This window comes from Alosa pseudoharengus, unplaced genomic scaffold (genome assembly GCF_046254945.1).
Source record: "Alosa pseudoharengus isolate Yale_2024_CS ecotype anadromous, Long Island Sound unplaced genomic scaffold, YU_APseudo_1.1 YU_APseudo_1.1_scf_7, whole genome shotgun sequence".
Lineage (NCBI taxonomy): Eukaryota > Metazoa > Chordata > Actinopteri > Clupeiformes > Clupeidae > Alosa > Alosa pseudoharengus.
In genome coordinates, this window is record NW_027468859.1 from 21,442,336 (window position 1) to 21,514,424 (window position 72,089).

General features: G+C 43.3%; 3 protein-coding genes and 2 long non-coding RNA genes across 5 annotated transcripts in view; 2 read left to right on the forward strand and 3 right to left on the reverse strand.

Moving 5' to 3' along the window:
- The window catches only part of LOC143110362 (26S proteasome regulatory subunit 4-like), a 9,144-nt gene extending 6,750 nt beyond the window's left edge, over positions 1-2,394 (forward strand). Inside the window, exons 10-11 of the mRNA XM_076273230.1 lie at positions 196-350; positions 2,066-2,394. Of these exons, the coding sequence (XP_076129345.1) occupies positions 196-350; positions 2,066-2,200 (290 nt within the window). The 3' untranslated portion in view covers positions 2,201-2,394. The remainder of the gene's footprint in view (positions 1-195; positions 351-2,065) is intronic.
- A 3,100-nt stretch (positions 2,395-5,494) lies between these two features.
- Positions 5,495-10,817, reverse strand: LOC143110363 (uncharacterized). The gene is made up of 3 exons (XR_012984128.1): positions 10,744-10,817; positions 7,208-7,403; positions 5,495-6,500 (listed from the first exon to the last, which is right to left on the reverse strand). It is a non-coding gene; the product is annotated as an uncharacterized LOC143110363 (long non-coding RNA).
- A 17,108-nt stretch (positions 10,818-27,925) lies between these two features.
- On the reverse strand, positions 27,926-32,111 carry LOC143109141 (uncharacterized). Its single transcript, XR_012983827.1, has 3 exons — positions 31,894-32,111; positions 30,240-30,437; positions 27,926-28,396 (listed from the first exon to the last, which is right to left on the reverse strand). It is a non-coding gene; the product is annotated as an uncharacterized LOC143109141 (long non-coding RNA).
- Positions 32,112-33,545: 1,434 nt separating this feature from the next.
- Positions 33,546-41,888, forward strand: calm1b (calmodulin 1b). The gene is made up of 6 exons (XM_076271701.1): positions 33,546-33,746; positions 36,836-36,866; positions 37,492-37,635; positions 39,560-39,666; positions 40,004-40,139; positions 40,686-41,888. The coding sequence occupies exons 1-6, from the start codon at positions 33,744-33,746 to the stop codon at positions 40,712-40,714; spliced, it is 450 nt and encodes a 149-aa protein (XP_076127816.1). The 5' UTR covers positions 33,546-33,743; the 3' UTR covers positions 40,715-41,888.
- Positions 41,889-65,238: 23,350 nt separating this feature from the next.
- Positions 65,239-69,320, reverse strand: brms1lb (BRMS1 like transcriptional repressor b). Its single transcript, XM_076272623.1, has 10 exons — positions 69,063-69,320; positions 68,714-68,804; positions 68,419-68,546; positions 68,138-68,217; positions 67,899-67,995; positions 67,706-67,795; positions 67,462-67,526; positions 67,300-67,339; positions 66,877-67,003; positions 65,239-66,746 (listed from the first exon to the last, which is right to left on the reverse strand). The coding sequence occupies exons 1-10, from the start codon at positions 69,196-69,198 to the stop codon at positions 66,629-66,631; spliced, it is 972 nt and encodes a 323-aa protein (XP_076128738.1). The 5' UTR covers positions 69,199-69,320; the 3' UTR covers positions 65,239-66,628.
- Between the last annotated feature and the right edge of the window lie 2,769 nt (positions 69,321-72,089).

Sequence of the window (72,089 nt, forward strand, 5' to 3'; positions counted from 1 at the left end):
GCATATGCTGATTAACATGTAAATGAGAGTATTATGTTTCTGCTACACATGGAAACATCGTATTCTGAATATTACCATAACCAGAATATGGTCCTTAATCTGTATATGGTGTACATGGAAACGTAGTCAGTGTCTCTCTGTGCTTGCGTGACTGACTGACTCACTCACTCCTCCCCACTGCGTGGCTATTTCCAGGACGGATTGATCGTAAGATCGAGTTCCCCCTGCCAGATGAGAAAACCAAGAGGCGCATCTTCCAAATCCACACCAGCCGGATGACTGTGGCCGATGATGTGACCTTAGATGACCTCATCTTGGCCAAAGATGACCTCTCTGGTGCTGACATTAAGGTAAGTTGGAAAAAGAATATAAATATATATGGAAATTCCCTCCTCCTGTCCCCAGCACATCACAACACAATCAACCAAAACTAGCTATTTAGATTGGAACTAATTTACCTAAAAACTAAAAGACAGAAATAACAGCAGAAATCAACCTCACTCCCTAACTAACCAAAAACAGTAGAATACAGTAAAGGTTAAACAAAATGGCACTCAACCTCCCTACAAAGCTTCCAAAAAGTATATGGCTATTTACAAAAAACAGGTATATACAAATATATTTACACTTAAGATACACTGCACAAATGTGGAACAATCTCATTTTTAAAAGCACACTACACAACTAACGGCATCAGCCACACAAGAAAGCAACAAGAGCAACACTTTAACCACCACAAGCAGAAACAACAATTGTCTGGAGCAGGAGAGGGGAAGGTCTCTCACTCAGTACATTTAAGCACAGATAAGTCAAGCTATGGCTATAGCTCAACTACTGTAGGTCATTTTAATTGGACTACTGTCCTTGTCCCTGTATACAAGTATAGGAGGGGAATTGACTTATTGACTGAAGTATTTCCAACTCCACTATAATATGCCCCCTTTCAGCTTGTTAGGATCTGGCTCCTTCCAGTTGACCCGTGTATCCTATCCACAGAACAAAACAATTGACAAACAATTGACATAACGTATTAGTACCGTCGAGTGGTCAATTGAACAAATTTACAGCTTTGTATATTTCATGTGTGCTGTAATGTTTTACAAATGAGATGCACGTTATCCCTCGTGGTTATGGTGTTATCTGAAGGCAGACGACTACTGTATGCTTCCTCTGTTACTTCCGGGTCAAAGCCTGCACAGAATGCCTAGGCTAGTGTGGGTTCAGTTGAACGTATACATGCAGGACCAATTTGACTCCCAACCATGTTATCTGGGTTTGGTGATTTCAGTCAGACTATCATGCTGAACAGGTATTTTAAAAGTTCTGTTTTAGTTGGACTAACACAGAATTACATATTTTTCTAACGTTATGCACACATACTGAGTGGAGAGGGCAGCCAGACATGTATCCATTGCCTCTTGTCTCTCTGTACACTACTAAATGGGCCAGTGTCCTTCTCCATGCAACATTAAGGGCCTGCTGACAGGAAGGAGCAGAGAGACACAGAGACAGAACCTGGCACATGATAGCAAGAGGCACAGTACAACTCACAGGCAATGCATCCAAAGATGTCAACTTAATACCCATTAAGAAAAAAACACACAACTAAATGAATAGGTCTTAGGACGTAACAGTAGTAGCTACAGGTGAAGTTGTGTCCAACCTATTCAGGTTTCCTTTGAAGGGATTGTCTAGGAGTGAGATTAGAATGTTTCTGCTGCCCCCTTGTGGCAGAGGTGTCACACAAAAGCTTGCAACGCATTCAAACATTGTTTTTTTTGTTTTTTTAACAGAGACTGTAGGGTATATATACATACTGTTATGAATATCTCTGATCTGTTAATTGGTCGATGATTTATTTTCAGCAGTGTCTCCATTTCCAATGGTGACTGTATGTAAACCTATCTTTTATTTCCTTCTCCCCTCCCATCTTCCATTTCTCCTTCCCTTCTTCCTTTCTCTCTCTCCCTGTCTACCTCCTCTCCTCTCTCCTTTTGCCTCTTTCCTCCCCTCTCTTCTTTATTTCTCTCCTTCCTCTCTCCTTTGTGCCCCCCCCCCCCTCCAGGCCATCTGTACTGAGGCCGGGCTCATGGCCCTTCGGGAGCGCAGGATGAAGGTCACCAACGAGGACTTCAAGAAGTCCAAAGAGAATGTTCTGTACAAGAAGCAGGAGGGCACGCCAGAAGGACTTTACCTGTAACCACAGAGTTGGTTATTTTGCAGCCACCTGCACCCCTACATCCTGTCCACTGCTCCTGTGTGTATGAGAGCGCACATGCATTGTTTCCACTGAATGAACCCATTTTGATATATTGTTTGCATGTAGTTTTTGGCCACCCGTTTTTTTTGCCTCATTGTAATATATGGAAAATAAAATTCTTGAATATACAGTCATATTTGTTAACTTTCTTTTTATTCCACCTCCTGTTATGCCAAAAACAGTTTGTACATTTGGTGACTTCCACTTTAAACAGTAATGTCTACCCTCAATTATTATCATGGTTTCCCAACATGATTTTTGAGGGGACTATGAAAGTGTGTGTGTTTAATTAACTCCAGCTATGGTCTCATACCTTCACTTTGTAACGACCTAAGTGCATTATTAAACAAGCCATTCAGCCCTGAAGCCACAGCTAATCACCGCCCGTCTAATCACTCATAAAGTTGCTCTGGTCTTCTCTCTCTGACTCAGGGTCTCAGAATTGAATGTGAGGAGGTCGCTAATGCCACAGAGGTGTGTGAGCATTTTTACCGAAAATAGGAATGCTTACATTGAGCATTTCCCCAATGCTTTTGTATTATTAAAGACCAATGGCAAATACAAAAATATTCAAGGAGTGTGTTTACAAATTTTGCTCAGTCTTTTAGAAGTTCAGCCTGCGACTGGTGAAACGTTAACACACACATACTGTACACACACTTGCTGCAAGATGGTTATCCACAGCAACAAGACATAACATCGCTTCCACTCCCAAATTAAACCTTGAAAGACAAATGTTGTCTAAATTGTTTTTCCCTTATTCACAACAAGGAACTGAGTGAATTAAAAGTAACAGTAACAAAAACTGCTAACAGGAGCGATCTGGCCCCAGCTTTGCAGTTTGTGTTTCTCATTAGAGTGCTACAAACATGCACTACTGAACACTGGCAGAGTAAATCCTGATATTTAGAGGATTGTCTCAATATGCACAAATAATACTGTATTTAACAACTTTGGCACTCAAAAGTGCACTTAAATACTGGCATATTAGTAGTCAGGATACTCTAGGAGTGGGATGTTTGACGCTTATTGTTTTAATACCATAGGCCTACACAATGGATGGCTCCTACAAAGTAGATATGTGGTACCTCTCATCAAATTGTAATTGTAGCAAGTTCTAGAACCTAGCTGGTCTGAATAGGTAAACCTCTACTCTGGCTTTATTTGGTGGTGCAGGCCCATTTTCTTAGTCGCATAAATAGGTGAAAAAGCAACATTGATTTAATTTCACGTGATGGACGCTGGCTGGCAGATCTCCACTCAGCAGAAAACACTGACTCTCACTTCTCCTGCTACTCTGTGGTCCGCAGTGAAAGTGCCACGGCACTGCACATTTGGCATCTAAATTAAATCACAAATCAGTCACAGAGTCCAGCCGCATCAAGCAAGCACTCCAGTGGAGGGGCAGCAGAAACAGTACACGAGCAACACTGCATTACCTCTGTGGATGTGTGTGTGTGAGAAACAGAGAGAGAGCGAGAACGAGAGAAGTAATGAAACATTACTGTGATATACAGAAGACCCTGAATAATCAAATCATTTTTACCCAGTGCTTACTGCACATATGATTACACAGATACAGTCTGTCTAGTACTTTTTCTTCCAAACCGAGACACGTTATTGGATTTCATCAAATAATGTCACAAACAGTTGCAGGACAAGTGGTAAGAAGGGGCGATTGTTGGTCCACAGTGATGTCTTTTTTTTACTGTACAGGATTAAGCCTTGTCCTAGACTAAAACTGTCGGGTAAGATATGCACTGATGTCTAGATTAACCTTTGTCAAGACAGAGTATACAATAGCTCACAAAGGCTCTCATCTCATGAGCAAGAATTATTTAACATTAACGCTATTGGACTTATCAGAGACTGTACATTAGTTTATTTGGCTTTACAAACAAAAGCATAAAAATTAAAATGCTTTTACAAAACAAACATTCAAGTCTTACAGTCTCTCATGAGGAAGAAATTAAGTTTCAAATATGAAGAGGTTCACTATCACCAAACAAAACTCCTTTTCTTAAAAAAAAAAAACTTTTATATTATTTGTTTATTATTATTTTGTGAGACTTGCATTACTTATTTAATCTTAATTAGTGCTCTGCCCTGAATGACTTGGAACAATTAACATTAACCAAAATCACTGCCAATCATCAATTGTGATCTGCAGTGACTTGGATACAGCAGGTGTGGCCTACCATATAGAGACTTTGGCCACCGTATCTCATAAGGTTGGCCCTAGTTTACAACACACAACATGACTTACAGAAATACAGTCCACAATCTATGTACAACATGTCAAATGGCTTTCCTTTGGAATGAGGAAAAGGCTGTTACTGCATGACTGAATGCAATCAATTTTAGACTTTACAATCCTGGCTGCAACCGATAAAACAGAACACAAGGGTCATCTTACATCTGTAAAAACCTTACTCAGTAGAGGCCTGCCAAGCAACTTTCTGACTGTATAGGAAACATGAACAGTTCTGGCGTCATGCACTTACATTCTGAAGAACTGGCTAAAACTGGAGCCCAGTCTGAGCAGTGCTTTCTGGAACCATAGCATGCATGACCGCCAGGGCCACCTAAAATTGACAACAGGCTCTGCCAGTTTCTTTGGTTGTTCTTGCCGCTCATGCGTTGTTTACACCATTGGTTCTCAAAGTGGGGTCCGCAGCACATTGTCAGGGGGTCCCTGACAAAGTTTGCTGCAAAATATGAAATTGTCTTATATGGTGAAAAATGCTACAGTATCAGTATTTGATCTGCTGATACGTCAAAACACTTTACTGTTAATTAACCGCCAACAAAATGAAAATTATGTGAAGCAAACACTATCTGTTCAACACAATACATTTGACAAAGAAACAACAATCCTTAAAAAAAAAATCCTACATACTTTCAAAGTTTGCTAACATGACTAGTGTGGTATTAGCACTCTATGTTTTTAAAATACATATAACATAAGCTTCTAACAGTAAAAAGGCTATACAGCTACATGATTAACTTAAGTTTTATGTGTTGCGATTATGAGGGGGTCCTTGGAGAATTTTCCACTCCATGAGGGGTCCCCGGCCCACAAAAGTTTGAGAAACCCTGGTTTACACAGTCCATTTTTTTTATCATCATTAGGTCTGAAGAGCCAGGTGTGCATGTGTGATCTAACTTATAGCAGTCATCTATTCACTTTTTATTGCAGCCATGTAATGTTTAAAAAAGGAAATGCATCCTTGATTGGTGTAATGCATATTTAATATCATTATTTAGACACACACAATTACATTCATTGCAATTTAGCAATAAGCCCCGAAAAGCCGTTGTTTACACTGATTATAGAACAGCTAAGGGGCGTTGTAAGGCACGATGCGCAAGCGGAAGTATAACACAGAGAATAATGCTGTAAAAGCTTGGGGAAGCTTTTGGGAAAGGGATTTGAACATTATGAGTATTGTTTAAATTAATAGTGCAAATTGACCACTTAAACATCCATAGTGCAAATGTAGGTGAATGGTATGTACTGTATGACAGGTTAATGAGGACAGATGAAAGAGGAGTTTAGAGTCCTGATAGCTATATCGTAAAGGGTGTTTATGAAGCGTTTGTTGTCGTGGCCTGTGGCGCCTCCCTGATAGAAGGTGCTGAAAGAGGTCCTGAGCAGGAAGTGAGGAGTTGGAGATGATCTATCTTCTTTGCTCACTTTCGAGTCTGGTAAGTTGTTACACAATTTGAATAAAATGATTTACCAAGTACCATAACCATAAAATGTTGATTTCATATAGTTCACTTATGATAGGATAGGAGGATCATACGACCATTTCTTTAATTCCAAATAGAGACAAATCAACAACTTACTACAGATTGTTTGTCACCGTTTAGAAGTCATTGGTGCTGTTACTATGTCCCATCGGCTTCCGCTGTGTTTCAATTACCACAATAATAATACATACTACAACAATCAGAGCTACTGCACTAATTAAACCACCAATCCAACGTGTTCTGCTGCCATTGCTGGGTGATGGTGGTGGTAGAGGGGTATACTCAGCTCCTAGATCTATTAGGCGTTGTGTTACTCTTTTCAGTTCTTCATCATTATGCAAGCACTTCAGGAGCCCCTGGGTTTCGTGGAACAGGATGTCAACAATAACAACATCTGGGAGGCTTACAAATCTTCTACTGTCTGGCACAACATAGTCTACGTCAAAGGTGTGGTGACAAATCACAAGAATCACAGGTTTGCCCTCTATAAAAAGAAACAAAGACAAGATTACAGATCTATAGTAAATGCAATTTGCTAAGTTAAAGTAATAAAATACTATATACTTATACTTATACTTACTTAAAATGTAAACAAATCATATTTAACCCTTTCAATGCATTAGTGACATTTTTCTATAAATGTCTATCACACTGCTCTGCACATAAAAATAAATAATGCTACAAGTATACCCAGAGTGTCAACAAGTGGCAAAAGAGCATTAGGCATTCCTGGGTGAACAGTGGCAATGACAGGAACACAATTCTTCTGTCAATGTACCATCAAAATGAGTGAATGTTTTAAGTTAAAAAGTAAAACGTTTATTTTCTAAAGATAATGAAATTCAAGAGGCGTGTTCACTTAGATAGCTTAATAGAGGTTTAGTCCATGATTCTGGAGAAAGGTTAATGATAGCCAATTTGGGGGCAACAGCCAGTCAAATGACAACAATTCCTTCCAGTCTCTTGGAGGAATATAGCCTACTGATTGGCTAAAATGGCGCAATAAGTCAGAGTAGGCTATATGTAGACCCAAGACAGTGAACACCCGACTTTTATATCATAATTTGATTAATTACACATTTTGATGATTAATGAACAATTATTTGTTACATAATTCTTTTTTACACTGCTCTTAGTCGCCTTCGTTCAAGGTTCTGTTAAACTGCACACAGCATAAGATTTTAGGCCTACCTGGGATCTCCTTGACAGCAGCTTCAACATCAGTTCCAACTCGAGAGGTGATCGTACAGAATACAAGAATGGTATCAGAAGCAGTAAGATTGTACTCTTGCCGGACATGGACCCGATTAGCTATACGTCCTTTGAACTCCTCATGACAATCCAGATGTTGTCCAGTGGTGTGCATGTAAACATTGAACATCGTTAACTGTGAAATAAAAGTCAATTATTTCACAACAAGTACAAAATGAATCAACACATAATCCACATTACAATTACAATTGTGGAACAATTATAATGTTCTGAAGCAATTCCACTGCAGACCAGATTAAGATTTTCCAGAGATACAGCTCTGAAAATACTTGACTGATCAGCCATGAAAGGTCTGTGATTCTACACTTTATGTATAATTCTGGAAATTCTTTGTGGTCATAACATTAGCAGGCTATAGGCTACCAGGAAGTAACGGCTCCCACACACAGCTGCGTGCTTCGCGTTGCTGGAGACGCATCCCATTCACTTTACATGGGCTCACGTGATCCGTTGCCGAACTGAATTGTGGGTCCGTCGCGTCGCGTTTCTCCCGCCGCTCGCGTTGAGGAGTTCAGCTGTTGCTGCACCGACAGACGGCACCGGCCAATCAAGCCAATCTACGGACGGCACCAACCAATCACATTACGGTTTTACTTCAAGTCATTTGCATAGCTACCGCCGTACGGCTCCCACACACAGCTGCGTTCCATCAATGCATGCCAGTGGGTGTTCCCGACGGTAGCTATGCAAATGACTTGAAGTAAAACCGTAATGTGATTGGTTGGTGCCGTCCGTAGATTGGCTTGATTGGCCGGTGCCGTCTGTCGGTGCAGCAACATGTAAAGTGAATAGGATGCGTCTCCAGCAACGCGAAGCACGCAGCTGTGTGTGGGAGCCGTAACGGTACCGATCCACTTGCATGACCCGACATACGCATGGTGTCGCGCTGCCTCCCCTCGTTCAGTCGTGTGTGGGCGTTTCGTTTAAAATGTCAGTTACCAGCTCATATTCAGTTCGTTTTAACGTATCTTAAGTGTTTTTCCACAAATGGACCACAATTTTAGGCATGTAGCCTACTTAACAGTATACAACACATTAATAGCCTAAACAAACTATGCAAGCCATTTCGAAATCTTGTTTTATTTAAACTACTCAATGCATTCTCAAATCCTCACCAGAAACACCAACAGTCAATATATTCATCCAAATCCTAGTTTCGTTTGTTTTATGGACTATAGGTGGTCGTGGAAGAGATGGTTAAAACATTATTTGTCTGGTAAGCGGAACCAAAGTTTCACAGGCACCGTTGTGGTAGAACAAAGGACCTACAAACTCGTCCTTTCATTGGAGAGTCGCCTCGCGTTCAACGGATTCATTTGCATAAAGCTGGGCATCGGCCAGCTTTTTGACGCGCGACATTATTTCAAATGCAGCGCTGCCTTCCCGGAATGCTTTGCGGGCGCGTTAAAGTCGCTTGACGTCACCAGAGCCCTTCTAAGGAGAGCCTCCCCACTCTCTATTAATCCCATACAAACCGAATTTGGCTGCAGTTCACCAGAGTTCACCTAGATGGCGATCGCGGGCGAGTCCAAAATACATGGGGTCCTATGGAGCTCCATAGACCTCCATTCATTCTGGACTCGCCCGTGAGCGCCCCTAGATGCAGTACCACACCGGAAGAGTTCCGAGAGTGAAGGTTCTCTCCTTATTAGACATTCTCTGACGTCACCCATAGGACTAGAGTGGAATGCGACACGACAAAAAGAAGTGTCGTGCAAGTGGATCGGTACCGTAAGAGGCACGGACCAGTATGGCTGCGCCGCCTTCGCAAGGTGCACGAACCAAGGGGGCAGGCGAATTCCCGGAAGTAGAAGCATCGATGTAGCGGTGGTTATCAACTCTCTGCTAACCCCATAGAACGCCCATCCATTTAGGATTTTTTTGAACTCCCATAACTTCATATAACATATATCATGTGCCGATATTTTAGCTTCTGTGTTATCTACATAAACAATAAAAGGCAAAACAAGACTCGACTACCTCGTACGTAACGTTAGGTTCCCGTAAGAAGAATGTTTAGCATGTCCGGTTGAAGGGAAGCTAACGCACTGAAGGGAGATAACCGTATTGTTTGGATAAGAAGCGTAGTCCAGCCAGCACGGAAACCCGTGAACAAAGCTATGTAGCCTAGCATTGTAGCCTATGTTAAGGTAAAGCATAGAGGCAAGTAAACCTAATGGAAAAACAGTAGTTTTACCGTTAGGTAGTCTAACGATAATCATTTCAGAGGTTTTCGATGGATTGACGTAGGTCAGAAAAGTGGAAAGAAGATTAGCCTCAAGGCTATAACTTTTTTGTTTTGTTTTACCATGACTGTTTTTGAAGATGATCATGTGTGGTAGTTTCAACATTAACACGACTTGATATCACTTGTGAGGATGATATTAATAATACATAAATAAATGTTTAACTTTGATGACTTTGAAGGCGAAGGAAGTGTGAGAAGAATTTCTGTGTAGCCTATCTATCATATGAGTTACAAGATTCAGTTCGATGGCTAACGTCACGAAGTTAAGTGCGAGTCTGCGCAGTACTGGGGGGACCAACTGAAAAATGACTCAGTACCCTCCCATTGAGAACGACGGAGTCTGTTCGTCCATTTCTTTTACTGTCTATGGCACGAACGCATTGCCATTGGAAATAAATAGGGCTCTGTGCGGCGTGGTGGGTTTGTCGCGATAATAAATTAATGGACACGAGGCATAAGTTAGTCACTGACCTGGATAAATTAAGTCAGGGTAGTAAACCTCTTAGGCTAATAGAACCTTATGGATGGCTTCATTCACCTAGCAAAACAAAGGCACAATGTCTCTTTTTTAGGAGGATTAACTATGTCCCATAATCGGAGTTAAGTATCCTATGGACTGCATCTAGGCTAAACGTTAATATCAGTAGGCCTATAGGATGGGCTGTACTATGTTAAGGCTCAAGCTGTTCAGTTTGCCCCCCCTTCACATGATGCTTTTCCCAATTAGGCTACATGTCCTCTTCATAGTGGCCTACGCTATGGCTACTTGGAACACGCACATCTGTGTTGAGCAATGCGAGCTTTGGTGGAATCCTGTGCATGTAAATTGGCACGCACCACTTGTCCTGTTGTTTGTTTATTGAAAGTCCGTCATAATAGCAACGAGCTAAGCTATGTGCAAGCACTCTGGCTCTTAAATGGAATGGGATACTATCGTTGGTTTAGGCTACTACATATTACCCCAAAACACAACCATGACCTGTTAACAAACTTAATTAACTTACAAATAACTTATATTTAACCTAGCGCGCAGCCTATTAAATACCGCTGCCAAAGTAGCAAAGTCAATACAGCCACACACATGCGCCTACTTTATTCGTTTAGATCGCTAAAATAGGGACCAAATAGGGCCCACAATTCATGTTTAAAGTGATTATGTACTTGTATTCTATTTGTAACCTTTTAAAATCCGAAATAACAAGCCTACCTGGTTGAACAATCCTTTTGTCGCGTGGGTGAAACCTACTGCTACGTGTCAGAGTTGCTGTATTTGTGCAAGATACTTTCACTTTTGATTTTAATACAACTGTAGGCCTAGTGTAGGTAGGCTAACATTACAGTTAGAGCTCCTTTTGCGGCCCCGCAATAGGTTTTGCGTTCCCGCACAATAGTAGGCTACTATCCCACAGTAGGCTACTTTTGACTTTATAAAGGAATGCAAAATCATACCGATTAGGGAGGGAACTCAGGTCATTTTTTGCTTTATTAAAGACATAATACAAATATACAAAGGAAGATAATACAAAAGTGAAACAGTACGGTTACAATTATACAAAATTAAATTACAAGTCGCAAAACAAAGACAACAATTAATAAGTAAATAAATGAAAACAAAAAACAGTAAAAGAAAAAAAGACAAATTAACAAGGAGAATTAACAAGCACATTATTATAATGTTTAAGCAATGTTGTAGCTTTTTTGTTATCCAATCTTTTAACAATTTCAAGAAAGGACTCAAGTTCAGCGCTAAATTGTTGTACATTTGGGGTGGCTAAAGCAAATTTTTGCTTGAGTATATAAAACTCATCAAAATAACAAGATTACAAATAAATAGTGCACTCTAAAAAATGCTGGGTTGAAAACAACCCAAACTGGGTTGTTTTCAACCCAGCCGCTGAGTAAAATGTGGTCCAACACAGCATTGGGTTATCTTAACCAAGCAAATTGGGTTACTAAATTTAACCCAACAACTGGGTTGACATTTAACCAATATGTTGGGTTATGTTGACACAACTGTTTAGTTAAAGTTACGTAACGTTTGGGTTATGTAACCAAATCCCCCCAAAACTACTGGTTGATTTTTAAAATACTCTGCTTGTACAAACTTGTAATAACTCAAAGTTTGTATTTACTTACTTGAAAGTCACACCTTCTGTTAACAGCTTTAGGCCTGATATAGACAGTCTATATTAAATGTCCATCAAAAGCCATGCAATGAAATAAAACAGTTAAACATAATTATTTATTTGATAGTTTTCTTTATTTTTGAATAGATAGCCTAGTATAAAATGCATGTGATACTTCCATGAAGGCAGGCAGATTCCAAAGTCCGTTTTGGGGGTCAGTCCTGTCAATCAAAGAAAAAAAGAGTGCATTTTAATCACGGTTAGCCTACAAAACTTTATATCAAGACGTGCATGAACCATTACCAGTGAATGATGTTGACAGACATAAAAATTCACCAGGAGACAAATTATTAGTGCAACACACTCGGAAACCATGACCACCTTATATTATGGAGTTGTTTTAAACATAATACCGGTAATACAAAACGTGCGTTTTTGTCAGATGAGCTTGATAACACTAGCAGGTAACATTACCATTAACGTTAGCCTAACATTAGGCTGACAGTCAGCAGTGCTAACGTTAGCTAGCTATGTTAACACATTCTTAGTGAATCCAAGTTAATGTTACCACCAAGAACCACCCAGTAAGTTACATGGCTATAATATGAGGCTACCCTGAATAATTTAATAAGATGTTGTTTGGCATGATTATTATCGTAAGTTACGTGTGTTGTGAAGAGACTACTTCGACGGTGTTAGCTAGTTGACAAACGTTAGCCACTAAGCATATTTAATTAGCATAAAGTTTCCAAGTCTGCTAACGTTACCTACCAGCTGCTGGTATGCTAATTGTAGTTCGTTGTAAAAGTTTGTTTTGTTTCTGTTCAGCAGTTCCTACCCAGTGAATACAGAAATATGTTTTATGAGTCTGTCTTTGTGTAGATTTATCATTAACAGTAGCTAATATTAGCTGGAATGAATGACACCTGCTAACCTGCTTGAAGCTGAACGAAATGGCAGGCAGAATATTCCTTGATATCACAAAGGGTATGTCTCTGGGTGGACTTTTAAAATCCGTCTGGATAAAAATAAATAAATAAATAAAAGCAGATACATACCTTCCGAAATCACCTGATTTCCATTGCATGTTGACAGCTGCTGGACTGGACGGTTGAAAGAATATGCCTGCCTGCCGATTTTTTTCTCTCAACCTTCAAATAACTATGCATCTGTGTTGAAGTCACCCTGGTGCTGGGTAGTGTACTCCACGTCAGGTGGGGGACAGGGGGGAGCACAGCCCTAAACTATCAACCCAGCAGTGATAAACTATCAACCCAGCAAGCTGGGTTACAGAAATGACCCAATATGAGTAAAAACAACCAAACAAAACGACCCAACAGCCTCAACCCAGCGTTTGGGTTGAAAAAATAACCCAGCATTTTTTAGAGTGTGTCTTCCTTATTTTCAAAGAAAATTGAAGATTAAAAATTAGGGTATTTCCCTGAGAACCAGTGGCTCACAATGTCTGCCCATATAGTTATTGGACAACTGTAAAGCAAATGTGTCAAAGTTTCGCTATGACCCTTACAAAATGTACATATATCTTCAGTATCACAATATTTGGAAACAAGAAAATGTACTGGATTTTAAAGTGCACTTCTTTGACTTTGTTACTTATGCAAAACTTATTTCTTATTTCTTTTTCTGAAGCACAACTCGAATATGTTTGTTACTGCACTTCTTGTCAGTAATTGGAACGGCATTTAGAGAAAGTGTAGGGAGAGTAATATTAATTGCATTATAACAAAGATGACTTTTAAGTATAGCTGTAACAAGCCAGAAGGGATAGCCTTTGTTACCAACTTATATTGTTTGAAAGGTAGAGGGAAACAATGTTGAGCCATGAATTGTTCATAAGACAGCACATCCCCTTTGCCATCTAACAAGTCCACAATACGATTGATACCCTTTTAATACCAGTTTTGAAGAAAGATTTGTTATTGCTGATGATCTTACAGTTATTCCAAAGAAAGGCATAATGTGGGGAGAAATTGTGCAGGTAGCAGATTTTCCAAGATAGCAGTGCTTGTTGGTGAAATTTGGACAACTTAATTGGAAGTTTGGGTATCGAGCAATCACATTGTAGCAGGAAATGTATACCACCAACATGCTAAAGACATTATGCGGAATAAAGTTCCAAATAGAGAGAGGACTACACAAAAGCCTAATCCAGTTCACTTTAAAGGAATAATTCAGATCAATAAAGTTCCACCCTCTCCTTCACAGTTAGTGATTCTCCCTTTTTTTTTTTTGAGTTTAGCTGTTCTGTTCTTCTAAATGAAATTAAAGAATAACTTATTTATCTCTTTACAAACAAAATCATTAACAAAAAGACAGAGAGAGGGATAAACAAAACGTGATAACCCTTCAGCTTTGGACAGGGAAATCAGGTCATCTCATTCATCGATTCATTTGGCTGACGCGTTTATCCATGGTGCTCAAAAAATTAAATCCCACCTCAATAAGAAAATATTCTTAACATGTCCATTTGGGGATCTGTAAATAATAACTACGCAAATATAAATGTAAATCGGTGAAGGAGGGATTTCTTTTTTTGAGCTTCTATTGCGTACATTTTGCATACAATACATTTTGCTTTCTCTCACAAAGTATTTGGAACACTATTGTGAGGGATCATCAATCTATGAGGGAACGCAAAAGGGCTCTAAAAATACATTTTCACCTCGAAAAAAAAAAATCCAGCATGGCCCTTCGTGGCCTCTGTATGACTTTGCCCTTTTAAAAAATAAATTGCTCCTTTCCTTTCAGAAACAAACTTACTGTAGGCTAAGTCACATGACTTCATGACTTTAGGCCTACCTGTTTGTTAGCCTGGTTAGCTTTGACACATTACATTGCCAGCTCATGAGTTGCACAGCACCAATACCGTGGGTTTAGGTAATTTCTCTATTTGTCCATACTCAAGTTCAAGTTCAAGTAGTTTTATAGCCATGTACTTATAAAATGAATTATAAGTAATGAAATTATGAAGCTCAAGAGCCAACTAAACTTAAAAAGAATAAATTAAAAGCAGTAATTAAGAAGGTGTATTTTGTGTGTGTGTGTGTGTGTGGGGGGGGGTGATGAAAAGATGATGAAATGGTGTGTATGTGTGTGTGGGGGAGGGGGGGTATATTGTGTGTCTGGGTTGGGGTTCTGAGGTTTGAGGTTGATTAGCTATGGGGGAGTAGGGTGACCAGACGTCCTCTTTTGCCTGGACATGTCCTCTTTTTGAAACCTAAAAATGTGTCCGGGCGGAATTTCAAAGTCGTCCGGGATTTTGTTATTCTAGCCCGAAACATGTTTAGGCCTACAGCGAATTTGCATTGCTCTCTCTTTCATTCATGGATATACAGTATCTATGTCTTTCATTCACATACTAGTCATGGCCTCCCCCTACAGTTCGCTTTGCATTGAGTGGAAAGTGTAGGGTGTAGAGCCTGACCAGCTACCGTCATTGGTCGATAGTAATCTCAAACATTTAATTGGTCAGTCAGTCACTTCAATAGCGCAAACTTCCTTGTTTAGTGTAAGTTCACTGATGAATTAAAACGTAAATTTCCATGTTTTTGTCTCGGTCGATATCAACATGAAGCTGAGTGCTGGACCTGCAAAGCAGGCACTTATACGCGTCGGTCGCAAATAAAGGTGCCAACGACCTACAGGTAGGCTACACAATGTTCAGCAAAGCATCGAACGGCAGCGAGGGGTGAGAGCTCATCAGCTAAAGTGAGTTTTCCGACCTTAACATTACGTCTCCAAAATCATTTTGATGGCTCATAACCATAGACTGTAGAAAATATAACATGACGAACGGCACTTCTGCCATTGTCTGAGCTATTTATTTAGCTGAACCTTTAAACTGCCTTTAAGGGATAGCCTGCACACTGACAATCAGCAGATGTCAATAATCCTCTATCTACTGCAGCCTATATTCAGGTGAATTAAATATGTTGGCATAACATGAGGGATAGATGTAGGCCTATTTCTTTACAAAAGAAATATCTAATAATAATGGATTGAAAAGAGGTAGGCCTAATAATAGACCAGACATGATTGAATAGATATAAGAAAATGGACAACATATCCACATCAGTCCCCATCAACACAACTGTTTTCAGCTACTGTAAAAGATTCATGTATTTTCAGAAACACCTTGGATCAAATTTAGAGATAGGCTATGCAACATTAAAGATGGGTCGCCATCCAAATGTATCTTGCGAGTATAGAGCTCAACAGCCCTGCTGTTATTGTAATTATTGTGTATTAAAACTTTCATGTTATCAAAATAGTCTTTTGAGGCCAGACACATCCCCCCCCCCCCCCCTGAAGTGTCCTCTTTTTCACAAACCCAAATCTGGTCACCCTATGGGGGAGAGAATAACAGTTCAGCATCCTGGTGGCTTGTGGATAGAAACTGTCTCTGTACAACACTGCTAGTCTGCATACTCTTGTACCTTCTACCAGATGGTTGGAGGGTGAAGACACTGTGGCTGGGATGACTGGGGCCATCCTTCTAATTCATTTTGTTAAGGACTGTAAGGAGGATGGAGGAATCAAGGAGTGGCAAGAAATGAGGTGTCCTGCTCACTATTTCTGTTGTAGAGACGGGTGCGCACATCCAAAATATGTTGTAACAGGTGCCAGACAAAACGTGTCAGAGAGAGAAGGAAATTATCTGCACACTGTATATGGGTTCCAAGAAATACTTTATTTATTCTTAAAAGGCAATGTTTTGATCTCAACACTTCATCAGGCCTTTTAAGAATAAATAAAGTATCTCAGTGTGCAGACCATGTCCCGCTCACTCACACATCACTTTTAAGAGATCATCAATTACTGATAACGTGGCGCTGCATCTCCTCTTACGGCTCGTGTCCATTATCGCGTCAAAGCCCACCGCGCCGCACATAGCCCATTAGGCGAGTTCGACTTGCGGCAGATCTGACTTGATGTGATGCATGCTGGGTTGAACACAATGCATACTGGGATGGACGCAATGCTTGCTGGTTAGAAATTCTGTCCGACTTCTGTCAGCCGGGGAGGGACTTACCACCGTGACAGCATGTCACATGGCCTTAAAATATCGCGGGAGTCTTAGCCTGCAGACAGATCTTGCAGTTGCCTTCCACAAGCTGCACGAGCTGAAACACGCCCTCATGACGTCAGTTCAAAGACGTGATAGGGCCATAGAGCATCACAGTCCCGCCCACAGGAGTTTCCGGAAGTAAGAATTCAATGCAATTTCTCCATTGACAATTCGGGTATAAGCCATAAAAACTTAACTGCACATGGTAGACTCAAAACCAGCTACGGCTGTACTAAGCGATTGTGTATGCTCATATAGACGCCAAAAGTTCACGGGGCACTAACCTCGTTTTGAGATAAATGTCTTTTATTCGCGATGTCTTGGATAAGTACTTCATTACCCACAATCCCACAGTGATGCCTCTGATTGGTGGAAAGGCCGTTCAGTCATAGTTTGAAACTTGAATCAGCGAAAATTATTGACAAGATGGCGGAGTCTTTTACTGCCTATGGCGAAAATCTTAATGTGAATAAAAACTTTCTAGACGAACATTGGTACTTGTATCAACAAGGATTGTGGTTTATATATCACACGAACTTAGTCAGGGCCAATACACCATCAAATAGAACACTGTAAATGCTAGTTTGAACACTTAACTTTTCAGGTAGCCGATAGGCTAGCTAATCATTAGCCTTTCAGACATTAGAATGTCATTATAATGCTGCTAACATTAGCCTACATGCTGCAACACAGGTATGAAATATATTATGTTTTAGTGACCTTGTTGTTTCTATGAACATGAATTGTTGTTTATATGAAACATCAACTTAGACGAGGCATAAAAAGCCCTGTATATCCCCATTAAGAACTTAAACCTTTGAACTAGCTAGCTAGCTGATAGCAAAGCTGGATGCTACCACCGGGTAGACACTGCAGTAAAATGGTTAGCAAACCGTCCATGCCCCCGGCCCGTGAATATTTCAGTTTCAAGGACGAAATCAAGAGTGTCCAAAGGGGTGAAAAACACTTTAAATCGGGTCACATTATTGACTGTTGTGTGTCGAGGGTCAGCTTGTGGGTTTTGTATGGGCCAGCATGAGGAACAAAACCTATCAAACCTACGAAGTTGTGTGGTGAGTTTTGCAGGGAGGTTGGTAATGCTAGTTAACATTAGCTAGGCTACTGTAGCCTTCATACTGTACGAGCTATATCAATCATTAACCTAGAAATACTTCTTCGTACATTTAATGAACATTTTGTGTAATAATTCAAGTTAATAAACTGAATATGGTGGTCCAAGAGCAGACCATGCACCGGTCCATGCATCAGGATGGCAGTCAGATACGAAGCACTGCACAATGTTGCTAACGTTAACGTTAACCGCTTTCACACACACGATATAAAATACACAATGGTAAATATAACATTCAATACCAAAACACTATTATTTACACGATTACTCCTTAAATAACTGCTATTAACTATATAAAAATCATTGTTTGGAGGAGAGGGTTCGCTGCTGTCGCCGGTTGGAAATTAATGATTTCGCACTGGTTCATGCTGCTTATATATTTTTCAGTGAGGCCCGGTGGTTTATGGGATGAGTAGTTCGCTCGGAAATGAAAATATGTACAGTCTTGTACCTTTGACTTTTTTTGGACTTTCTATTCGTTTTTTCACTCGAAATGATATGTTGTATGCTTATGAGTTACGCCGTAGCTGATTAGCCTAAGACATGCTCTAAAACTCTTTAGATACAGATTTTTCCAAAACGTCAATGGGAGAAATGAATGGGAAATTTACTTCCGGAAACTAAGCTCTCTCGGAGGAGGGGCGGGACTATGATGCTCTATTTGGGAGGAATGTCCTCATGACGATTATGACTGGAGGCTCATGCTGCTTCCTTATGTTGGAATATGCGAAAATAAACAGAAATCAAAGGGATACCTTCTTATACGTGATTTCTGCAACAATGGTAGGCTAGCCTACTGGAAACGTTTGGATATTCTGTTATTTTATGCTGTTGGCTAAATAGATAGACACACATATAGGGAAAACACTTGATATTGAATTTATGTGCTACAATGCAGGCCTGTTAACTGTATGACAACAGTGGTTTATTTAAACTACATCATAATAATTTATTTCATCAGTCATCATGCTCATTTTAATGAGTAAGAATGAAAGTTCTGCTGTGTTTATTGCAAACAAAATTCCGCTATATCTCCCGCGAGTCACGTCAGGCAGACTGTAGCCTGTCTGTCCGGGATGAGCTGCCCTCTGTTGTAGCTCCTCCCGGCTAGCCTCTGAAGATCACGTTTACGTAGAAAGCCAGACGAAAGTCAGACTCAGTCAAGACGAACAAGCCTAGTGATTTCCTATGGAGAGCGGCAAGGCGTGGTTTATGCTTCCGCAATGCACCTTGGGAAGGCCATTCGAACAGAGGTGGCGCGTCAAGAAGTTGGGCTCTGCCAGAGCCCGTTCATGGAGAGCCGGGTCACTCCCTATTAACTCCATTGTACCTGTATTCTGTTGCAGTTCCGCTAGGGGCGATTACGAATAAGTGCAAAAACAATGGGGGTCTATGGAGCTAGACGGCTAAATTTGTCTCTTCCACCTGGTTGTAGTTGAAAAATCGAAGATTTGATTGTGGTGTCTGAAAGCTCAATATGGATTATAGGTCAAAAGTTGAATGAACGGGTACTTACCAGTACGTCCTTTCGATTTCTTACAGGTTGGGTCGTTGTTGCCCACAACACACTAGCTTTCTGCTGATGAATGACGTCATTGACGCATTTGAAAGGCTTTTTAGAACAAATAAGTGACTCAAAAAATATAATACTCAGCGGTGTGTATTTTCTCTGCCCCCTCTTTCGAATGCAACATTCAAATTTCTGGGCAAAAAATGATATCCCGAGAAAACAAGTGGATTTTGAAGGGTACAGCTCCATAGACCTCCATTCATTCTACACTTATTCGTGAGCGCCCTCACATGGAACCAGAACAGGAACTGCAACTAGTTCAGAAACCGGAAGTTTCCCGAGAGTGGCGGTTAATAGGGGAGTTCGACTTGCGGCAGATCTGTGCAGATCTGACTTGATGTGATGCATGCTGGGTTGAACACAATGCATACTGGGATGGACGCAATGCATACTGGTTAGAAATTCTGTCCGACTTCTGTCAGCCGGGGAGGGACTTACCACCGTGACACCATGTCACATGGCCTTAAAATATCGCGGGAGTCTTAGCCTGCAGACAGATCTTGCAGTTGCCTTCCACGAGCTGAAACACGCCCTCATGACGTCAGTTCAAAGACGTGATAGGGCCATTTGGGAGGAATGACCTCATGACGATTATGACTAGAGGCTCATGCTGCTTCCTTATGTTGGAATATGCGAAAATAAACAGAAATCGAAGGGATACCTTCTTATACGTGATTTCTGCAACAATGGTAGGCTAGCCTACTGAAAACGTTTGGATATTCTGTTATTTTATGCTGTTGGCTAAATAGATACACACACATATAGGGAAAACACTTGATATTGAATTTATGTGCTACAATGCAGGCCTGTTAACTGTATGACAACAGTGGTTTATTTAAACTACATCATAAGAATTTATTTCGTCAGTCATCATGCTCATTTTAATGAGTAAGAATGAAAGTTCTGCTGTGTTTATTGCAAACAACATTCCGCGATATCTCCCGCGATGTCTCCCGCGAGTCACGTCAGGCAGACTGTAGCCTTTCTGTCCGGGATGAGCTGCCCTCTGTTGTAGCTCCTCCCGGCTAGCCTCTGAAGATCACGTTTACGTAGAAAGCCAGACGAAAGTCAGACTCAGACAAGACGAACAAGCCTATTTAGACATTAGGCTTTTCTTTTACTGTCTATGGTCTTGACTGAGTCTGACCAGAGAATAGGCTTGTTCGTCTTGTTTATTTTCGCATATTCCAACATAAGGAAGCAGCATGAGCCTCTAGTCATAATCGTCATGAGGACATTCCTCCCAAATGGCCCTATCACGTCTTTGAACTGACGTCATGAGGGCGTGTTTCAGCTCGTGGAAGGCAACTGCAAGATCTGTCTGCAGGCTAAGGGCGCATTCAGAGCACCTCGGAATGACAAGGACCGCCCCCATGGCTACTTTGTTTTTCCGACAGCAAGTGTTCAAGTGCTTTGCCATCGAATGTGTGACAAACACGGATGCCACAACAAAGGTTAAAACATATACTCACTAATCCTAAACAAACAACTGTATTTGCTTAAAATATAGTGTAAGATGCTCGTGAAAGAAAGATATGCAGCTTTTCAAGTGATAAAAAGGGCAAATTCCCAAGTTCACATTCAAACTGTTGGACATGCAAGGCCACATGGACTACAAACGAACTACAACGTGACGACAAAAGTGATGACGAGCCCCTAACTGGGCAACTCTGTTAGCAAAATCTAGCCCCAGTTTCCGACCTCTGACTCACACGTTAAGTGACGTGAATGACGCGGAATGATGATGTTTTCACTCGGAGAAAGGTTTTTACGAAGCCCATGAACGCTAGGTATGACTCCCGCGATATTTTAAGGCCATGTGACATGGTGTCACGGTGGTAAGTCCCTCCCTGGCTGACAGAAGTCGGACAGAATTTCTAACCAGTATGCATTGCGTCCATCCCAGTATGCATTGTGTTCAACCCAGCATGCATCACATCAAGTCAGATCTGCACAGATCTGCCGCAAGTCGAACTCCCCTAATGTCTAATAAGGGGAGAACCTTCACTCTCGGAACTCTTCCGGTGTGGTACTGCATCTAGGGGCGCTCACGGGCGAGTCCAGAATGAATGGAGGTCTATGGAGCTGTACCCCTCAAAATCCTTAATAAGGAAGCAGCATGAGCCTCAGTCATAATCGTCATGAGGACATTCCTCCCAAATGGCCCTATCACGTCTTTGAACTAGAGGTCTGCGCGGGACAGATTCTTCAGTCCCGCTCCCGCAACATGGTGTCCCGCTCCCGCCCGCTCCCGCAATAATGTACCATTTTTTGTCCCGCTCCCGCCCGCATCTGTACCATAAGGTCCCGCTCCCGCCCGCAAGATATGCAGTAGAGGTCTGCGCGGGACATTTTAGTCCCGCTCCCGCAATATCCAGTCCCGCTCCTGCAAATTATTGTAATTTTTAATCATACTCCTGCCCGCATCTGTGATATTATGCCCCACTCCCGTCCGCGAATGCCCGTAAGACGGCAGGCGGGATGAAAGTTCACTTTCTGTCTCACGAGATGTCTATCCCATTGGCCTGGAAAAAACGCGCGCGCACATAATTTCTTACCAATACATGGTAACATATTTATTAGTAAGCCTGCAAGTGTTCAACCACACACAACAAAAAATAGGCCTAGGCCTTAGTAGACACCACCAAAGACAAACATTTGTTGGCCCAAATTCGAATATAGGCTTAATTATCGTTTAACATAAAAACAGCCCTATGGCCTAGGAATATAAAATGTATCATTCTTATCTAGCGTAAAGAGAATAGGCCATTCAAACATTTGAAATGTGATTACAAAACACAAAACAGTACCATATTACGAACAGCATAATAATATGCACAATAGGCCTAGTATGGCTAATAGTAACCAAAAACAAAAATGTATTCGATTAGGCTATCTCTGGTCACATAGGTTAGCCATGAACATTCATAAAACATTGACACTAAAAAACAATTAGGGCTTCGAGCCTCAGTGCAAGTGAAAATACCCATACCTTTTTTTTTTTTTTTAAAGGGGAAAAAACTCAGCAGGTCTAAATGAAAACGTCCCAGAAAATGTCAAAGAAACAGCTGCTGCTTAGACTATCGGATTCTTTGAATAACCATGAAGGAAAAGCAGGTTGTTTACTGATGAAGGCTTCAGCATACTGCGTCTCTGCTCCAGTATGCGACCACAAATGCTGAAAGCCCGTTCGGACGGTGCGCTGGAGGCTGGGACACATAGTACATAGCGTGCCAGTTTGGAAAGTGTGGGGAATTCATAGTGATGTTTCTTCCACCACGGGAGGATATCGGTTTGGTGTGATTCGGATCCATCCAGTTTGACTTTCAAATAGTCCGCTATCTCTGAATCTAAAGACACATGCGAGTCAGAACCCGTAGCACCTACATCTTCCCATTCTCCGAAATCACGAAAAGTCACCTTTTTAGCTGGAGGTGGCTCCGAATTTTCCTCAGCTTGGACATCAAACCCCAAGTCCTCAATCATCTCTTTCACAGCTTCAGTCACACATTTTCTTTCATTTTCATCAATCATCTTAAGTTGACGCAGTTTGGGAGTCAAGAATGTTGCTACTTTATAGAGCATGTTAATTCCATTTGGGGCAAGGCTACTTGGTGACAACAGTTCGTCTAGGCGTTGTATGCTAGCAGATGCGATAACATTGAGTAGGGGGTCAGCCTTGGCCACTTCGCAATGCTCTCTTAACTTCACGGACCAAGGCAGAACAAGCGCCGCACCTAATGTCGTATTGTCCGACTCCAGGTCATTCGTTACGTCTTTGAAGGGTTTGAGAAACGCCACCAGTGATCCAAGAGTGTGTTTATTGATGCAGCCTACTTTGTCATATTGGTTATTATCCAGCAATATTGTTGTCACGTCATCATACTGCTCTGAGACAGAATCCAACATGTCCACAATCGAATTCCATCGTGTCTCCACTGACTGTTTGAGAGACTTCCCCAGCTTGACTTGTAGGCCAGAATGTTTAAAATAGCTGACCAGTTTCTTCACGTTAGTGATAAGCTGGGCCGCTTCGGGGACTTGGTCCATCACAGCAGGCGAGAGAGCATGTGAGAGAACTGAATTCAGTACATGGGCACTACAGTTCAGCCTTGTAAATCCACGTAGGGAGGCCACCATGTTAGCTCCTCTATCCGTAACAAAGACAATTTTCTTCCCCAAAAGCGAACAATCAATTCCAAAGACTCTTAAGTTCTGAAATAGTAAAGCCCGAATATTTTCACCTGTCTTTGAAGTGCCTTCTTCAAATGGGGCAGAAAATAGCACTCTAGACTGTAAGACGTAGTCTGAATCGATGTAATGTATAGTGGCTGACAAGAAAGAGGTTTTGCGATATGTTTCTGTCCAAATATCAGTTGTCACAGCACATCCATATTTCACAATTGTCTCAGTTATGTTATCGACAGTAGCTCTTCTAAATCTCTGTGCCCTATCATCTACATGGCGTGACACAGTTGTTGGATGGGGCAGAATCTCTCTCACATCATATTTGCCTATTGTGGCTGCCGTGTCAACCAAGTGCTGTGTCAATTGAATGAATCCCTCACCAGCAATGCTGTCATATGGACGGAAGTCAGCAGAAACGAAGTCCACACATTTGTCTATTGTGTTCGCCTTTAGCGCATTTGACACTTTCGCAGTGTTTCCCCTGAACTCCAACAGTCTTTGTCCTTTCAAGACTATACATACATGACGCTTCAGGCCTGATGTTCCTGATTTGTGTCCGTTGTATGTTAACACCTTTTGGCATTTATCACAACAGGCGAAAGGTAGTTGATTCCCCTCGCCATCGTGCACAATCGAAAAAGACTGCCAAATGTCTGATTTCAAGTTTCGTGATTTTTTTGTTGTAAATGTACCTTTCTTCAGAGCAGTACTTACATCGGAAGCACTTAGGCCTACATCTGAAGCGCTAGATGTACTCTGTTCATCTGCCATGCTGTCTATTGAAAGCTTTCGAACACGGAACACTTGAAAGGTCTACACACATGTGAGCGAGATGACCCCAAACGACAACATCCGCAAGTTTAGGCTGCTTAAAACGTTTTTATTGCTCACCAAACAGAATCTCCATCACAAGTTAATTAGTTAACTATTTGTAGGCCCCTATATCTTATTTTACACTCATATTTAATTTGCGGGAGTGCAGGTATCCCGCCTGCCCTCCCGCACCCGCGAGTGCACCTCTATCATCCCGCCCACTCCCGCAAAGAGCTTTTGAAATTTGTCCCGCGCCGAACTGTATTGCGTCGCGACCCGCAGGTCCCGCGGGACTCCCGCGGCAGTGCAGACCTCTACTTTGAACTGACGTCATGAGGGCGTGTTTCAGCTCGTGCAGCTCGTGGAAGGCAACTGCAAGATCTGTCTGCAGGCTAAGACTCCCGCGATATTTTAAGGCCATGTGACATGGTGTCACGGTGGTAAGTCCCTCCCCGGCTGACAGAAGTCAGGACAGAATTTCTAACCAGTATGCATTGCGTCCATCCCAGTATGCATTGTGTTCAACCCAGCATGCATCACATCAAGTCAGATCTGCACAGATCTGCCGCAAGTCGAACTCGCCTAATTTCTAACCAGTATCAATGAATGTCTAATAAGGGGAGAACCTTCACTCTCGGAACTCTTCCGGTGTGGTACTGCATCTAGGGGCGCTCACGGGCGAGTCCAGAATGAATGGAGGTCTATGGAGCTGTACCCCTCAAAATCCACTTTTCTCGGGATATAATTTTTTTTCAAGTAATTTGAATATTGTATTCGAAAGGGGAGACAAAGACAATACACTTGGTTGAGTATTATATTTTTTAAAGTCACTTAATTGTTCTAAAAAGCCTTTCAAACGTGTCAATGACGTCATTTATTAGCATCATCATAGCATAGCATAGCATCAATGCTAGCGTGTTATGGGCAACAACGACCCAACCTGTAAGAAAACGAAAGGACATGACTCCCGGATTATTTCACTTTTGATTGATAATCCATATCCATTTTGCGAAAAATAAAATAAAATCTGAGGGTTTCAGTTGTTAAATAGGTGAAAACAATAAATGTAGCCATGTAGCTCTATAGGACCCCATGTATTTTGGACTCGCCCGCGATCGCCATCTAGGTGAACTCTGTTGAACTGCAGCCAAATTCGGTTTGTATGGGATTAATAGAGAGTGGGGAGGCTCTCCGTAGACGGGCTCTGCCAGTATGCATTGCGTCCATACCAGTATGCATTGTGTTCAACCCAGCATGCATCACATCAAGTCAGATCTGCACAGATCTGCCGCAAGTCGAACTCGCCTATTGTCTGGCTCTGATGAACTTTACGCAAATGAGAGCGGTTGGCCAATGAAAGTACATCTTTGGTAAACAAGTTCTCTCCTTTGATCTAGTCTTCCGGTTCGGAACAGTAGCCTGCCAGAAATATTTGTTCCGCCTGATAATCGTGTTTGTTTCATGAAAATATATTAAGCTATATAGTGGCGAAGCCATTAAGTTTAGAAGAAGTTCGCCACTGCACCCTATCGAAAAGACCTTGTTGGCAACTTGATCCAAGACAGAAGGTGCTTTAGAGGAACATGTCAGTGATATTTGTGAGTGTTTCAATAAAAGAAGTTAACAGTATTACGTCTTAAGTAGGCTACGCCCACTTTAGCCTACATTAGCTGGCATTGTGTACAAGTAATTAGATAAAATAAAATGTTACACCATACACTTTAGCCTATACACGCCCACAAGCGGCGACAGGGGAGGGCTAGGCGTCTGCAAGTGTCTACGCGCCGCAATAATGGACACGTACCGTTAAGGAGGTGGTATGGTCCTCCGTGCACATTTGCACGGGTCGAAGACGTGCATTATTGACATGCGGTCAGGGAGAGACACAACACCCCCCACATGCAACATTGATGATGCAATTCTCATCACACGCCGCATGAGCGGGAGACACAGACACAGGACTACCAGGCCTGTTATGCTAGACTAAACAGACCATTGTTACACAGAAATCGCAGAGAATATTGACTTAAAATATAATTTGAACATGGAGTATTCCCCGTTTTTGACCCGGCTAATGAGATCACATGAGGCATTTGGGGCAGTCGTGGCCTACTGGTTAGCGCTTCGGACTTGTAACCGGAGGGTTGCCGGTTCGAACCCCGACCGGTAGGCCCCGGCTGAAGTGCCCTTGAGCAAGGCACCTAACCCCTCACTGCTCCCCGAGCGCCGCTGTTGTTGCAGGCAGCTCACTGCGCCGGGATTAGTGTGTGCTTCACCTCACTGTGTGTTCACTGTGTGCAGTGTGTTTCACTAATTCACGGATTGGGATAAATGCAGAGACCAAATTTCCCTCACGGGATCAAAAGAGTATATATACTTATACTTACATGAATTAATTCTTATTTATCATATATATACAGTACGATGCATGAACAAAACAGGCATCAACTTTTTTTTAAAAGTTGGGATAGGAGTTCATGATAATTACAGCATATAAAAATATTTCTTGTTATTATTTTTTTTTATATATATATATTTTCTTATCTAGGCATTTGGTCTGCATTTATCCCAATCCGTGAATTAGTGAAACACACTCACAGTGAAATGAAGCACACACTAATCCCGGCGCAGTGAGCTGCCTGCAACAACAGCGGCGCTCGGGGAGGGTTAGGTGCCTTGCTCAAGGGCACTTCAGCCGTGCCTACTGGTCAGGGTTCGAACCGGCAACCCTCCGGTCACAAGTCCGATATATATATATATATATATATATATATATAACCGGTATATATACACGGTAAAAATATACCCAGATATCTTATAGCGAAATGCAGCGTTTTACATATACTGTACGGCTGAGTATCAGCCTTAGCTCGGCGGTCGTCCATGTTTTCTGTTAACATTCCACTTCAATTGCTTGGAACGCTTTGAAGTAGGAGCTAGTATACTTCAGGTAGGACGTCCCATGATCCCATTGCTTTGGATGGGCACTGGAACGCAGCATCATTCCAACTGAAAACACTTCCACGTAGGCTTCATCACATATTGTCCATTTCTCCTCGCCTCCTCTGGTATAATTAGACAAATGAGACATCCTCAAGACGTTGAGCTTTGAACAATTTCCATGGCACAAGCTAAAGGACCGAGGACAGAGGACATGCAAATAGCGAACCCTTAACGTGTCCAGACATGTTCATAACTTTTAAGTATCCTCTGGAAACACTTCTGTTGGTGTCTGAATTTTCTTTGTATTTTCTAAATGCTGCACATGTGTTGTCAAGATGTTTCCTTAAGTTGCTTGTCTATTTGCATTTGTTTTGTCGATTTGCATGTGTTTTCTTAATATGCAGCCCATTTGGCCCTGTCAGCCACAGTACTAAACACTGAAATAAAATAACATTGCATGCATCTTGAACAAAAATGCTGAGGAAACCTTGTCAGCTTCTGATTTAAATATTAATAGGCTACCACCACTGGCATTGTCAACTGTTTTAATCTCATACAACTTGGCATCAATGAAGGTAAAACAAGTCTTACATTCAAGTAATTCAAGCAAATAATTCCATTCAAGCAATCCTTATCTCGTAGAGAAGGGGAACAATCGCGGTACAATCACCTTTTTTATATTGTCTTTGTAATAAAATAAGACAATGACAGTAAAAACACCAATGAGCCATGGCGTAACCCATGGCTCGGACTGAGAACCAGGCACCTTTGCAACATTATCTTCATCTTGATGAGGAGGATAGTCATACTTTCTGAGGAAACGTAAAGTATCTTCTAAAGCTCTGTCAAGAAGTTGGCCTCTCATCAGTCCTTGGGACTCGTGAAAAAGGCAATTCACTGTGATCATGTCATGCCTGTTTACAAATCTTCTTGTGTCTGGCACGATGAAATCTTGATCAAACGTGTGATGGAGCACCACTAGGACAGTAGGCTTACCTCCTGTGAAAGAAATGAGATGAAGACAACAACTTCAGAGATGCTGAGGTGATGATCCACTGTATTGATCATCTCTGCACATTTACTGTAGGCAAAAAAAATATGTATACTACCATTCAAAAGCGTGGGGTCACTTAGAAATGTCCTTATTTTTGAAAGAAAAGCACTGTTTTTTTCAATGAAGATAACATTAAATTAATTAGAGATACAGTCTAGACATAGCCTGGGAAAAACCCAGACGTACTTCTGGCAAATTTGAGATTCGCTCTGAAAGTCCGTCTAGCCAAGAACCCATTCTAGCCCATTTCCAATTTTCCTAGATCTAGGCACCAATCAGGACCCTTGAGGTGGGCTTTACATGATGACGATAGCGCACCCTGTTGAAGAAGCCGTTTTTTTTTTTTAAAAAAGCACATCAACGATGGCTGCTGCCGCTTGTTTGAAGCTGCTATCATGGTGGTTTAAGACAGGGAGTTAGAAGTTTCTTAACTGCTTCCTTATGTTGGATTATGCAACATTGTACAAACATGTAAGGGGTAGGCTACCTGTGTGATATCTGCAAAAGTGGTAGGCTACTGAAAACGGTTTGATATTCTGTTCATTTATAGGCCTACAGTAGCTGGACACGTAGCCGACAGAAAACACATAGGCTACTATGCGAGCATAACTCGAATGTTACACTTCAGTGTTTGCCTTGAAACAATTCCGGCATAATTGCTTTGAACGTTTCAGTATCTCGTCCCCCATAGACCTCTCCAGAATAAGTCCCGCCTCCTAACTTCTGTATCCATCCAACCTTCGGTCGTCAAATGTCTATGGGAAATAACATGGCGTTTTGAAAGATCGTACCTGTCAAACTCTGTAGGTGACAAAGTAGAAAAAGCTGCTGGGCAAATTTTTGGCCTACACACTTCTGCCATCTAGTTTCTACTGGATATTTAGATTTTCGGTGCCGTTTAAGTAGTATAGTCTATAGTATACTACTTAAACGGCACCGACAATGAAGTGAAAAAGTGTTATAGACAGACAAATCTAAGTTTGAGGTGTTTGGATTAAACATTTGGAAAAACATTTGTGCGATGCAGAACAAATGAAAAGATGCTGGACGGGTGCCTGACACCATCTGTCGAGCATGGTGGAGGTAATGTGATGGTCTGGGGCTGCTTTGGTGCTGGTAAAGTATTTGTAGGTAAAAGGGTTTTTGAATAAGGAAGGCTATCACTCCATTTTGCAACGCCATGCCATACCCTGTGGACAGCACTTGATTGGAGCCAATTTCCTCCTACAACAGGACAATGACCCAAAACACACCTTCAAACTATGCAAGAACTATTTAGGGAAGAAGCAGTCAGCTGGTATTCTGTCTGTAATGGAGTGGCCAGCGCAGTCATCAGATCTCAACCATATTGAGCTGTTGTGGGAGCAGCTTGACCGTATGGTACGCAAGAAGCGCCCATCAAGCCAATCCAACTTGTGGGAGGTGCTTCATGAAGCATAGGGTGAAATTGTTCAGACTGACATCTAGAATGCCAAAGGTCTACCAGGCTGCAATTGCTGCAAATGGAGAATTCTTTGACGAAAAGTTGGCGAAAGTTTGAAGGATCAAAATTATTATTTCAAATAAAAATCATTATTTCTAAGCTTGTCAATCTCTTCAATATATTTTCTATTAACTTGGCAACTCATTTGATGAATAAAAGTGTGAGTTTTCATGGAAAACATGAAATTGTCTGGGTGACCCCAAACTTTTGAACGGTAGTGCACATTGTAATAATAATATCATGCATGTACTACTGTCTAAACTGTGTTGATAAAGGATCATTAATTTTTTCAATTAGTTACCTACCAGGAATTTTCCCAAGTGCAGCCTCGATGTCAGTCCCAAATCGTGAGACAATCGGACAGTAGGCAAGGATGACATCACAGTCCGAGTTGGTTGTTCCAGTCCAAGATCGGAGCTTCAGTCTGAGACATGTCTTGAAGTCTTTTTCACAATTCAGTGTGTTTCCAATGGTGACCTCGTGTACTTTCACCATCCTTGATCCTACAAAAACAAGTTATGCTTTGTGGACCTATGTCAACAACCATCATTAGTCCTTAGGTACTGAGCCAGAGGGGTTGGTCAGTACCATCTGAGGGGAATAAGTCTCATGGTGATTTTTGGCAAGGTACTGTATACCACCCTAGAGTTAGAAAAAAGTGATAGCATTGCATAGTAGCTTTTTGTGTGTTATCACCCTGTTTATGTACTACGCTTATGCAGGTATATATTTACAGGTGAATATGATAAAAATCTTAACTTATAGATATCCCCACAAAACTTCCACAGCTGATTATTTACATAATGTCAATATATTTTTTGTATTGGATGTTTTCTGAAATATTATGTATACATATGTAAATGAGCCATTAGCTAATTAAATATAATATTCAAGTACAGAAATCCTAACATTGGATAAAGTCAGGTTCAAAATTATTATTTTTGTTTTTCATTTTGGTGACATATTGTGACATGTTATTCCTGAAATTCCTGAATGCTGTATTTTTCAGAATGTCTTTAATACATTTGCTGAAAACCCATGCTATATGTATTCCATAACTTCTATTTACTTTCCGTAATATAGGTTACAAATCATAATGAACAATTCTTTCACAAACTCGCGTCACAGACCTACTTCACACACCACTGGAGGTGCAAACAATCGGAGTTTTGGTTGATTTGACCGTCAGTTAACTTCGAAACAGGTAGCCTATTTTACTTTGGATAGACAATAGCAATACATCATAGGAGTGAGTGATTAACGTCAAAAAAATCTAGACTGGAGAAACTCAACATTTGACACCTCCACCTGCTTGTTCTGAAGATTTCAAATAGTCCTCTAGTTACCAAATTCATAGCCAAAGAGCCAGAAGGAAAGACGCATGGATGGCTATAAAAGCTGTGCTTTCATTATACAATAAACACGAAAAAAATACATTTATAACCCTTGAGCCAGCTCCTTAGGCCTACTATGTGATCTCAATGGCAATGCAGCGTTTGTTTGCATCTCCAAAAACATGGCGTACCTGGTTACCTCGCAAAAACGCCCATAAATACCCGTATGTTTGTGTGAAAGAATATGCGTACTAGGCTTTAGGCTATGAATTCATTAACAGTTCAAAGCTATACGGTGACTACAGGTGTGGGTTGCATGAGAGTGCTTTAGAGCCTATTTAGGGCCTATCACTCGACCATAGCGTGTAGGCCAACATGTAAAACAAGACGAACGAAGTCCTATTGTTTTCAGTTAACATGACATCACTGCCCTGACTAACTGGTCTGGAATAGGCTATTCTGCTCAAACGATAAAGCATTTTCAAATATAAATGGCTCACGTCACCAAAAGTGTTCTCGATAGCAGAAACATCTAGGCTTTGGTAACAAGTCAGCGTTCAGTGAGCTTTGATTACAGGGCACTAAAGGCTACCTTAAGCTAACATTTAATACAAAACTACCTTACCTTTGTTGTGAGCTCTCGCAAAAAGGGACACAAAAACAAACAGATAGGGCTACCTTTCGTTCACTAAACAACAATTCCGAGACAAACCCGTCCCCCTGACTTTCACTTTCATTTCACATGAGGTGGTGCGGCAGATAATAATTCGACAATAGAATTATTAGGTTTACAAAATCGTATAAGACATATCCTGCACCTACAAATTACGCATAGCCTATATAAGTTATAAACAGTTGACACAATGTTTCATTGTAGACTGGTTTAACTCGAAATGACTGAGATTGTTACGTATGCAGTTTTGCAAAATAGACAGTAGAGGCACCATTTCACATTGTGGGTCTAGAAGCAAAGTTTTACATTGCGGACACGGTAGGATATGAAGTTAATTCTTACAAATATCTGATCATTTGTAGCCTGCACAGATGACATAACACATATATTAAACAATAAAAAAAATAGACCTGTACAGGTTTACGTGCATTGCAACATGCTGTGAAATGCATTCATTAATTTGCACAGCGCGCCAATCACTGGCAACTGTTTGCACGCCTGGAACCGCGACAGTGATTCGCAAACGTGTTCAGGTGAAATGATGCAAGAGAAGTTAAGGGGCGATATCACAGAAACGCTGGGCCAATATTTTTGGTGTAGGAGGCCTGTGTTTTGGAGGAAGTTGGTGCAATCTACAATATTCTTATTTTTATGGATTGAGCTTTTAAGCAAGCACCATAGCCTGGCGCAATGCAGTTCTACTATAGCCAATAATGGCTGCCAGCACATTCTGTATAATATTGCAGGTCCGCAATAACCAATCGGAAGCTTCGTAACATATCCGTCTCGCAAATTCTCTAGCGTCGACAAGGAAAGTGCTTTATAATCCTGAGGTATCCTTCCGCCACAGCAAACTAGTCCCCTATATTTGGGCTGTGAAATCACCTGAGGGTTTCACATAGTTGAGAGCGCATCATGTGAAGTCTAGTCGAATCCATTACAAGAGCCTAAAAACTGGAGACAACGTCATTAAGGCGAGATATAACCCATGCTTGACTGACTCATAGGCCTATGTGCCTAATCCTGAGTAGTTAAACCTATATTGTCATTTTGAAGGGATGTTATGATAATATCCATACCTTTTACTTTGTTGGTACAGATAGCCTACATAAATTAATTGTCTATGAATTATTACAGGGGAGAAATGAGGCTGTTGTGGCACTAGGACTAGGTTATAGAATAAAACAACCGTTTTCAAATAGGCTACAGAAGCAGACTGAATGCCTATCATATTTTGATTTACTCCCAAAAGTTTAGGGATAGAGATCCTTAATGTTGAATGAAGTTGGTATTTACATATCTAACATGAGAACCCTCTATAGGAACCTCATACACCCCAAACGTGTAATTAGTATCTTAGTAGAATGTATTAGGCCTAAGGAAAGATTCATGAAATACCGAACAAATATGCATAATAAAGAAAAGTGGGATAGCCTATGCCTTATCGATTTATCTGTGGCGCACGTTTGAAAATTGTAGGATATCTGCGCTTTAAAGGATGACAGCACTTGCTGCAAAGACTCATGGCAGAGATGGCCAATTTCATCGGCTGACGTATCACTGCCCTGCTTTATTAGTTGAGAAGGAGGAGGCGAGATCCATTTCTGCAGAGGGGCAGTGAGGAAGTGAGATAGCTGGGCCTGTTTGGCGGAGGAATACACATCTCGAGCTGCTGTCTATCGAAAACGCGTATAGTCAGCCTGAGCCTACACACCTACATTTTAACTTGAGGACCTGTATCCCGGGGACGCTCCTCGCATAGTCAAGTTTTCGTGCATTATCTCAGCTTGACTCCTTAAAACATGGTATGTATTCTATTTACATTTTTTCTCTCATTTTGGCTACAGCCTTGTTTTCATATTCAGAGCTTAAAAGTGTCTATGCAATGTTGCACTGTATGAAGACATTTGTTTTTACAGAGACAGTCTTGTTTTAATAACGTTTAGGGAATGCGGATGTGCCTGCACTGCTATACAGATTGTGAATACAGCCTACATACAATACACATTCTAATATAGGAGACTCGCGCTCCTCCAGCGATGCAGCAGTCAAAATGGAGCGGGAATCCGCGACAACTGCGCAATTTTTATGGCACGGGCTATTCGGCTTCCGTTAGATAATATCGGGTTGCCGTGATGCAGCCGGAGGAGATTGAGGTAGCTTTATTCCTACGATGGTCTGACAGTTTCGGGGATCAACAGACGATGAAAGTGTATTAAATTGATGGATCTAAAAACACGGGTGAGGGGGAGGGGAAGCGCGGCAGTGGTGTCCAGCCTAGTAGTAGGTTGTTTGACATGGGTTGGAAATCAGGGCTAACGCCTCCATTCATTCTTTGACACATACTTTAACAAGCCCTCGCCATCCCAAATCCACGGAAATACTTGTTTTGTGCGAAGCAATGAACGTGGTTAAATGATAGCCAACTGTAGGCTACTGCACTGTAGGCTACGACTATTTCGGTGAACTATCACAGTGCGTTTCGCTTTACAACATTGCCAGAAAACACGAAAATGAATTATGTTATTTTTATCAAATGGATAGGTCATTGAATAAGGTAGACTACTTATCGATTATTTGCGATGGAAATAGAGCTAGAGCTTATTGCGCATGAGGGACTCTCTTTGCTGATAATACATTGGGTGCATGTTCATTTGGTTGTCTTTTGCATGTTTTCAATGTATGCAAATTAAGGGGTGATGTCTCAATTGCACCAGTTAAAAGTATTGACATCAGTTCATTGGAGGTTGCCTTTTATGTAGGGCAAGTCATTATGTGTACTTAAAATTAACGCCCTAGCGATGTGGCCTCCATTAACAACAAAATGTGTATTATTCTCCATGAAATCAGATTTTCCAACGTGTGCAGTCTCAAAATGACAGCATTTAGTTTGTAATGGCTGGGAATATTTCGAAATCTGGTGAAGATAATTTCTCATTGGGCCACCAGAACCCCTAAAATAAATGCCGAGGTAATTTATAACCTGATATAAAAAAAAGACATTCACTTGACCCCATTTCCAATAGATAGGCTACTTCTGGCCTGTTGCAACCAAAATCTGATTCAGTGTTAGTTTTGGTACTGACATTCTTTGTTTTGACTGGCTGTACTGACAGTAGACGCAAAACAGACAGTTTTATCATTGTGATACAGGTAATGTTACACCACAAAGCTCTCGGGCCCTCTCCCCTACCTGTTACGATGTTGCATTAGCTGATGTGTGTTTATTAACTGTAGTGACACCTGACTCTGGTTGCATTATTTATTTACTTGCTTGGGTCCTGTCCTGGGTAACACAAACAGCCATCAATTCCCACTGTCTGGTTTATGCACATGACAGGACATCATATAACCCAACCCTAGATTTGGATTTGGATGCCCAAACTTGAGCTTTAATGAAAACACATTTTATTAAATATCTTGCACTGTTGGAGTGAAGTTGCGTGTGTTCCCTTTTTTATCTCTTAGGATGTCCTCCAAAGTTGGTGTTTTGCATATCTGTGTTTGGAACTGTACTCTAAACTCCCTACGGGTGTGTTCTGGTCTTCAGCGCTCATGCGACTTGCTCTCTTTAAACACCCTCCCCCCATACCCTTTCTTACAGTCCCCTCCACTGTAGTACAGCACTACACCAGGTACAGTGAGAACTGACCTGGTTACCCATGGCTGTGTGCCGAGGTGGTGGGGGTTTGGCTCTTGCCAGAAGGGTTTTCTGAGCAGCTGGCCTTTTTTGTGCTGGCACAGTGCCACCTCCACCCCACACACACCCTCACCCTCTCACTGCCCTTGCCCCACCCTACCACCTCCCCTCCCCTCTCCTCCCTTCCAGCTCCTCTGTTCTGGGCCACGAGGAGTCCGTTGCAGGGCTTGCCTGGGCAAAGTGTGTGGGCGCACGGAGTGAAGTCAGCCGCGCTGTGCCGTTGAGCAGGAAGGGCACTCCCACGCTCCGTGCGAAGCTTCCCCATGCCTCAGTGACGCCGTTCTGAGCGAAGCTGGCCAGGAGGCTGGGCAAGTGGGCAGGCAGGCCGGCACAGGTTGGGCCTGGCACTGCAGCCTGGGATGATGCCTATGACTTGGGCATCGTTGTGTTGGCCTGGCCAGTCACTAAGTCAAGGCCAGAGGGTGGAAAAAACAACCAAAGCGGGCGTTGTCTGGTCATGTCAGTGGGCCCCTGTACCATCACAGAGTCCGAGCCACTCCCTTCCTGAGTGCTAAGGGAAAGAAATCATTATGAGATGGAGAAAGGCTGTTACTACACCCATTAGGTCCATTAGGTCATTTGCTCCATTCTCATCCAACTGCCATTAGACTCTACCCTACTCTATGAGGATTTCCTCTCATTAGACTAGCACACCATTGGTTGGTTGGCTTGTTTTTCTGTAAAACGCTCTTTGCTGGCGACATTTAGTTGCGCTCCTGGTTGAAACATTTTGCTGAGCTGTCAATGACACGGCTAAACTGACAGCGTCAGCAGTGTTGATCTCAGTCACTAAACTGACAAGGGAAGGGCTTTGTGGAAGTACAAAAGCACTCTAGTTTTACACTTTGCAGTTCAGTATTATTGGGACTAATATAACAGCCTTCTGTGATGGCATAGCAAATGTACAGTGGTATCTGTTGGCAAGATCTTGTTCCTAAGCAGTTGCATCACAGAGTCCTACATAACTTTGGGTGCCTTTGTTTACGTAAAAAAAACCTGATAAAATACTGGAGAATAGTGTAATCGCGTGCAGTGCACGTAATCATACTCAAATGTGCCACAAGCACAAAGCCACAACATTTTAGGCCTTAACATTTTGTGGTACTAGCTGCTTTTCCTTCATTCTCTCTAGGCTGGTCAACTAAGTAACATTTCTGAGGCCCTAACTGACTGCCTTACCTTTATCCTCTCTAGGCTGATCAACTAACGGAAGAGCAAATTGCAGGTAAGACAAACCATTCCATATTATTTTGCCATGTGCCTTAACCAGGGGTCTCCCAATGCAGTGAGATTTATTTTTCAATCAGTGTTATTTTTTAATGTGACTAAAGGTCACATGGAATTCAGACTTGGCCTTTAGAATGTGGAATATTTCTTTTTGTTTGGGTGTCCCAAACATAATGAGTTTTAGCCAGATTTCTTACATAATGACATGATTTGTGCCAGTGGTAAATTCATACTTGTGCTGTGTTTCATAAACCCCTCCGTGATTAATTATGGACTGCACTGGTGTCTGGGGTAAAAGCGCTTGACTTCAAACACATTGCCTTTTTGGTCTTTATAATTCCATCTTGGAGTATGTGTAAGGCTCAAAGGACGGGAGAGAAAATAACAAAGTAGTGAAAAAAGAGAGAATTTGAGCAGGATTTTGAAAAGGCCCAGATAATAAATTTGGCGTACTTTACATCAAATGTTTAGTTTCATAAAAAGAAGTGTCATTAGTATGACTACTACTGCAACTATTAATATTACTGCTATGATTATTACACCGATTACCATAGGGCTGTGATAACACTTTCATGGTCAGCTCAGTAACTGTTGCCTATCTTCTCTCTCTCCTCTCATCCCAGAGTTCAAGGAGGCTTTCTCCTTATTCGACAAGGACGGCGATGGCACCATCACAACCAAAGAGCTGGGCACAGTCATGAGGTCACTCGGTCAGAACCCCACAGAAGCCGAGCTGCAGGACATGATCAACGAGGTCGACGCTGACGGTTAGCTCACACTCATATTTGGTGATTAGAGTCCAATTGTGCCCATGGTGCCGGCAAAGCCGTGAGTTATTAAACTAGTGGTCAGTGTTGAAAGTAGTGAATGATGCACACCGTTGTTGGCTAGGAGTTGGATCTGCCAACACATTATTGGGCTTGATACCTAACACACATGCTGATGGGAATGTACATTATACTTTAATGTGCTTCAGCTACAATCAGTTTCTAAATGAGTAAATGCAAATGAAAGTATCATTAATACAGATAGAAAAAAACATGGCCATATCTCCATGACTGCTGGCTGCTGGCCAAATCCCTTTAGATTTGATTGTCATGAGAAACACAACTATAATCATGGCCAAAAATGGAAGCAAGAGTCGTCAAACTTCTGAAAGTCTAGTTGCTACCTGTCAGATATATTTGACATTTCCAGATTTGTGACGTGGAGGGTAAACATTTTGACATAGAGGATTTGCCGTTTTACACTCTGGCCGGTCCGTGGAAGGAACTTTTTTTGGGTCCCACAAAATTGCTACATATGGAACACCCCCACATTGCTACATATTGAACACCCCCACTCTAAAATGAAGGCCACCTCAACTGGACCACACAAAAAAAAATCCCTGTGGTTCCACACCATCTCTTCCACTGACGCAATCTAGGCCAGACGGCAATAAACCTAGTAATGGAAAATAAAAGTGATTACATAATGCACTCTGAACATCCAGTACCCACATCCACTCGTTTGAACCGAGCCGGCGTGCCGTGGAGAAGAGCTGATTTAGAGCGCTGACATTGGAAATGGCCTGGAAATGACTCAGGCTTATTTAATCACTTGCAACAGTATGCCGCTCTGGGGAAGATTCCTGTTGCCAAGCTTTAGAAATATAGAATATGAGCCGTTTATTTCGTTGCCCAACATCAGTCCACCTCCTTATACATCAAAAGTTATGTGGGTGTGATATACTGTATGGGATACATTGTATGTTTATATCTATATAGGTGTATAGAAACACATTGATTAACTCTCAATAAATCATCAGGACATGATCCTCTTTTATTGTGGCTTTTATTTTTAAATGGCGTTCATTTCAGGTGGCTTGCTCCCCTACTTTCAGCTACAGGGGTTCAGATCATAACCTCTAGCCGACAGGTCTCCATTAGCACCCACCCCTCCATGATAGCCTTAGCCCCTGTGCCACAGTAAGAACTCATCTTTGTGTATGGAGGATAATCCTAGTCCAGTAGCCCTCCACCCAGAGTTTAAAGCTCTAAAGCTGCCCTTTGACCCACTCTCAATCTCTCGGTAGTTCGGTTGGCTCGGCTAATGCAGCCGTTCTCCCATGCTAGCAGCGCCCACCCCTCCCCTGCTGGGTACAGTGGCTCTGCTTAATATCCATTCTCTCTCTGCGCTGAGCCTATCCAGACGTGTCATTCAGCAGGCTCGTCCGGGAGATTGTGAGAGATTGTGATCCCTCGGTAATCTGGACCCACGGTCACATGGCTATTGATCCCTCACCCCGACCCCTCCTGTGAATCCCTTGCTCCAAGCCCTTTCCTCTGTGTGTGCACGCTACCACATGCTTTTAGACGTCACTGAATGCAGGGGAAAGCCCTGTCTAGTTAACTCATTCTGTGATTTACTGTGAGTTTGCATAATGGGCCGTGGATGTTCCCCTAAGCACCTGGGGCTTTCCCTGTGGTTGGGGAGTGCAGTGGACAAATAGAGCTTCTGCACTTGTGCACACACACACACACACACACACACACACACACACACACACACTGGAACGCTGCCATCAGTTATGTTTTTTTATGTACAAGTGTAAATCCCTTGTTTGTGTGTGCCTCTGCAATCTGGATTGGACTGTGTTGTTCTTTTTATTTCATTTGGCTGACCTTTTCCATTCTGCCTTCCTTCTCTCAGGAAACGGAACCATCGATTTCCCAGAGTTCCTGACCATGATGGCCAGGAAAATGAAGGACACAGACAGCGAGGAGGAGATCCGTGAGGCCTTCCGGGTATTTGACAAGGTACGGCCCCCTCCTTCCTGAAAGTTTTTTAGTCCACGATCAATACCAGTTTTGGAACAATTTGAAACATTTGACCCAGTTTTTTATAAATGAAGAATGATTGAATCATTAGCCGTTATGACTCATTATGAGTGATCTCAAAATCATGATCAAACCAGTTTTGTCTCAATAGTTTCAGTCTGTTGTGAATGAGTAATGAATCGCAGGAACAAAGACAGACTCAATCATCAGCATTAAACTGTCTCTGTTAGATTAATACAGATCATATCTTAATGACTCTGTCTGTGTTGGATTAACACAGATTATATCTTAATGACTCTTTTTTTCTTGACGCCAGGACGGCAACGGCTACATCAGCGCCGCTGAGCTCCGCCACGTCATGACCAACCTGGGCGAGAAGCTGACGGACGAGGAGGTGGACGAGATGATCAGAGAAGCGGACATCGACGGTGATGGCCAGGTCAACTATGAAGGTAAGGCACAGGCACCAAGCGGCATCCCTGGCCTCGCATCCCACTGACATTACAATACACGATACACACACTGATGATGGGAGTGGTGGTGCTGGTGGCACCATCTGAAGCCGTACAGCAGGCTCTAGAGCATGAAGCTGAAGCGTGAGAATCTCCTCCTGGGGTGGACAGAGCGATGGCGTCTCAGCTCGTCTTGCTGATGTCCTGTGGCGCACTCCCTCCATGTCTGGGCTTGGGATGGCCTTGGGGTTTTTTTCCCCCCTCCCCTCTTCTCTGTGCTGTGAAATATTTATTCTCTAACACTACGGGATTGTGCCCTGCGTCATCTTGGGTCTTTGACTGAAATCAGACTGAGCGCCCTCTTGGAAAGCAGACACTGGGCTACGCACACATGCTACACTTTTGTTGTATATTGTTTAAAAATTAAAAAAGTGTTTAACAATTTAGGAGGCGGCAGAACTGCCTAGTGATGCAGTGTGTAATTACATAATTAATTTCTCTGCTCTTCTCTCTCTCTCTCTCTCTCTCTGTCCTCTGTCTCAACAGAATTTGTACAGATGATGACTGCAAAGTGAAGCCTGCCCATCCCTTCCTGCCCTCTTAGAAGAAAAAAAATCAAATGTTTTACTTACCTCTTGGAAAAAAAATGTTCATTTATTCATAATGTTTCTGTATAGAAAATAATTGAATGTTGAAATAAAAATATCCTTCTGTCCACACAGAAAAATAAGTTTAAAAAAAACATCTGCATGAAGTGCTTAGTGATCCTGTCCCCAAAGAAATCAGTTTAGCATCAGTAATAATAAACAAGAAAATAAAGTACTACTATGTATCTACCTTCAAAACTGAAGAGAAACAGCATCTGGTGAACTTCTTAAGTTCCATTTGCTCTTGGTAAAGTTTGGGCTGGCCATCTTTCTTCTCTCTGTTTTCTGTTCTACATGCATGCAGCTTGAGCATGGAGCCTGGTCTCCAGCCAGAGCGTGCTGATTCCACTGAATTGTTGTATCGTTGGTTTGGTACAGTTTTTTGTATATTGAGAGGAACCCTAAGATGAAGAGGAAAAATAAATATGAAAAGAAAGCTCTTAATTTTCGCAGTGGACAGTGGAATGGGACTTTTATTGTATGGTGGGATTGAAAAAAAAATAATAAAAAGTGACAAAAAAACAAACAAAAATTATACAAAAAATAAACATTTTAAATGTTTGGCATGTTTTATTTTTAATTTAGTTTTTTTTTTTTGCTCCTGCTCCTTTTATTTTAAATTCTGTTATTTTCCCTGTCTTCCCGACTCCTTACTTTCTTTGTGTTCTTTTTGGACGGCCATGTTTTTGTGCCTCTTGCTTTGGGCAGTAGTGGTGTTGGCATTGGTGGTGGTGGTTGGTTGGGGGGGGGGTTGATGGAATATCTGTGGGGTGTGGGTTAAGGTTGCCACTCGCCACTGCCTCCCTGTCCTCTGTGTTGACTTCATGCCACAGGGACAGAGGGTTGGGGGGCGGAAGGCTGGACAGGGAAGAGAGGGGGGGGCAGGACAGGTGGACGGGTGTCCAGGCGAGGGACAGAGATCTTGTTTACTGTATCTGCAGTTTGTTCTGTGGGTGTGTTCAGCACAAGAGGTGTCCTCCACTGTTCATTCTTTGTTTCAGTTTACATTCATTCCAAGTTGTACATGCTAGTCTTTGTTTTATTTAATTTTGTTTTGTTTATTTTATTTTCAAATAAAAAAGACCATGAACTTAAAAAAAAACTGTTGTCATGTGGTTCATCTTAAAGAGCCTTTAACAGCATCAGCATGTTAGCGCAAGCATGATATGACCATATTTATGTGGGTCTTATGCTAAAGGTCATATGTATTTAAACATGAGTGGTATTTGAGGGACTGAGTCATCAAATTATATAAGCCACACCAGATGCATCTGAAAGATTCATGACTAATTTACAAAAAAATAGTAATCTGCTACTGAGACACTGATGTCCTCACTGCTCAGCACAGGTTTTCTTTCCTGTAGCTAGTAGTTATCTTAGCGGTAGCATACTCTCCATTTAAAGTTCACCCTTGGCCTTAGGCAAGAGGGTGCTGCCCTGAGTATGGTAGACAACCAAACACGGCAGTGTGAGATATTTTAGAAGGTTTGAGGTCTACCACATTCAGTTCAGTTTTATATATAAATATAGTGCCAGAACGTTTTAAATGTGCTTTACAGAGCTGAGTGGTAGACTCAAGAACAGGTTCCTTAAAAACCATCGACTGAAAATGCAATGTAGCAGCCAAAGAGCCAGCTCAAGTGTCCTCCCATTAACAATGATACGTTAACTTAATGTCCTTTCAAACCAATCAAGCAAATCTCACAGGCCCTTTACAGTCTTAAAGGATCAGAGGCATTAAAAATAAATGGGCTAAGGTTAATAGCCAGACCACACAGTGCTCTGGAAGCACTTCCCTCATAAAAGCTGCCACACAGAGGTTCATAGATGTCAGGAGAATGGCACTACTGTCTGTTCTACATGAAAATGAGAGATCCTCAGCTTTAGTGGTGTTCGCATACTAATACAGGAGTGTGAGTAGCTGAAGTATATGAGTAATGTAGGCCTTATTATTTGAAGTTGTATTATTTAAAGCTGTCATGTATACATATCAGATTCTTATTGGATGTTTTGTTTGTGTGTTTCCAAATGGAGAAATATTGAGCAGGGGGTTGAAGGTATAAGCATGATACTCAAAACCCACAAAGATGACCCATAACAAGCCAGCTTCAACCAGCCAATCAGCACCCCCCGTGCTCACTCACACACTGACATCTGAGCTTGCCCTAGGGTTAAATTAAGCACATCAATATTTCATACGAAAATGAAGTCGAGAGACAAATTCAGTCAAGTAACAGGAGAGGGGTATACCTTCCCCCATCCTCATACATGCGCATGCACACACACACACACACACACGCACACACACACACACACACACACACACACACACACACACACACACACACACACACACACACATACACACACACACACACCACCTCCCTAACCAGGTGTCACACTGAGGGAGTGCAGAAAGTGTATCACATATCCCAACCGCAGTGACACACACACACACACACACACACACCAAGTGCATACCCAGAATATGGACGACTAACACAACCTGCATACAATTTTGGCAAGCCCTCCCATATGCCAGGCTGACACACATGCCACTGTGTCCCAATAGGGTTGAGATAACTGTCTGGCAGAGGTGGGATATCCGGCTTCAGTAAGTAAAAAGCCAAACCACATGTTTGTTACCACCATTCACAATACCAGCTGATTCTAGCAAAATCATTTCTTGACAGGTATATGAGCTAATGGGTGGTATGCTGGGCTAGCATGCAGTAGCCAGGCAAGTTGTAGGTTCAAGTGCCCTTGAGCTAGGCACTTAACCCCGAGTTGCTGTGGGGAGACAGAACCTTGTAACAATTTACATAATAAGTCACTTTGAATAAGAGTATTAGCCTAATGAATAAGTCCAGTGAAATATGTAGGAAGACATTTTTATCTTTAAGATATTTGTGTGTAAGAGCCTTCTCATGTGTTCTGTGTACTCTGAGCATGTAATGTTTCATCCTTTCGTGTGTTCAAGCCATACAGAGAAGTGTAGGGGGATAGACAGCTGAATAATGTTTGGCATTAATAACATTCTTTGTCAGGGTGACTGGGCCTCAGAGTTGGTTTGTTAGGATGGAAGAGGCCCTGACCTGGTACTGCCATCTCAACCAGGAGGTTGATGCCTCATCGTAAGTTAAGGTCAAAGGCTTGTGTTCAGTGTTTAGAAAAGTGGTGATGTGGGCGAATATTTGTCATGTCACAAGGGAAGATGTAATGCTGTCAAGTCCTATAAGAAGTGTGCCTTTCCTTTGTATCTTCAGACTGCGTCTGTTAGCAACACAACGTAGGTCTCCGGTATCGTGAATAAAGCTCTCTGGGATTTCTGACCCGACTACCAACTGGCTGAGACTTTGTTTGGCTGATTCCTAAAACCTAGATCCAACAAATAACCTGTGTTAAGTGCACAGGCACAACCAAAATATGGTGGGACGTGTACTTTACGAAGCTGGGGTTGCCCACATCAGTAGATCTCAAGCCGTTTGGTTGCAGTGGCTGGGGAAAGTGTGTCACATCATCACACATTACACACCCGGCTTCTAGAGCGGTGTGTGAACAGCGGAGCAGAGCATCTGTGCCGAGCGTTAGCGTCGCCCAGGACCGCATACGGCGCCCGATGTCAGTGGAGATGATGGATTTCAGCGGGTTGAGGAACTGACAGCTGTCTTTAATAAACAGCCGCTCTCCTGCCTGAGCCGAACCAGGAGCAGAAACCCGAGAACCCCTGAACCCCCCCACCACACCCCGCCCCTCACACACACACACACAACCCCCTGAACCCCCCCACCACACCCCGCCCCTCACACACACACACACACACACACACAACCCCCTGAACCCCCCCACCACACCCCGCCCCTCACACACACACAAACACACACACACACACACACACACACACACACACACACACACACACACACAACCCCCTAAACCCCCCCACCACACCCCGCCCCTCACACACACACACAACCCCCTGAGCCCCCCCACCACACCCCGCCCCTCACACACACACACACACACACACACACAACCCCCTGAACCCCCCCACCACACCCCGCCCCTCACACACACACAAACACACATACACACACACACACACACACACACACACACACAACCCCCTAAACCCCCCCACCACACCCCGCCCCTCACACACACACACACACACACAACCCCCTGAACCCCCCCACCACACCCCGCCCCTCACACACACACACACACACACAACCCCCTGAAGCCCCCCACCACACCCCGCCCCTCACACACACACACACACACACACAACCCCCTGAACCCCCCCACCACACCCCGCCCCTCACACACACACACACACACACACACACACACACAACCCCCTGAACCCCCCCACCACACCCCGCCCCTCACACACACACACACACACACACACAAACACACACACACACACACACACACACACAAACACAGACACACACAACCCCCTGAACCCCCCCACCACACCCCGCCCCTCACACACACACACACACACACACACACAACCCCCTGTAGGCCACACCCGACGCCTCACAGTCCGTCTCGGGGGTTGAGGAATCTCTGGCATGGTGGGGTGGGGGGGGGGGTGGAGTTCAGTGGCATGACTACGATAAGGGATAAGGGGGATGAGAGGAGAAGGAGGAGGAGGGGGCCAGCGTGATGGAGCAAGAGACCCAGACACCGTGGCCAGCCACCACCACTTCCATCTCCACTCCCTCACCTCCAGGACTGGATCCTCTTCATGTGCACTGCACTGAGCTCTGTACTGGTGCTGAGGAGGAGAGACAGCAGGGCAGTAGAGGGCAAGCCAACTTGCAGGAGCCAGAAAGGACAGGACGGTGTGTGTGAAATGAGACATGGCAGTGGCAGCCTTTGCCTGGTGGACTAAACAGCAACAGCAGCAACACACACAACGTCTCTTCTCTTGGTCCCAGCCCATAATAGTCTCTGAATTTTTGATAACATAATGAACACAGGATGTGTGATGCATGTTCAGGAATGCAAATTGTTGTTTTATTCCTGCTCTCTCCCTCTGTTTCACTCTCTCTTTCTCTCTCTCTCTCTCAATCTATTACTCTCCCTCTCTCCCAATCTGTCCCTGTTTTCCCCGACCCCTTTGCACTACAATCTGGGATCTCGCCCCTGCTTCAGAGGCAATTCCCTACAATGAAAACAAAAGTCATTCTGTGTCAAATCAATCAATTATACATTGTGCCCAGAGTGGTCTGCCCATCATGGCCACTGGACAGCCCCCTAACCCCAAAATCTCTTCTGCCAACACCCCCCTGGCTGGACCGGTCTCCCCTGCAAGCTCAGAGGTCTGTCCATCATGCCGCTGGCAGCACCATCCATCAGTGGTGCTGGCTGGCCTCTCGGGTGCCACCACTAGTGACTGGCATGGGCCTGCCCGCTGAAGGGGGTTGGATACGGCTGAGAGACTAGTCTGGGCAGAACTGGTGCAACTACAGAATGCCAAGCCTCTGCTATCTCTTTAAACAACACACATATCCAGAGATGCATTCACACGCACAAGATCTTTATCACTTAAGTCAGTTTGAGAGAATGAGTCATGAGAATGAATCAGATATATGAGTGAGATTCGTTTTTCTTGTGTTCTGTCCATCTTGTCACTCTTTTTGTCACTTTTTATTATCAAATTTTTTTTTTTAAATCTGCCCCTGCTCTCCCTTCAACACTGTTGAACACAAAGGTGTGTTTAAAATGAGTACAAGCTGTGACTTGACAAGAGAAACAGGCAGTCCTGGGTTCTGAGCTCACTACAAATGCCACCATCACCAACTGACATGATAGATTGCTTGTCTACACTGGGCATCAAGTTCCAAATAGTCCAAACTCCAAACTCCCCCAAACTTGCAGAGTGACACACAACTTCATCCATTAGTTCATTCATTCGGTCGGTCATTCATTCATTCACTCTGTGACTGTGGAGAGCAATGGCACAGAGCTGACCGCTGCAGCTGTGAGCGTGTGCGTCTCTGAGATTCCAGCAGGGTGACAGCAGGACAGCTGCTGCGAGGGCAGGACGTGACATCAGACTCCCCATTTGGCCCTCGCTGCTGAGCTCAGCACAAGGCTGGCGCAGAGTGCTCGTCTCAGACAGACAGCCGTCTTCCTAGTTGGTAGGCCGTGGAGGTGGTGGTGGAGGTGGTTGGGGTGTACGTGTGTGTGTGTGTGTGTGTGTGTGTGTGTGTGTGTGTGTGTGTGTGTGTGTGTGTGTGTGTGTGTGTGTGTGTGTGTGTGTGTGTGTGTGTGTGGGGTGGGGGGGTCACATTTTCCTCTCCCCTGTTCCCTCAACAGTCATGGGCCCATAGCACAGTCTGTGTGGATCTTCCTGAAGTTACTGTTGTAAGTTACTGTTGTTTCCCTTGGAAACAAATATGGACCTGTAACCTGGGCGTATTAAGGTATTCTGTCAGCAACCGTGATGAAACACTAGACTCAGCTGCTGTCTCTCCAATAGACATTTTGTATGAGGTGTTTTGGTGGAATCAAAATTATGATTTTCACAGTGATCCCAGGTTTAACACGTAATGAAGATAATAAGCAATCATTTTACAGAAAAGCAACTTTTACAGAAAAGCATATTGCATATAGTAGCTTTTGTACTTTTAAGAAAGGGAATGGAAGGTATTTTAAATACCAACCAATGAAAAAAACAACTTATGAGCTCCTATGTATTGTTGATTGGCTGAAATAGTATGTTGCACATTTGTGTCACTTTACTTGTTTCTAGCTAAGAGCTGGAACTGTGCAAGGTGCTTTTGACAGGACCTTTGGAACTGAATTAAAATGGCTCACTTTACCTTTAAGGGAAATTTCCACAACTCTCCCAATCAGCAGAAAGCATCAGGCAGTACTCAAGGCTAGCCTGTGTGATGGCCAATAACTCCCCCTGACCCTTCACACACCGTAACCAATTTTCCAGACTTTGGATCTGTTTTTCCCCCTATCATCCCTTTGAGTGATAAGGACTTGGTGCAGAGGGAGAATTTGATGTGTTTGGAGAGAGAGCGTGCTCGGTCTCGTTTTGATTACATCCCTGACAGGAATGATTTGCTTTTAGATGTGCTCCAGTTAGCCCTGGCAAGCACGGTGTTAAATGCAGGGTGCGCCTGTCGAACAACTCTGTGTGGGAAACTGTCATTGTGTAACAGTGGAGCTGAATTACTCAGTGTTTCTCTACTGTGCTACAGTGCAGTGGCATCAGGAGGAGGCATGTGGGAGCCTTTGAAGGCTGATTATCTATGCAGAGAATGATGAACCACTTTCTGTATGTGTGTGTGTGTGAGAGAGAGAGAGTTTATGTCTACATGTATGCAAGCATGAGTGTGTTAGCCTGGGTAAGCCTGATTCTGTGAGCTCTGCAGATCCGTCAATATCACAGCGATGTCCAAAACCATCCAACAACTTACATGGAAGTGAAGAAAGGGTCCCAGCCCCATATCAGCTAGGCTATGAGTGTGATTTCTGTGAACATATGAATGAATGTGTGTCTTTTCTGAGCACATGTGAATGAATGTGTGCCCTTGTTTTGTAGTGTGAGAAAATGCACAGATGCAGAAAGATGCACTTCAGCGGTGGGGCTTAAAAAGCCGGGAGACAGGCTGTTATGTAACACTCTGCTGACAGGAGCCGCCGCAGTGTTTGTGTGTGTGTGTGTGTGTGTATGTGTAGCCATGTGTTGTGCAACAACTCTGCTCACACAGAGCAGAATGTGAATGAGTGTGTACAGTATATACACTGTATATGTCTGTGAGTGTGTAGTTTAGATAAAGAAGAAGCCAAGGTATAGGTGGAGTGACCTATAGAAAACAGAAATGAGCGTGTGTTTGTGTGTATTTCTATGTTTTCATCACACACACACACAAATCCACACGCACATTGTGATTAGTAGCCATGAGTAGATTGTAGTATATTCTGTGCTCTGAAGGCTACAGGCATCTTCTTCCTGACCTCTATACAGTGAGTGATGTCTCATTATTGAGACACAAGAGAAGGAGTTATGGATTATTAAGACCAGAGACAGAGAGAGAAAAAGATATATAGAGGGAGTGGGAAGAAAGAATTATGCCCGCGCTGGTGGATCAGATATGCTGTTAATTATTGATGGTCACACTGGAATCAGTAGCTCCATTATGGTGGCGTCAGCAGAACGGTTTGTTCACTTGGTCCTTATCAGACAAGTACAATAGCCGTATTCAGGGTGGCAGTCTTCTTCTTGTAAAGGTCAGTGATTGGATGGGCAGATAAGAACTGTGGCGCTTTCTCTTTCAATGGGGCAAATGTAGCGTTTTCATTTACGTGGGAAGGAAACCTGTCCGTCAAAAGCCAGAGTATCATGGTGGGAGAGGTTCTGACCATGGTCCTGAGATTTGAGAGAGAGAGAGAGAGAGAGAGGGACAGAGAGAGGGGGGGGGGGAGGGGGAGAATGATGGAGAGATTTGCACCAAAGAGGAGAGCGCAATCCTCAGCATTAGCTTGGGGTATCCCAATGTTGTGGTGAGCAATCTCCCTGCAGTGTCACAGTATGTGTGTGTGTGTGTGTGTGTGTTGTTAGGGTGCAGATGCATTCGTGTGAGAGTGAGCAGGCACATGTGCTTGCGTGGGTGTGAGTTCACAGTTGCATGCATATGTGTCTTCATGTGTCTTTGTGTGTGTGGTGTGAGTGTGTGTGTGTGTGTGTGTGTGTGTGCTAGAGTATAACATCATTCTGTGGTACAGTTGGCACAAAGCTGGGGAAACACTGAAAGGCAGCCTGCGGTAAGATAGGAGCTCTACACAGGAGAGGGGGAGGGGCACGGAAGGAGGGGGGGTATGAGGAAGAAGGAGGGATGGAGGAGGAGGGGGGTATGAGGAAGAAGGGACACGAGAACAGGAGAAGAAAAACACACGAGGCAGGGATGCAATGAGGAGCCCGCGAGATGCTATGACACTCGTTAGATGAGCTTTCCGGAGCCTTCCGTACTGGTGAGACCGGAGCCTGGTGTCTCCTTTCAATTCCAGGAAATTCTTACTCCTTGTGTCTCTCCCCACAGTGGCTATCTCAATCCAAACATCTTTATCTGCCTTAGCAGTCACTCTTATTTCACTTCGAATACTGCATAGCTTGTAGCTTTTCAATAACAAACTCCTTCAAACATAAGTAACTATGAATGTAAACATAAAGATAAATATGAATACAAATCTAAACTTCCACTTCATAATAACTTCATAGCAGCAGTGTGTCCACTGAGCATGATTGACATATACTATGTTTTACAGCCAGATGTATGTGTGTATGTATGATAAATGTATTGTACATTATTCCAATTTTTTTAAACTTTGAAAAACGTGCAAACTTGATATCACTTTCAAAAGATAAGAACTATCAAACTAACCCTCTGAACATTTGTAAATTAAACTGGATATGCTTCTGTTCTGTAGAGTTCTCATGCTCATATGTGTAGTAAGAATAAGGCCCTGGTGGTAAATACAAAATGATTTGGCCGCACTCTTCAGGTCTGTCAGACAGTGACAAAGTGTTGACCACAGAGGGGACATGGTGAGCGTGGATAGACCCCCCTGGTGCACCCTGGCACATCTCTAACGGCCCTAACGCAATGCGGCAGCAGCGTACCCCCGGTCTCCTGGCTAACCCCAGCTACAAATCAGCTCGGTCCCTTTCCAATTACAGAGAGCAGCTTCAGTGCATCTGCCTGTGAGTTACTGCAGAGAGCTGAGGGGTTATGGGGTGCAGCTGCCACGGAACCCCCATCTTTCTCTCTCTCTCTCTCTCTCTCTCTCACTCACACACTCACACGCACGCACGCACGCACACACACACACACACACATGCACACACAACAACCCCCTTGAGACGACCCACTTCATTACAAGGGACATCCCTTTATACTTTGTCATACAAGCCTGACTCCGCGTTTTATTGTCCGACATCACTCATTAAGATTTTTTTATTTAATAAGTCTCGCCCTGTTTACAGCTGCTGCTGTCATATTAAGGAATTCCCTCGTTAGTTTTCTCCCTCGCTATTTACCTATGGGAGTACACCCATCTATCTGCCATTCCTTTGAAATATTACCTCGTGTAAGGCGCCAGCAGACACTCAGGCGTCTAATACAATATTCGGAAGAGATGCCGGGGTGTAGTGGAAGGCGAGTGAGAAAAAAAAAAAGCACAGACAACTTCTCATAACCGACTCTCAAAATGGTGTCTGCCGGTGCCGAATGCATCCATAAAACAAGTCAGAGTGTTCGAAAAAGTAGGCAATGAAATGCTGAGAATGTTTGGTCTGAGGGCCAGGAGAGAAGCCACAAATAAGAGTCAGGGTCGAGTTGTGACACGACTTTAATCAAGTTCTATTGAGGCTTTCAAGTTTGTAATAAAGTTGCGTTTGTACTTTCGAGAGATACAGCATGTCGTACTGAAGCTTTTGCGGTATGCAGTATCAACAGTTCTGTTGAGGCTCTTTTGGAGATGTATACCTACGCTTGGTTTAAACAATCCAATACTTCCTTAAGACTTAAAATGAAGATGAAGTATATTGAGAGTCAATAAGTGAGAGGCAGACACATGAGCAAGTAATTTTCTGTGATGGACTAGACAGAAGGTCAGTACCTCTATCATTAATTAGACTTGACCACTGACTGTCCTTTTTTTCACAAAACTTTCATGGCTTATTAACCATTTGTGCTAAGACTGCATCTCAATGTCTCCTGAACTTCACAAACAATGTAACATTGTTTTAAGTCACTTCGAAGGAACATATGCCAACAAATAGATTAAGTTTAGTTACAGAACAGAAATGCCTTGTCTGTTCTGTAACTAAACTTGTAGATAACTGAACTGAAGTGTATAATCACCGTCAAGGTTAAACACAAGGTTAAACGCCATCAGGTTAAACAAAGTCACTGTAACACTCCATCATACATTTTTAAAAAGGCAGCTGTCACAGTTCATGGTGCAAGAGCATGACATAGATCCACCCTTCACCTACACCCCGAAGTCCTCGCCCAAAAATAGGTCTTGCAGGCCAGGAAGTCTCCACAGTAAGGTGAGGCGAAATCCCCTTGCTGTTTCTCAGTGACGTGGCAGGCAGAGGTGGGTGGCGGACCTGGTAGCAGTGGTTGACCATTTCCTGAGCACACCAAATGAGCTGAGATGAATGGCCACAATGGAAACTAGTCCTTTGCATTGGAACCTTCCTCTTGTTGTATGAATGACATTAATAAGATGGACAGTAGACACTGATATACTGGTTCAAGCTTAAGCATTCTGTCTGAATGTCCTGTAGTCTATTTGAAGGCATTAATGATGAAAATAAAAAAGGAGTATGACATTATCTATTTGAGTAAGCCAATAATAAAGAAAAACTTTCCCTGTAGTTTGGTCCACATCCTACTACCACTCCCACAGCAGACTTTAAATGGTCTGTCACTCTTGCTTCTCTGCCAGCTCTCTCAGCTATCTATCTCTCCCACTCAATCTATTCATCTATCTGTCTATATATCCATCCATCCATCCATCTTTTGACTTCTCTCCTTATTTTATCACCACTAAATTCCACAGGCACTAGAGAGGAAAGTGCATGGGGATGGGAGGGGAGGAGAAGAGAGGGGAGAGGAGAGGGGAGGGAAGGGGAGGAGAAGAGAGGAGAGGAGATGGGAGAGGAGAGGAGAGGGGGAGATGGGGATGGGGAGGAGAGGGGGGAGAAGGGGATGGGGATGGGGAGGGCCCTGGCTTATAGTGGCTGTGGATAACAGCAGCAGCAGCAGCAGCATCAGCATCCAGCCCGGGCCGGGGATAAACCTCAGGGTGGCGCAGCCGAGAGAAACTGCTGAGCAGGGAACCTCCTGCCAGGGATTTCCTCTTCCTGATGGAGTCCCCCCTCCCCCTCCTCATCCTCATCTCTCTCTCTCTCCTCTCCCTCCATCCTCCAACCCTTCCTCTCTTCTCTGCCTCCTCTCCCTCATCCACCTCCCCTCCCCTCCCCTCCCTTTGTCTTTTCCTTTTTTTCCCCCTCCGTCTTTCTTTCTGTCTTTTTTCCCCACTGTCCACTAATCTCTCTCCGGCTTTTTGCACAGCCAATACCTTCAGTCAGATGGACCTTGGTCAGGAGGGCGGAGGGGGGCAATGCAGTGGCAATAAAATGCTAATGAGGACATAATGCAGCAATGGCATCAGCAGCAGCAGCAGCCCCGGTGGGTAGAGCAGCCGCAGCGGAGAGAGCAGGGCCAGAAGGCACGGATGGGGCAGCGCCACCGGAGGAGCTGGCCGATGATGATGACGACGATGATGGTGGCGGTGACGGTACCGCCGCATGCGTGACTTTGTCAGAGTAATAAACCTGCAAGGGAGAGAGAGTAAGAGAGAGAGCGAACCGAACCGGGAGGGAGAGAGGGCCATTTATTCTCTGATATGGCATTAATGGACACGGCCGATATTAGATCCAATTAATCTTCCCGTGAGTTGTGCTGACTCTACGGGGGGGGGGGGGGGGGTGAAGAGGACAGGGACAGCAGGAGCCGTGTCCTTGGGGGTCTCTGCTGAACTTGTGCCACCATCAAACTGTCGCCTACTACTACCGTGCCGTTGCATCTCACACAGCATTTCATGATGTTGTGGGGGGGGGGGCATGTGTATGTACTGTATGGGGGAGGTGTTGGGTGTCACTCTTTATGGACGTTTAGCGCTGTGTGTGTATTTTCCCCATCTTTGTACAGCTTTGGCAGGTGGTGACAGTAACTGCAGATCTTGGAGTGCAAGCGTGACATGCTGACTCCAGTGCTTTGATGTGAGCTGTGCTGACACGGTTTCTGCAGGGGTAGAGAGGAGAGGAGAGACAAAGAGATTCCAGGTAACACACACACACACACACACACACACACACACACACACACACACACACACACACACACACACACACACACACACACACACACACACACACACACACACACACACACACACACACACACACACACACACACACACAGAGAGAGATGCAGTTTATATCTCTATCCACTCTTAACACAGAAGTGCTTATCTCTATCCTTTCATACCACAGAAGAGACAAATTAAGACACAACCGAGCCAAAAGGTCAGAAGCCTTTGCAGATCTCATTTGGTCGCCAGAAAGCCGGTCAGAAAGATGATAACAAAAGTGTAATTGATGTCTTTGTTCAGCATTTTATCGACAGAAAATAGAAATGTCACCCAAACACCCATCAAGCATTACCTTTTCTGCACAATCTATCAACAGGCCTGTGTTTCCCACAACACTGAATAAACAACCATAGCATCGTGGGGACAAAATTGTAGTGTCGGTTTCAGTGAATATGATCAAAAAAATCTTGCCAACTGCAGCTTTAATGACTTCCGTCCAGTTGCACTCACCCCCATCATCATGAAGTGCTACGAGAGGCTGCTCCTGGCCCAACTCAAGACCTGCTTACCACCCTCACTGGACCCCTTCCAATTCGCCTACTGTCAGAACAGGAGCACGGAGGATGCCATCTCTACGGCACTTCACTCCGGCCTGTCCCACCTTGACAATAGCAACACCTATGTGAGAATGCTGTTCATTGACTTCAGTTCAGCATTCAACACCATCATCCCCTCCAAACTGATCACCAAACTCAGTGAACTGGGCATCAATACCTCCTTCAGTAACTGGATTCTGGACTTCCTAATCGACAGACCTCAGCCAGGAATGTGTGCTGACCCCTCTCCTCTACTCCCTCTTCACCTACAACTGCAACTTGTTCATGGCTCTAACTGCTCTGCCTCTGAGGGTGGTGAAAACTGCTCAGCGCATCACTGGTTCCTCACTCCCCTCCATCGAGGCCATACAGGGGCAAGCTTGCACAAGGCGTGCAGCATCATCAAAGACTGTTCTCACCCCAACCACAGACTGTTCACCCCACTCTCCTCCGGAAGGCGTTGCAGGTCTCTCTGCACCTGAACCAGCAGGTTCAGAGGAAGCTTCTTCCCTGCGGCTGTCACCCTACTTAAGTCTAGCTCTGCATCCCGGTGACAACCAACAAACTAAGCCATGACCATCTCCATGACCATGGCAACCTTGACAGGGACAAACATTTTGCGGACTTTTTTTGCCTCTCAACACTGCTTTTCGTTGTCTTTATACTTGTACTCTGCAATGACAATAAAGTTGAATCTAATCTAATCATACCAGTCATCACCAATTTCACTACCGTTCTTCCTGGTCACCCCACAGAAGTGATAAAATATCTAAGTCAAGGATACACTTAAGCAACAAGCCCTGAGAGGACGTAGGTTACACTAATTTTAGAAAAGCTAAGGGGCATTGTGAGGCACGACGTGCAAGCGGAGTGCCTAAAACCCCCCTTAGCTGTTCTAAAATCAGTGTAACCCACAAACTTGCTTTTCTAAAACCGTTACTACATATATCTGGCAAGACTTTTGTATCAAGTTATGGTAGCGCAGTAATATAGAACGAAATGTGGTCAAGGTGTATGTTTGTGCTGCATTTTACAACGGCATCGAACTCGATTCAGCCAATCACAATCAAGGACTGGAACTATCTGTTTTAGAATCAGCTATAAAAAGATGATAAGTGGGGGTAGAGGCTCATAACTTGTACATTCTAACTGAGCAACTGAGATTGTTGTTGAAGATGAGAGCTGTAGGCACATTACGAGTGCTGCTGTTCTTCATGCGTGGGGCTCAAACCCACGCATGAAACCCACAAGTCCCCAGACTAAAGTTCAGCCAGAGCCCTGGGGCTGCTGCTGCGACTGCTGCTGGACTCACTGTCCAGCTGGACCTCTCGGCTGAGCTCACCCGACTCAGAGACTCGTTGGAGAGGCTCGAAAGTGTGGTGGTGGAGCTGAGGGTGGAGTTAAGCGTCACAAACAATGAACTCCAGCACAGCAGAGGCCAAGTGGTCAAAATGGAGGCGGACATGACCACTATCAAGACTGAAATGATTAACCTGATCAAAGAAAATGCAGCACAAAAGGTTGAGCTAACAGCCATGAAGACTGCTGTGGAGAATCTGCATGAAGAGAACACAGCGCTGAGGGCTGAACTGATTAGCCTGATTAGGGAGGGGGCAGCACAAGGGGCAGAGTTGACTGTGCTGAGCACCAGAATCAACACCAGTGAGAGTGACGTGGAAAACCTGAAACAAGAGACTGGAGCTCAAGGGGACAGACTGACAGTCGTCAAAGACCATCTCACAGCCACGGAGACCAAGCTGGAGGATCTGAAGAACCAGATGGAAGCAACGCCCAAGGTGGCCTTCTCAGCAGGACTGGAGCTTGATGGAAGCTTAGAGGCTGTGGGTAATGACATGAACTTGGTCTTTAATAACACATTGACCAATATTGGGCAGGCCTACAGCAACATTTCAGGTGTCTTCAAAGCTTCAGTGAAGGGAGTCTATTACTTTAGATTCATAGTGAGAGATCATCTAGATGATTCACGCCAAATGGCCATAAGAATGTGTAAGAATGGAATGCAAGTCATGTATTTGTATGAACGTGGCACAGATGGCCATGCAACTTATCTCTCCAGTGGTGTGACTCTGCTGCTGGAGGTGGGAGATGAAGTTAATATGAAACTCCCTGCGGGCTACAGACTCCATGATGATAACAATAATCACACTACCTTCACTGGCTTCCTCCTCTTTCCTCTATGAGGGGGGCACAGTGACTGCCATCATAGGGAGGTGAACTTCAACATGATGTAAGTTTGTGCTTCATAAAGCTGAATAATGAAAAAAAATAAAGCACTCTGAAATGACAAAGCTCTATGTTGTATGTTATTCAGAAGTGTGACAGATTGGATTTAGTCATAAAAGGCAAACATACCCTGGAAAACATAGACATGTCCTGATGTGCCGGAATGCATAAAGTTCCCCTTCGAAAACAATGACATGACCATAGCTGATATAAAGGCTAACTGAACAACTGAAGCACAAAGGAACAAGGAGAATGTTGAGAAAACCATACACACACACCTCACTTTCACTCTCTCTATCTCTCTCTCCTACCCACCCTTTGTATCCACTGATTCATCTTGAACAGATTTAGGACATCTCTCAGCTGACTCTAAGTTGACCCCCTCCTCACCACACTAAAGAGTATGAGCTCATCAAATGTCCGACAGACGTAGACTCACGTATCGGCCTCTTAAAAAAGAAAGAGGTTGAACGGGAAATGGTAAACTAATAAACACGCACACATATCATATACACAGGTCACAACTTGAAGACAAGCATCAGAGGGTGGAAACAACATGAGAAAGAGAGAGGAAGAGAGAGAGAGACAAGGAAAAAGAGGAATCATTGGCTGCAGTGCAGTAGTCTCAATGAGTGAGAGAGAGGAATACAGATTTAGTCTTCCTCTCACTAATTACCTCTCCATCTAACGATGGCTAATCATCATCAGGCTACTACAAACCAGGGAGGGGAGCATGTTAATGAAGGAGCCACTGCCTGCCAGTTTCTAAGATCTGCAATCTAACCAGCCTGCAGGATGTGGAAGGAAAGCCCCAGAAGTATGATGATGCATGTGAAAGTACTGACAGTGCTGTTGCTCCGTGCACACCTACGACGTGCTCGCAAATAGAACAATACTGTATACATTCTATTCTGGTGTACACTTTTTGTGTAAACCTTGTTCTTCATTAGACATTTACTTGTTGATGTATGTTGTGAAATACCTAGTAAAACAACCTCTCCAAAGTATCCAAAGGAAAGTTAAACAGGGACTTTTAGAATAGATTTTTCCCTCAGATTTTTAATCTCTATAATGTGGTTTTAGAATTGTGCATAGCTCTAGTCAATGAATATTGACTGTAGGCACTATGGTCATTCCATCAGACATCATAAGCACATAATGGATGTATGGACATACCCAGGAGGCACATTTTTCAAGCCTGGATGCTTTTCCAAGGCAGTCCATCCAGGGGGCAATGTTCTGGTCCTTTCCGCAGACCTCCGTGCTTCTCTCTCAGGACCTCCCCCGTACAGCACTGCTGTCTCTAGAACAAGGCCCACCACGCCACATGAATAAAAGAGTGAGCCTTTCTCTCTCTTTCAAACAGGCCTAGAGCACTCAGGAGGCCAGACTGTAACTTGTCACCACCGGACCGTCTCCCGTTTCTACTCCAGAGTGCTCGTCAGATTCCGCCCGCCCTCCCTTCCTTCCTCCACCCCTCCCCGCCATCCTCACAGCCACGCAAATTTACACATGACAAATGGTTGAGTGAGGCCGACGTGCCGGGCTAGTCTGGGGGTAATAATCGAAGAAGCCTGTTTGCTAATGAGACACTGGATCTCTTCCCCCCACCAGACGTTAACCACAATTTTGTGCGTGTGTGTGTGTGTGTGTGTTATATTAGGGGGTTGCAATGTGACTCAGTCTTGTCAATAATGGAGCGAGGGCATTTCGGTGGAGAGCCAGTCGACTCACAATGTAGACAGTGAAGCAGGTCAGTCTGGACGCCGGGCCGTGCGGGTCACAGGAGTGGAACTGAACACATCGGAAACAGAAACAAAAACAGAGGCGAGTGTTGAATGTTCCTCTCCGGTTGCCTTTCCATTTGAATATTTGAAGGAAATGAACAGTAACAGCAGCCCTTGCAGACATTAGTCACCACTCCCCAAGTTGTTGTGCATGGACCAGGCTGAACTCATAATCCGAGTCTGAAACACTCTATAGCAAACATCAGTATTAGCAGCACTATCGGAACGTCGCCTATTACCGACCGTCCCGTATTTCCGACCTCTTACGTGTATGTGTCACTTAATATTAATTTCTATACAAACCAAGATGCCGGATTTCTAAAGAAACGCAAGCACCCACACCATAAGTGTATCTAAATTAGCTATGTACCAAAAATGTTATTTTACCGTGACTCGAAGAGCTGTAAACAGTGTTGTAAGGCTGCATGTACAAATCCGTTTGGAGCTCCAGTGGAATTTTGATTTGCAACGAGAATTCTCGGTCTAACCGTTGATGTGCCGTTAGAAAGGTCAGAAATAGGCAACCCACCAGGTCAGCACTAACCTCCGAGTGTGGTAAACAAAATCGGACATTTCAGGCAGTAAAAGCCCCGGTAAGAACCAAACCAGATTTTGTTCAAATCTACACACCTATGGCTACTGATAAATGTAAGGTTCATTTATCAAATGTTATTTTGAAGTATTAAAAAACATCGTTGTTTAAGAATTTTCAAATGAAAGGGCTGGTTATTTGGTGCTTTTATGATTATGTGTTTTTGCATGCACCAGGCTTATATGGCATAAAGGCTTTTTGTGTTATGGAACCATAGACTGTATATGGAACACCCAGCCTTGCTCAACAACATCCATGGTTAAAGGATGCTCTACTCAAAGATGTTTGGTTCTCAATGGGGCCAGTTCCATTTGTAGCATGCCCTCATTAGCTCAACACCGGTTAACAATGAAGGCCTCTCTGAGGTCCTTCTCGCCTCATGGCACGATAACAAAGCAGGAACATCTCCTCGCTTGGCTCACACATGGATCATGGTGGCCTGTCTGCCATTCACATATGCTTCAGGCGTTCCACACATCTGCGGCCACATTGGTGGTCTTTAAGAGTGTTCTCTCTCTCTCTCCCTTTCTCTCTATCTATCTGTCTTTCTCTTTCCCTGTGAGCACTGCAGTATGCATGCTGTGGGCTCTTTGACTCCCCCAGGGAATGGCTAATGCTCAATCAGTCTGGCGAAAGGATAACTGAACGAAAAGGAAACATTCTCTCTCTCTCTTTCTGTGTTATATAAGAGCCCGATTGAGGCACACACGGGGAAGTACGAGTGGTGCTTGAGGGGCAGAGTGGGCTTTGAAAGTTAGAGGGGTTTTAAGAGAGTCCATACGAGTGTGTGGTGTAAGTGCCCGTGTGTGTGTGTGTGTGTGTGTGTGTGTGTGTGTGTGTGTGTGTGTGTGTGTGTGTGTGTGTGTGTGTGTGTGTGTGTGTGTGTGTGCACGCACATCACTGTGTGTGTGCATATGTGCTTATGTATTAATGTAAGTACTCATGTTTGTGTGTGTGCATTCACAAATGGCTGAGTGTACGTGTGTACTTGTGCTGGATGTCAACAAAGCTGGGACTACTGCCCAGCACAAGTGCAGGACATGCATGAGTGCGGATAGTCAGAGGCACTGAACATTTGGTAGGGACAGAGTATGACTCACAGTAGATCATAATCTGTGTGGAGCAAGAGCGAGAGAGAAAGAGAGAGATAGAGAAAGAGAGAGATAGAGAAAGAGAGAGAGAGATAAAGAGAGAGAGAAAGAAAGTGTGTGCGCGTGCATTTTGTTTTGAATAGCTGTGACAGGGCATGTCCGGCAAGTTCTCAAATCTGGATTAAGGATTTGCCCACACGACCAGCAGCATCAGGACCAGGGAGCATCAAGACCACAGAGAAACACTGAGTCCCACGCATGCTGCTTTTCTACCGCTCTACAGAGTAAAGGCAGTGGTCTCCCTTCAAAGACTGCATTGAGTGTATGCCTTACCTTACATGACCTGAGGGATGGTCCTCGTGCACAGTCACACATATCCTACGACTCCTCACCCAGTCCCTGGCCTTTGACACGATCTAAACATTGATTCCCACACACACACACACCACACTGATGCACACACATATGCATACACTCACAGACATACCAACACACTCACACACGCACGCACACACACACAAGCACACACTCACACACGCACACACACACACACACACACACACATACACACACACACACTCAGAAAGAGAGGAGTTTCCCCTCATGGCTTCACAGGAGCCCCTGCAGCAGCAATGCTACATCACAAGGCTTTTAGAAGAGACAAGAAAAGCTGCTGAATATTCATGCAACGTGGTGGCAAAATGAGGGAGAATTCTCTTAAGACACAGCATAGACGACTCTCTCTCTCTCTTTCTCTCTCTCTCTATCTCTCCATGATAAAACCCACGAGCTCACTTATTCAGGTCACTCAGGCAAGTCTCAACAATGAGAGAAGTGGGACTCGGTTTCACCGCCACAAGCACACTGGCCCACCGACTCAGTGATGGGTAAGCTTTAATTATACATACCGAACCCCGTGTGCTTAATCCAAAACATGAACAGAAGGATGGATTGCAAAAGCATCATAAACATCACTTAAGGAGATTACCCGTCCAGGGGAATTGTATCAAGTCATGTGAAGGAAAGGAAGCCTGCAGGAGTCAAAAAGCCAGCCAGGCCGCACAGTGTGCTTACCTGGGCTGATAAGTTCCTGAGTCTCATCAGATTAAATTAGATTTCACTGATTCAGCTCTTTACTGATTCCACTCTATCAGCCCACCAGACCCCCCACTTCCAGCAACCTCTGAGTTGGGGCTGGCGCCCGACATTTCCCAACAAAGGACACAAAAACAGGACAAATGATATACAACTGTACCTAAGATGTTTCAGAAGATATTGATTAAGTGAAAATGAGCTAATCAGGTTACTACAGATTTGGGAGACAATGTCCAGAAGAGTAAGAGAGCAGTCTAAACAAACAAAGCAAGAACAGTCTCCCAGCACTATCAAGGCATTTAGCATAATCTAGCAAAACATCAACACAGAAATCAGTAGCAGTACAGGGAACAGGGTAGAACAGGGAAATATGTTCAGGTCTAAATAAATCCGCTGAGATATGAACTGAAGGATAAATATGCCTTTGCTGATGCTGCTGATCCTTGACATTACTGTAAGTAGCAATTGCTCCACATGAACAGAGGATGGGGTGGGGCAGAGAGAGGAGAAAGAGACAGCAAGAGAAAGTGATTACGAATTATTGTAAGAGAGAAATCACAGAGAGAGAGAGAGAGGATAGATAGTAAAGAGAAAAGGGGAAGGGAGAGTATGCAGAAAACAGGGAAAGGGATGGAGAGATGGTATGAAAACAGAGAGTGAGACAGAGACAAAGAACAGCTGGGAAAATATGTAGAGGGAAGGAGATAGAAAAAGAAGAGAAAATGTAAATAGGGACATAATGTGTGAGAGAGAGAGAGTGGGACAGACAAGTGGAGAATGCTGAGGCATCATTGACTTTAAGCCACTTATCACGCCTCCGACGGCAGCACTGTCCCCTTATGGCAGCACCCTAAGATGCCTTTCCAACACACACACGCGCGCGCACACACACACACGCACAAACACGCGCGCGCACACACGCAGGCAGACGCAGGCAGACACACACACACACACACACACACACACACACACACACACACACACACACACACACACACACACACACACACACACACACACACACACACACACACGCGCACACACACACACACACACACACACTTAACTCCAGTCTCATATGCAGCAGAGGAAATAAAGAATTATTCTTCAGAAAGGGCTTATTCAGGGCGTAGATGGGGGTTAGAGTCAAACTGTTTTTTCTTCCGGATCTTTCTGGAAGATTCCGCTCAACTAAAGGAGGAGGATGGGGATGAGTGGAGCGGGGGGGGGGGGGGATTGCAACTCTGGGTGATGCTTCATTCTCTCCCCCTCTCTTTATCTCTTTTTTCCCTTGTCTCTCCATTTCTCTTTCTGTCTCTTTTTCCCAATTCCATCTTTTCCCCTCTCTATGTCACTCTTTCTTTCACTTCTCTGCCACTCTCTCTCTCTCTCTCTCTCTCTCTCTCTCTCTCTTTCACTCCACAGGGAGATGCAGACCGCTGCTCTCCTTCACTGACCATCTTAAAGTCGTCCAGTCATGAATGATTCAGTCGGGCCGCGTGTCATTCGAGAAAGTGCCGATGTTACATCGGCACGGCGATGTGAAACATTTAACACCTCCTCGCCAGGGCCCTGTGCCGCAGGGGGGTGTGAGTAACCCCACCTTGAACGAGGGTGGTGGGGTGCAGATAAAGTGGCCGGATGACATCACCCCTCAGGCAAATCGATGTCCACAATGAACTGAATCTGCCTTCATTGAGCAGGTCGGACGCAGGGAAGAAAAAAAGTCTTCCTCTCTCAAAGGCCAAGTCAAGCGGATTGTCATGCTCTGTCTCTCTCTCTCCTCCATTATGAGAAGTAGTGCGGCGGTGGCAGGGTGAGACCGTATGGATAAGTGGAGCCCGCCGTGGGTGGATAATTAACCATCTGCACCGGCAAGATACGGCTCTAGAGGTGGGAAGCACCTGAGCAATGCCATCAGGCTCGAGAGAACAGCACTTTAACACACGCACACACCATAATGGGTCTAATGATGCAGACCTGTAATGGGCAGTATGAATACTTTATATACTTTTTTTTTTAAAGGCTTGACTTAGGACTTAAGGGAAACTCCTGTATAATAACAACCTAGGGTCTATTAGTGGATGATTAAGAGTGTACATTTCCATTTGGGACCAAAGCGACATCAATTAGTGCAGTTTTGATAAGACCAGAATATGCATTTACAAATGAATAGCATATGGCCTTAGTGTGGCCCTGCCCACTTAGATCTTCAGGGAGATCTAGTCTGGAACACCATAGATCAAAATGTCAGATGAAACCGAAACTTATTGTGATAAACAGTAGCAGCAACACCTGCAAACGTAAAAAAATGCAGTTGGAAAAATGCAGAAATTTATTTACAGCAAAGGTAGACCCACATACATTGTTTCCTGACTGTTAATGCTGTTTATTGTCAGTTTGTAAAGCTTAGGCGAAGTAGGAAGTAACGTTAGGAATCTCTGGACCAATGATTTCAAAATTAGTGCCCATCTCAATGCAAGTGTCGGAAACGTTTCCCAATCGAGAGTCACCAGACTCTATTGACTTTGTGAATGAGTTTGGATTTTTCCAGGCTAATATAGCCTAGCGTTTGAGAGCAACTTCACTAATAAAAATGAATGCTCATTATCATCCACTAGGTTGCTATCCATGTTAAATCTAGGTGGCAAAAAAATGATTTTTTTGCAGGGGGAATCCCCTATATAGCGTAATTCCAGTCTGGAAGAAAAAAGAAGGGAAAAAACAGGAAAATATGAAAGGTAGAAAAACCTCCACCTCTCTCTGAGAACTCTGCAGTCAGCACACTGGTTCAGGGCATGTTGGGACTGCATCCAAAAAACCCTCTCTCTGCTTTCCCCCCTCGTCCTCCACACAGTCCTGAGCAAAGCGCCAACTCTGCAGGCATGCTCACCATCACCTCGTTAGAGGAAAACCTCATTAACATCAGACACTCTCACTCTGCATGGGCCTGGCCTGACAGCCTGTCTACCTGCCTGCCAGCCTGGACCGTCCTCTCAGGTTTCTGTCAGTTGCAAATTTCAATATATTTCCATATCACAATCTCAAACAACAATGTAACATTTACAGGGACAGGACCTTTTGCCACGCTGAACTCTTAATCTGAGCAGAGCTCTGAAGGTGAAGTCTATGAAATGATGCTGCGGGCTGGTGTTATATTACATTCTGTCCTCAGCAGCACACAGAATACCCCCAGCAACCAGGAGAATATCTATTCATATTAGGATACAGATAGTCTACACTCCTACTCTTTCTTTTTAATGTTTCACAAGCAGCTGTTGAAGTGGTTAATAACCATCTGTTAATGAGCCATAACCCTGAACTATCAGTTGAGCTCCCAACTCTTCTGTTCCGGTGAACTATTCAGTCTTCACCTCTCATCAGCTTTGTAGCCTACCTATCACTTTACTGCCACCCTGCCTCTAAATCTATTAGTATTCCTCAGTCACCACCACAGTATCAACAGATAGTTTGACACAAAATGGGCTCTCAATATACAGCTGGGCCTCCTCTAGTTCTGAAGGTTTAGGTAGGCTACATTGTCATTTCTTAGACAAAACTACTAAATGACTGTTTAACCGCTGGTATATGAGATTTGCCTTAATGAAGAACATATGGCTTATTTACATAGAACTATTTTGCCACAGTCAAAACCTACATGGGAATATCTGCAGCATCACTGGGGGTGCCCGTGCAGAATGTGCGTCGATGGAATCTCCCCATACACCTCTACTGCCACCTAGTGGCTGGATTACAACACTACAGTCTAAGTCTCCGTCTCCCACTTTCCCTTCGTCATCGTGAGGTTCTTCTGGCGGCAGCAGCTGCGGGTTCCCGGGAGACTGATGGCGCGTAATCGATCGTGGTCAGAGTTAATCCACTGAGTGGCTCACTGGCAGAGAGGGCCCCAGGGGAGAAAGACGCTCAACAGCGCAGCACATTTTCTGGTGTCATTCCGGTCATAGTGTAAAAACCTCAGCATTATTATAAAAGAGACAATAATCAATCCAGCTTACCGCAAACATATATTTTAAGAGAGAGAGAGAGAGAGAGAGAGAGAGAGAGAGAGAGAGAGAGAGAGAGAGAGAGAGAGAATGAATCTTCATTCATTTAGACTACTGCCAGAAATCTTTCATTCCATTCTTTATTAAGTCAATAAAGACTCCAGTGGAAAATTAAAGTGACAGAAAAAAATGCATGGTAGTAAGTATATATCCATATAACATCTTTCTGGTTCAACTTCTTCCTCTTTCAAATGGGTTGGACATCAATATACACTTCAATCAAAAAAGGTGCAAGGTCATGGCAAGAAGCAGTTCAAGAAGGAGTTTACTGCTACATATTTGTACAGGAGGTAAGAGTTCGGACGAGCCAGTGCAGCATCAATTAAAAACAAACCAAACAAATTCTATATGGCAGCAATTAAAGCAGTTTACTGCAAGACTCGGCAACTCTGTGACGCGTGCTGCAGGCATATTTTCAATCCGAGCACCTCTGTGAGCATGCAAAACAACACATCTGGATTTCATATCAGACCATCAGACCATCCACTTTCATTCTGTGTGGTCCCATTAAAGCCATTGCCTGCACCTCTCATGATCTGATGGGAGAGTGCAAATATAAAAAGGAAAAAAGACAAGTTCATCCTAAGGACTATTAACACTTGTCGCGTGCACTGTTTAGATGCACAGCTGCCTTCCAGGACTCTAATTTGTGTGACGTTCAGTATGACTAATCCAGCATTACTGCTCACAGAGTATCCAGGGGAGAGACTGTGCAACAGTGAGTGATGTAAGTCAAGTTTATATGTATTAAATCAAAATCATTAAATAAAAAATAAAAATCTGTACTCTGCCTATTTGTATATTGAGGTTGTGCCATCTAAATACTGATATCATATTTTCATAGTGTGTAATAATGGCACCAACAACAATTTCAACACATAAGCAGGCAAACATACATTTTCAAAGACTTGAAATAAGTCAAGTCTGCATTGTACAACTATCTGTCTCAGCATAAAATTAGTGCTAGTGGCAAGCAACAACAAGTATCTGCAGAATCAATTACTGCCGACATGTCCATTTCATAAACGACTTTATAGAAGTGGCCACTCATTATGCACTAATACTCTTCTCAGGAAGGCTTCAACTGAGGGATCCTTCAGGACGAGAGCCTTACCTTATCCAAGGCACACTCACAGACACTCAAAACCCAATACATTCTCTCTTCCACAGTTTCTTGCTTTCCCCTCCCCTTCAAATCCCGTTTTTCTTATAGCAGCACATCATTCTTCTCAACATTAGAGTGTAAAAATATGGCCTTATCATGACAATTCATATACATACATCCATATGTACAAAGAGGCTACTAAGCCGTAGCGTACTTCCCCACTTCCTTGCATTTGAATGGCAAACTTAAGAGTGAAAGTGAGTGGGGGGCATGAAGGACAAGGCCAAAGGCCAGGTTGCAATGGCAACAGAGAACACAAGGCGCAAGTAGATGGAACTTGGTCACCACTAAGAGTGCTTGATGGTGTATTTGCCTTTCTGCAGCTGCGAGATGTAGAGCTTCGACTTGCTGCCATCCAGTCGTTTGAACCAGACCTCATCATGGTTGATAGTGGTGATGATGGCACTGGCAAAGAAAGGAAGAAAAGAGGAAAAAAGGGAAGAAAGATCTGAAGCTGCTCATCTCTAAAGATATCAATATGATCAATGAATGCGTTAAGCATGCATACACAAGTGAAAGTTGTCGGTCATCCTACCTGGTAGGATACTCATCCTTCCTATTGATGCAGATGCCCTGCCCTCTGGAATACCACTTGTTGTCATAGAACAGACGTCCATCCTCTGAGCGAGCAACACGGTGATGCTTCTCAGGCTTTGAGGGAACTAGACCATATAGTCGTTGGATAGAAGATGTAAGAGTCTTAATATATCACTACTGTAAAGTGAATGTAAAAACAGCACTCACTGATGCACTTATTCTTACTTTACTCTACTTGTACTTTACCATTTTTAAATTATCCTAAAATTGTTGAGAAAATTGCTTTAAAACATAACTGTTTCCATGTTGTTAGTCCCTTTGGTTAAAAATGCGTCAACCAAATGAAATGTAATGTAATGTAATGTAATGAATGTACGAGGACAGCACATCTACTGATGACACAGACATATTAAGTTCTTACCATCCACTTTCATTCTGTGTGGTCCCATTGAAGCCATTGCCTGCACCACAAAGGCATGACACAACTTGAACTAGCAAATAACAAACAAACTACAGTATATCCTTATACAGAATAGGTCAAACTAATTTCATAGCTAGAGTCCAAATGATGACATAACAATACCTTTCTTATTGCCGTCCAGTCTTCGAGTATATCCAAGTCTTGCAACATGTAAACAATATATGGCCGTAAGAATGTTAAGGAAAAAGATTTGTGGAACAGACTAAATGTAAAAACAATACAACACACTGAGAGAAATGAAGGTCACCTGTTCAGACACAAAGATTATGCATTTCTGGGGATTTAATTTAGCCTCCATACAAGATTGAGACCAACTTCACAAAAGATAAGCAACAGAGAAGGATATCTGATACAACAACAGGCTTCTTCTTCTTGCCAGGGGTGAAAGAATCTTTCTTCTTATTCTTTTTGGACTGCAAACCATCATTCCATAATTCTGACAACGACAACAACAGCAACAACAACAACAACAACAAAATATACTTAATCTTCCATGGATTTGATTTCCAGTATAAAGAGCATACACACATATTTTGTACCTGAGGTAATATCTATACTGTGCCGATCTTCCTCTAGGCGTCTTATCTTCTCCTCCAGCTCACTCTGAACTGTATCAAACAGCAGTAGCTTCTCGCTCTGTGAAATATGCACAACACATACATTTTGAATGTAATAAGCTAGAGATACACATCCATCTCTATGCACTTTGTTGTTGAGGTCTGAGGAAGAGGCGACCTCATGAATATTTGACCTCTGACCCCTGGCTTGTGCATCTCACCTCCCAGTGTTGACTGGCAGCCTGCATCTCACAGTCATACTTGTTCCTCACAGACTCTAAGCACAGCTCACGATAAATGCCTGAAATAAACAACAACAAAAAAGTATTACAATCAACATAAGTGTGAAACTTATTATTAAACTCAGATTCGTTACGACCACAAACTTGCATTCTTCAATGATAATCACTGTTGTAACAGCATATAGAACTTTGCTCATTGTATTACCACTGTGTAAACAGCCATACCACTGGAGTAGTAGGGGCCGTCATGTGAAACCTACCTGCTACTTTTGTTCTGATCTGCATATTCTCTTGAAGGGTGGCAAGGGGTTCTAAGTACTCCGGAGCATTGCCAGCAATGACTTCCTGCAGCTTGATGTCAACTTGACTCAGTCTCTCTTTGTATAATCTGACGATATATAATTTCACAGATGAAGAACTTGGACTGATGATGTGTCATATACACAATGCATGGTCAAAAACCAAGGTAAGCATAGGTCGGCAAGTATCACTAGAGATACTGAGAAATGTCGATGGTGTTCCCCTGAGGTGGAAGGCAGAGGTAGGCCTGCTTACTGATCTTTGAGGTCCGTGAACTGCTTCTCAAGATTTGTCATTTCGTCAAGACATTCCAGCCTTCTCCTCTCACAATCTTCATCGTCCATTTCTGCACATAAAACCATATTTCAATGTTGTGCATGGAATTAACACTTGTAGCCAGTTAGCTGGCTAATTTACATAGGATGGTTAAAAGATAACTACGCTAAAACCCATACCAGTGGAATAGTCTTACGAATTGGCCATTTTCCATTGTATGTACGACAACCGGACGGGGTTTAACGTTACTCAATATGACTTTACCCTTAAAAAAACAAAACATTTACTCTCTGTGTTAGCTACAAGCTAACTACAGTTGTCAGATTACCTGAAGTGTCTCCATCTTCAGAAACAGATGAGCTGACAGTATCTTCCTCGTCAGAACTGCTAGCGTCTTGCTCCGGATAATCCACCTCCATGTCCTCGTGGTTGTTTTCTTTCTTTTCACGGGAGTGGACTGGCATGTTGAAGAGTTTCTCCTACCATCTAACAGAACTAAATTAAGGCTGACGCGTACCCGGTGGTGGTTGTTATAAAAAGATAAACAACGAGAGCGAAGCTCCAGGAAACACGTTCAAAACACGGATATGTCTTGACCAATCATTTGCGTCTTTAGAAGAAAGACGTCCTGGTGTCCAATCATTAAACCGGCTTGGTTCGACGCTGGGATACCTGGGAGTTGAAGTTGTAATTTTAAAGTTGAAATGAAGACGGAAGACAGGCTAGTTTAAAAAATCCACCAGGGGGACCTGTGTGCTTAATGTGTGTATGTGCGTGCGCGCGCGTTTGTGTGTGTGCGTGTGTGTGTGCGTGTGTGTGTGTGTGTGTGTGGAGACAAAAAGAAAATTATGCAAATGTTATTGCATAATGCAAAAGTGCACAAAGGAGGTCAGTTTGCAGACAGGACCAACGCCTCTGTGATATGAATGTGCGCCATTATAGGTTTCAGCTTTGCCACTAAGACTCTTTCAAACAACTTGGGGTTTCCTTACCCAGAATCACGCCTACACTTCGGAGAAACACAAGATAAAGTTCAGCAGAAAATGTATAGGCTTAAGATGAGTGGAATCAGAAACATAGGCCTACTTATTTCCCTTAATGCTTTTTCCCCTTGAGGGGTGTGCAGGTAAAGAGAAAATGGAACACTGAGTAGAAAATAAAATTGTAAACAAAAAGCTTCTTACATAGAACAAGAATAAAGCTCAATCTGATTTCCACAGTGAACGTAGGCCTATTAGCCTAATTTTTAATATTACACAATTATCATGCCATTATAACCATTGCTGGTCCTTTGATTTGAAAATCTGGAATCAACGTAAAGTGTGACTCACAGCATCCGAGTTCCACAATCATCAACCACTGGAAAACCTCATTATGCTACTGCAATGTCACAGTGCCCTATGGCACAAAACAATACTGAGGACATTTCAGTCACACTTCTCGTACCCTCTGACTCACACACACACACACACACACACACACACACACACACACACACACACACTGTTTGGGTAGTGTTGCCAAAGCCAGTTTTACAGATAACACAGTAGAATCATAAAAGAAAGAAAATAGATATACAGCAATGCAGGTAAACATGTGTGTGTGTGTGTGTGTGTGTGTGTATGTGTGTGTGTGTGTGCTTAGGCACGTGAGTACATATATTTGTGCACTGGAGCATGTGTCTGTTAACACAGAGACAGGTCTTTTTTTTGTTTTTGTTCTATACCATGTCCCCCACGTTGTAACATTTTAAGACATGTTGTGCTGCCAGGGCAGCAGAGGGCCCTTCTCCAAGAAGTATCACCATGTTATTATTGACTTCAATGTCTATAACATTTTGTATGACTTTTTGGATATAGTGAAAATGGGCTGTCTTAAAGTGTCATATTTTTGGCAGTGAAGAAGAAAGTGCTCCTCTGCCTGGCAGTGACCACTATTCTTTATTCTTTTGGCGGCCAGGTTTTTCTGTGTTTGCCTGTTTCTACTGCTAGGTTGTGGTCACTGAGCCTGTACTGGGTCCGGATTGTATCTCGGTCTCTCTCTCTCTCTCTCTCTCTCTCTCTCTCTCTCACACACACACACACACACACTCACTTACACACACACAGATCTAAAGTCTCTCTGCTCTTCTTATTATAGCACCGTGAGGTAAGAGAGAGTGAGTAGGAGCCAGTGGTAAAACACAGATGTCTAGACTACAAGGTGGGCTGTGAATGCCATCAAAGACACTAATGTTTAAAAGACGCATGCACACGCCTCTCCCACACAAACTCATTCTTGTACTGTTTTTACAACAGAAGCCCATTCAGGTCTTTTTCAAAAGAAAAAATGGACAGTAGAAAGAAAGACATAGTGGAAGAAAGAGACTAATAGACTAGAGAAGGTCATCCCAAATCAGGTCATGAAGGCAATGCAGGAAATAAAATGTCAGAAGACAGCAGGCAGGCCTTTAAATGTTAACTCGGAAAATCATGCACTTTCACTCTGCATTCTAATTCTGCATGAAGACCTTGTGTGTCAGATAAAGAACTTCAGGTGAACACTGGTGGTGAAACATGTGATGGAGGACTGGGCACACACAGACAAACACTGTGCTGTACTGGGGTTGGGCATGTATGGACCAGTATAGCCTTCACTGTGTGTTTATAGAGTCAACACAATTTCCTAACAAAAGCAGCACCTGCAACATTAGTAAATCAACGAGAACGGACAGCCTGTGCTTTGAAAGCAGGTATCACAATGAGACCCTTTGTATTTTCATGTTGCTTCTTTAAATTGGGAGGGATATGGGACATCAGGCAAAGAAACCCCAGACTAAAAACAGTACTTCAGTATTTCAAGCATGATGCTATCATGACACTCAATGTTTAGCTGAAGTGACGAGAGTTAGTTAAGTCATAGTATCAAGTGCCAGCATGCTGCTTAACAGTATCTGTCATAGGGTCACGACTACTGTCTGTGCCGTGATACGGTTGCTATTTTGCTCTTCCCCCGCCCCTAGCAGCGCAAGTAAACACCCTTCAGGGGTTTTGGAAGTGCAAATGTCAGGGTATGGTAGGCAGCTTGTGATGTAAAAGTAAAGCTTCCAAATCCATTTCCCTTCAGCAAACAGTTGCTAAGATACCTTTCAGTTACAGTAGCCTATACTTTCTATTGAATTTCCCTAAACCTTTATGACCACATTCAGGAACATGAAACTGATGCATGTGGGACCTATTGCCTACATACACATTTTTACAAGATGCTGCTGGTGATTTTTATCCAAGAAAGCCCCCTGGTGTGGGACACTCCACAGGGATTACGTCTAGCATGTTTGTCTGGTCAGATGACTAGTGGATAAAGTTAATTCTGGCAC

Bases quoted from the DNA above. Each gene is read 5' to 3' on its own strand.
- brms1lb (XM_076272623.1), bottom strand. From the start codon at position 69,198: ATGCCAGTCCACTCCCGTGAAAAGAAAGAAAACAACCACGAGGACATG. The intron at 67,996-68,137 runs GTGAGATGCACA...CATATTTCACAG, and splicing joins CTGCCAGTCAACACTGGGAG to AGCGAGAAGCTACTGCTGTT. The intron at 67,340-67,461 runs GTATTGTTATGT...TTTGTGGTGCAG, and splicing joins ACTGGACGGCAATAAGAAAG to GCAATGGCTTCAATGGGACC.
- calm1b (XM_076271701.1), top strand. The intron at 36,867-37,491 runs GTAAGACAAACC...CTCTCATCCCAG, and splicing joins AACGGAAGAGCAAATTGCAG to AGTTCAAGGAGGCTTTCTCC. The intron at 39,667-40,003 runs GTACGGCCCCCT...TCTTGACGCCAG, and splicing joins CCTTCCGGGTATTTGACAAG to GACGGCAACGGCTACATCAG.